Consider the following 72,089-nt stretch of genomic DNA (forward strand, 5'->3'; position numbering starts at 1 on the left):
CCAGAAATTCCATGAGCGACCCTCGGGGACCATTGGTAAGTAAGCAGTTCTTTAATGGTTCGTTTAATCCATAGGTAAAGAAGTCAATGAGGGCGTGGTCCGGCAGATCAGATAAATTAGCAATCCCCAAAAATTTCTGGATATGTGCCTCGAGAGTACGGTTACCTTGACGCAGGCTGACGAGACACCATGCTGGGTCCATGCTGAGGCAGGACATGCTCACCGAAGCTGCTGGATCTGGGTATGGCGAAGTCTTCTGTAACGAAGGCGGGACTCAGGTAGGGGATCCAAATGCAGCGTTTTATTAGAAGTGAGCGTAGTCATACAGGCAGGGTCAATCAGGAGCAAACAGGAACAGCGAGGGACAGGCAGAATCGTGGTCAAGATACAGGCAGAAGATCAGGGCTGGCAGATATCATTCACAGAACAGGATGGCAAGGCAAGGGTCAAAGGCAGGAACAGGAACAGACAGGGAAACAGGATAATCACAGGGAAACGCTTAGAATTGACACACAGAGTAATCAAGACTTCGCAAACTGGTGGTGTGAGTGTGAGTCCTTTATAGTCCTGGTAATGATGTGCAGCTGGGTGTGGTGATTAGTGTGGAGTGATTGTGAAGTGAGTGCAGGTGATAAGCAATGGAGGATCATGGGAAATGTAGTCCGGGATGTGACAGGAACAGACGTTGATCATGACAAAGACTGATTCAATAAAAGCCCAATAGAAAAGGCTCATCATAGATTTGTCAATGTGAAGTCTAGACAGCTTTCTGAGGCAAAACAGACGCGAATGTCCCTTTTTGGATTGTTTACTCCAGTGCCGATATAGATAAATTAACTTAATTAATAACTATTGATTCTTACAATGGAATGAATCAATAATGAATTTACTGAAGCTGGACAATGACACCATTTTCTTTTAAGAGCTGCTGTGCAGCCAAAAATGATTACAGTTATCACTGTAAAGCTGCTTTGACACAATCTGCATTGTTAAAAGCGCTATATAAATAAAGGTGACTTGACTTGACCCTTATATACTGCCTTAGAAGTGGCTACAGTACTAGTGGAGGGGGCCCTAACTTCTCAGAGGAGAGCACAAATTTCTCAGACACAAAGGTCCTGACTTCAGAGGTTCTAATGGAGCATCTGATTTACCTTCCACGACTAATGAAAGATCCCTTGAGGGAACTCTTGTTGGAAGAACTAATGGTGAAAAAACAAATTAAAGTAAAGCTGCAAGCAGCGTTGAAAGGGCCCTCACACCAGTGCCACTGCCACCCAGTGGCCTTAGAAAAACAGAGCATGGTGGGCAATATGCATTTACAGCAAGTAGTATATAAATATAGGAGGACAACATCAGTCATTTGTATGTGCCACACTTTCTGCTACTAGCTGGTGGCAATATGACTAACTAAATTTTGGCATGTTGAGTTTGAGGTAGATTAAACATTGTATGCTTGAGTTACAACAACGTCCTGTTTCATGGCGTTAATTGCATACATTAACACTAACTCAAGTGTTGCATGATTTAACATGTTTCTAGCATGTTTGGTACTTCATGGGATATTTAAATGTGTTTCAGGGAGTGAATTTACAGTGTAAAGCATGCCATTACCTGTTGCCAAAAGGTGGTGCTCAGACGTAAATTTTATCAGATGTAAATTTTCACCACTTCTGACACGTGTGCAAAATTTAATGAGTTTTTGAGCATGTTTACGCCTTCAAAAATGTGATTCATATAAGAGAAGAATAATAATTTACTGAGCAATTACAATAGGGTCCTCACACCATCGGTGCTCTGGCCCTAAATATAAAAGCCGTGAAAGAAGTGTGGAGGGATTTTTGATTTTTATTAAAACAAACAAATCAGCATGTGAATTTAAATTAACAGGTTGACAATAGGTTGGCAACAATTGCCAATGACATGATTCAGGGCATCCAACCAATGGCAGATAGGCAGAATGTTTAAGGAAACTACTTGAAATCAGTTATTATTCCAACAGTTACATTTGTTGCCACTTTTAACTTTGAAGGATCTAAAGATTTTCAATAGCAACCTGTGTGTTACTTTAAGAGAGCATCTGTGTTGTCTTTACTCTTTTTTATATATGATTTAATTTTATAATCATTAGTCATTTATGTAGTTGTCATTTGATTTGTCATTCAATCATTTATTTTGTAATTTTATTATTCATAATTTTGTTTTTATATTTTATTGTACTTATTTCCTTTCTTTTGTTGTCCTTTAATATGATTGTGTGGTTTCAAGGGATGCTTCTCTTCATGAGTTAGAGATAAGAGAATGTCTGCAGAGAGATAAATAATGTAAAATAAAGTAGAAAGCCACATATCAAAGAATGGAGATTTATTTTTTCAAATAGATACACAGACTCTGAATCATGAAACAGACTAGTACTGGATCATAAAACTAGTACAGTAGTAGAGCATAAAAGTGTTATGGTTGACATTGTTTTCCTTACGCATGTGGTCCTGGTCACTGAATTTATTCTTTCTCCACCCATTACCGTCTCAGCAACGTCTCCTGAATTCCCTGAAAGAGTTACATAATGATATTGTGGTGCTCATCACTAGCCTTCAGCATTGGTCGTTTCAGTTTTTCCCCTGGTATCAGTTTTGGATCCATCAGGGTGGCGCTTCTCTGGGGCCTGAAGTTCAATTTCATTTTTCTTGCTGGCTGTTTGCTGTAATGCTTTGACCTCTTCTTTACTAAACTGCTTCCGCAGCAGCACGATGACAGCAATGATGAAGAAGTAGGAACATCCACTTAAACATGTGGTCAGGCTCAAGAAGATCACTCTGAAAACAGGACACCAATGTTTTTTTGCACAGACATCCAATTTGTTTTTCAAATATCAGCTTTAGGATTTATATTTTGTGTAATAAATATCCAATATATCTGAATGGGCATTGAACTATGTTATAAGCATCAGATTCCACTGTTTTATACTAATAAAGACAATGGCATAATAATTACAAACACGCATACACACCTGTACATATTTGAGTCGTACATACGACAGGCTCCTCGCCCCCCGCAACTCTTCATTCCCCATTTTAAACACGTTGAGTCAATGAGAGCTCCAAAATACACTGGAGCAGGAATACCACCTCCAGAAAAATCACACATCAATGTGGTTTACACATAATATTCATAAAATACAGCACAATATTGTAATAGCTTATCATTTTATGCTTTCTCGCCTTAGTAGATAAAAGTAACACTGAATAATCTGAATATTTATTGTACCTAGAGTTCGCATCACAAGTGTTTGAATACCCAATGCCAGTGACTTCAGCTCAGGTGTAATGCATCTAAAAACACAAGTTATATACAGTAAATACATAACATATATATAATTTATTTCTATAACTTCACATACACACACGATGGGTTTCCATGTTTTATGGGGACTTTCAATAACATAATGCTTTTTATATTGTAAATCTATCCTCCAACCCAAAACCTAAAACTACCCATCACAGAAAACTTTCAGCATTTATATTTTCAAAAGACACAATTTTGCATGATTTCTAAGATTTTTTTTTCTCATGGGGAGAAAACAAATGTCCACTCCCCACAAGGTCAAAAATTACTGGTATTGCAATCTTACTATTGAAGGGTATACCTGAACCACACACAAACACACACAATTAAGATTAAATACTATATGTATTTATTATATTTAATAAGTTTAATATTATTATTATTATTATTACAATTGCTAGGACACATTTATCAATACTTGGGTCACTTTTTCAAAACTCTTCACACAGTGCTCCTTACCAACATTCATGAAGGCACAGCAGTTAATTTCCCATTCAAAATGCACTATAACTACCAAAACATTTCATACATGTCTCAAATCAAGTCATTCTTCCAGAACACTGGCAAAGGTCATCAACCAAAAGACTAACACCTATGTAAGCATTCAGCTACATTTAAGTTTTTAGATTTGGAATATATTTCAATATGGTTTTACTGTAGAAATATAGCAAATTGCTGTCTTAATAATTTTTGTATAATGTTAAACTTAAGTTCAAACATAACTGTTTTGAAAAGAGTATGTAAGTGTGTGCAAATTCTTCTGTAGGTACATAGAGTTTGGTGGTGTTTGTGTCTAAGTGAGAAAACAATTCATGTAAATTGAAAGAAGCAGTCATTTAGTGCCAAAGCAAAGATAAATGATCAACAATTTAACCCACATAAACTGCTGTTGTGCTCACTGTGTGAAGAAATTTTGAAAAAGTGACCTAAGTATCGAGAAAAAACTGTAATACTATTTTTGAAGAATATGTGAGTGCTTGCCACATTCTTGCCTTACCCAAGATCAATAACTAAATTCTATCCTGGTGGTAACTGACCGTATAGTGATCATGTATCCAGGAGTAGTGCCCAGAGAGTTAATGAAGGAGCTGAGGACAGATACAGCCATATAGGAGGTGAAACTCCGGGTACATGCTGACCCACGGGGACACTGGCCCAGAGACACAGATCTGCTGCCCTCTACTGGTGAAGGGGTTAAGACACAGCTGCAGTTGTGGAAAACCTGTAATAATCAAATGTAAATGAGAAGAAGAAAAAAAAAAAAACAAAACATATTTGTTGAAATTATAGTATGTAAAAGAAGGCTTGCCTCAGGTGCCTTGGATTTAGAAAAGAGTTTTAGAAAAAAAGTTTTAGATAGATCCAATTATATTAGAGATACCGTGTTTTTGCCTTGTCCAGTGGAGGCAGTGCATCCTGCCAAACAGGGTGACACATATGTAATGCCACTGTCAGAGCACACAGGATCCCATTCAGATGTAGAGCAGGAACAGTCCTGATTACACTGAGACATGAGTGAGTGCTCATCATAAGATGTATCAGGAGTCCTGAGGAGGAATTCTGAGATTGGTGATTGTTTCCAGTTTGAAAAACAGTGGCTATATTCTGGCTGAGAGCTAATGTTCAGTTATAACAGTGGTTCCCTTTCGAAAGGGAACTTGCGCTGCGTCCCCTAGGGGAATGCCACCGACATGCCAGGTGTCTGAAGTGTATCCTAAACACGACAATGAACTTTAAATAAGGCTTGTTTGAGATGAGCAAAATCTGTGCAGATACGCTCACCGGTGATCACCGGGAGATGCATGCTGGTTAGAAATGTGTCTGAGTGTGGACGATGTCATGCCGAATTGTGTCAAAAAACTCTCGCGACGGAAAGGTGGCCTCGTCGGATTCTGCAGTCAGGCACAGTTGTTCTCCACCGACTGCGCTGATCAAAAGCACGATGGGAAACGACTTGCTGATGACACAGCTTAATGCTAATTGGTTTAAACACCTGTGACACATTGTTCTCTTTTAAAATGTTTGATTTTAAAACTCTGATATCATGTTTTTATGTTAATAAATTTTGTGTGAATATTCCCAAAGTCTCTGACAATCCGATCTTCTCTATGGTTTATGCGATTGTTGTCATATTTATAAAAAACAGCGTTTATAAAAACATTTCTGTATTAAAGTAAAAATTATTGATAAACGCGTCTTTCGAATGGAAATAAATAAGTACTTTGGGTGTCTTGTTCATAATATTTATTTTCATATAAAACCAACATAACTTAAATTACATACAGTTTATCAGCAACACAGTGCATGAGTGCAAATCCCATGACATCCACCTTTGATCTTGTAGGTGTCTGATCCACTACGAGAAGGGAGAACTGTCCATCTTGCCTGCACTTTTTTCACTCCTCCCCTCACTATAGTGCCTACTCTCACCTACATTTCAGGTGAGGTGCATCTAAAACGAGCCTATTGGCAGGTGGCAGCCTATAACGTCACAACAGGTGTGACCTTGAGTATAAAAGGGCACCTGGGAATAACGTCATCCTCTTTCTTGTCTTCAGGATACCAGTTTGCATTTTCTATGCATTTTCTCGTCTGGCCCTATTTTCGAGTGAAATGGGCCAGTCATCTGTGACTTGCGGTTCAGGACTTGCTGTAGCTGAGGCGAGTAGGAGACTGAGGCCGTGGGGCTTGCAGGTGGAGCTCGCATATGAATTCAAAGAGGTACAATTATTTCTCATTCATATGCGGTTGACGAGAGCGAGCTGATGCTACGTTATCTCTCTCATCATCTGATCTGGCAGCCTCCTTGGCTAATATGAGCGTTGTCAGGCCTCCTCTTGTTTGAGTGTTTTATTATTGAGGCCTCCGCTTTCTGAATTCCGCCAAGATATCAGTTTTGAGTTGAAGGGTCTCTGTGAGCCTCCCCGCATGATATCCTGAGTGTGCGACGTGGTTAGTCCTCCTCTCAATAGGAGAGTCGTTATGCCAAGGCCTCCATTCCTAGAGCTTGGTTATTTTTTGGCTAAGTTGTCTGGCTTTTTGTGAGCCTCCTTCGCTTACGTGAGTGCCATCAGGCCTCCTCTCATTTGAAAAAGTTTTATCGAGGCCTCCACTCTCTAGAGCTCCACCAGGTTAGCATTTGCAGGGTCGCAGGGTCTCTGTGACCCTCTTCGTGGGATATCCTGAGTGTGGAACATTGTTAAGGCCTCCTCTCGATAAGAGAGTTGTTATGATGAGGCCTCCGCTCCTACAGCTCGGTTTTTATTGCCAAGTCTATTATTTGCTAAGTCGTCAGTCTCTCTTTAAGCCTCCTTGGCTAATATAAGTGTCGCCAGGCCTCCTCTCATTTTTGAGAGTCACCTTTATTGAGGCCTCTGCTCTCTAGAGCTCCGCCTGGATATCAGTTGCATGTTGCAGGCTCTCTTTGAAACCTCCTTGCAAGCTTTTCCTGAATGTGGAGCGTTGTTAGGCCTCCTCTCGATAGGAGAGTTGTTATGCTGAGGCCTCCACTCCTAGAGCTCAGCTATTGTTAGCTAGGTCGTCAGGCTCTCTGTGAGCCACCTTGGCTAATATGAATGTCGTTAGGCCTCCTCTCATTTAAGAGAGTTGTTTTATTGAGGCCTCCGCTCTCTGAGCACTGCCAGGTTAACAATTATAAGTTGTAGACTTTCTGTGAGCCTACTCAATGGATATCTTGTGTGTGGAACATTGTTAAGGCCTCCACTCGATAGGAGAGTCATTATGCTTAGGCCTCTGCTCCTAGAGCTTGGCTATTATAAGCTCTTTGTGAGCCTCCTTGGCTAATTTGAGCATTGCCAGGCCTCCTCTTGAACTCTGCTGGATATTAGTTATGGGTTGCAGGCTCTCTTTGAGCCTAGTCCAGTTATTATGCTGAGGCCTCCACTTCTAGAGCTTGGTGGTAGGGTAGGGTGCTAGGTAGTTAGGCTCCTTTTGAGCCTTCTTGGCTGCTTACCTCAGTTTGAGTGTGTTAGGCCCACTCTCAATCTTGGAGGTATGATTTAGGCCTCCATTCTGCGGAACTTCATGGGCCAGCTGGACTCAACCCAGCACCTCCCTTGGAATAGAGTCTTGTAAGGCCTCTTGTTGAGGCCTCTTCTCTCCAGGACTGCTTTTGGAAGTTGTGTATTCTAGGCTCTCTGTGAGACTTTTTGAAAGCTGGCCTGAGTATGAATGTAGCTAGGCTTCCTCCCTTAGAGTCTTCCTTGAGGCCTCTGTTCTTGAGAAGCTCCTGCCTATGGTTGTCACTGGTGTGCCTAAGGATGAAGACTCTTTGAATCTTTGACTTAGCTCAGCCAATAAGGCATTCATCCCTTCAGCATGGCAGCATGGGTATTCCGTTCCCCATAGTGACCCCTAGGGGACGCAGCACAAGTTCCCTTTTGAAAGGGAATGTCTCAGGTTACAGTGTGCAATGATGAGAAGAAACTGCAGAAGAACTTCATTGGTTTTAAACTACTGCCAAATGGCAGATTTGAACGCGAGGAAGAGAATAAGATTTGAGAACTAGATCATTCCTCTGCACCCCTTTACAATATACCCCACATTTTGAGAACCACAAACTTACAAAAGTATACAATCATTTTACCCATTGTAGGACACAGTGAGCCCTGCCACAGGCAAATTCTCACACTTTGTGCCAAATTGGAGGAGGAGGAGAAGGAAGGCTGAGAAAGAGGTGATGAAGGAGAGCTGAGCCCCTGCCACAACGCTCAATTTGTATCTTTTCATTAACAAACCGCCCAAGAATATTCCCACAGCAACCACAGGCAGGATCAGGACACCTGCGGGACATGACAGGTCTTTAGTTTCAATTAACATCAAGCCTGACATGCTTCTCTGTGTGGGTTATGCTATATGGTTGGGTTTCTTGGGTTCGGTGTGACAGATGAATTTGCAACAAAATACTGTAATTGAATTTGACGTCAACAACAAAAAATATGGGAAGTCGATAAAATAATTAAAAGTTTTACTTCAAAATACACACTAAATCATGTTCTAATGGTCTTTTGTCATGCTTTAAAGAAGTACACTAATTCTGATATGTTGACTAACATACTAAAGCACATGTACTTTTTAATATTTTTTTTTTACTGTAGTATGTTAGATTTCAATATTAGCTTACATTTAAAGTTAATATATTGGAAATGTAATAAATAGCAAGTTTTCATTATAATTGGGTAATTACAAATATATTTAAAACACGACATACAAGTTTCATAAGAAATGGCAATAAAGTATATTTTAGTTTACCATAAGTGCTTAAGTATACTTTAACCATATTTCAAAGTCAACAGAAGTACTTATGACATTTGCAGATGTAATTAAAGCTGCAGTCCGCAACTTTTTTTGGTTAAAAATGATCCAAAATCAATTTTTGAGCAAGTACATAACCAGCCAGTGTTCAAAACTATCTAATTATCGTGTCTCAATTCACAACAGTAAGCTTGTAATAATGTTTTATAATAAGATTTATTAATAATATATTATAATAATAATTATTATAATAATATTTCCGCGGGAAATTTGAGCATGCAGCATTTCCTCTGTGCATCATTACATCACATCTGTAAAAAGAAAGGAAGGAGTCCCGTAGAGAGGCTAGTCAGTTACATCATGTGAGGATGCTGCCGGTAACGGCACATTTATAGCCTTTTCTCACAGCAGCTGAAATAATTAAACTTATCATTTTGATGGCAGATTGTAATCCAGAAAGATCCAAATGACAATCATCAGTGACAATTGGAGATTCACCCGTAGCCAAAAAGCAAAAGACTTTGGACTGTGGAGTGACTACAGAAATTGAAATCTACAGGTAACGCTAATATACACTAAATACACAGTCACGCAATAATGATGTTGTTAACAATAACAATTTGAGAACAATATAACAGTAATAATAATTTGCACGGTTTGGCGTGATCCGAGCTAAGCGATCGTTAAATTTAATCATCATTGGCAGCGCGATTTATTGTAGGCCTAATGCTTTTTTCCTCAGTTGGTCAGAACAAAAGTGGCAGACATGTTACTTGTTCAGATTATTTTTTCCAGTGAAAATTCTTATATTGGTCATACTTTCAAGATGTAGAATCTGTGATTCTGAAGTGTAGCCACACCGGTGCGGTGACTGACAGCAAGCATCAGATTCATCTGCGCTGACGAGCTGTGCCGAGGCACAACACACGTACAGATAACTGTTCTGCATATGACTGCAATCGAATATTTCAAACAGAGATGGCGACAAAGAGGAAAAATCATGGACTGCAGCTTTAAATCATAGTTAAGGGGGCCAAAAACCACTCTAAAGTTCAGCTTATTGCATTTAATATAAATTAAATATATATTAAATTTTAATTTATTTGCAGTTAACATACAATTGTGTGTTCAAAAATATAACATTCAGTTCACACCCAAGTATATTATTTTAAAGTATTTTTCTCACTATAAATATATGCTAAAATTTACTTATTTTACAACAGATAAAATATATACCGTACATAATATTCCGTACATAAAATAAACTTGAATAACCGTAAAAGTTTGTAAGCATGTAAAATAATTGTTGCATGTTACATAAAATGGAAAAAAATGTTAGATTTGACACTTGTATTTAATTTTGTTTATCTGCTTAAAAAAAGTTATTTATATTATATATATAATTGAATAAAAATCTAAATTTTAAATATAAATCTAAAATTTTCCATTGAAATATAAATCCTAAATTTATATGTAGATTTGAAAATTGTAGGGGTTGTTGATAACCACAACTGGCAGCAGACATTGAACGAAACAATCAACGGCCTGACATTTACTAGGCTGGTGTTAGAAAGCATTACATGAAAGACTTCTTACCAATGAGGAAGTTAGCTCTTGACGCAGATTGGCCAAACTGTTGCTCCATGTATTTGGCTTTGAAGGTGAGCAGTCCAATGAAAGAGTTGAACTTCAAAACAATCCCACACAGCAACAGGAAGTATGCAGGAGTGCACAGTAGTCTTTTCAGGGAAGGCAAGAATCCTTAACATTTACAAAACAGAATACACAGAATGAAGTGAGGTTTTACTAAATATTTGCATAGACATTAGATTAACTTCATTTTCATCTTTAAGATCTGTTTCAAAGGTACTTGTCTTACAAATTGGAGTGACTTCTGGTGAAGTACTGCTTTTAACATTAATTGGATAGTTTTAAAGAGAAACATGAATAGGAATAGGGAAAAAATAGTTCAAACAATACTGCATTTATTTAAATGGTGGAAGGAAATTGCCTTTTGCAATGTCAGACAGTTTAATTGAGTGTGTGGTTGGGAGGACAGGTTGCTCCTTGTTTCCCTGATCCACGTTAGAATTTTCCTTCCCTTCCTCTCCTTGTTTGGTTAAAGACCTGGGCAGGAACCAGAAAGGAACACCAGCAAGTACTAAGATGGCAGATGACACAAAGAAGCCCAGCCACCAAGCGCCCACCCAACGTGCATCTTGTGGAGTAATGGTCACACTGTCTGCAGGAGAAAAAAAAAATATATTTTTATATATTAGGGCTGTCAACGTTAACCCGTTAATGCATGCAATCAATTAAAAATACTTAACACAAAAAAAAAAATATGGAAGCATGCGAAATTACATCATAATGTAATTTACGTCACGCAGTTAGATGACCTTAAAGTCCATGCTGATTATATCAGAGATGTCAGAAAGAATTATTTATTCCAGAGTCTGTTTCACTTAAAACATATTCTGTCATTGTATCTGAAGAGCACGAGCCCTCCTGCATCGCGCTGTTCCTGTCAGATTTTTTTTTTTTTTTTTTTTTATGGTTGCTTTGGTGTAAAAAATGTTATATTTTATATATATATATATATATACACACACACACACACAAATACACATACTTGTTCAAGTACAATAGCTTTCTGAATTGCATGTATTTGCATTCCCTGAAATTTTTCCATACTTTACTGAAGTAGAAAAATTTTGTTGGTCAGCTGGTCATATTCCAAACAACACAAACAGTTTGGAATCTACATCCTGTCATCGCCGAGACACAGAGATTTCACACAGTAATCCCAATAAATTGCTATATAATATTACTAGAACTACTTTACCAGTAAATATACAAATGTGCTGTTCATACAAGCAATAGCATCATTTTACTGGCAAGATTCCATTCATATTCCATATATTCAGACCTTCATTCTATATACTCAAACTTCATATTAAAAATACAATAATTTCCTGAATGGCTTCATGTATAATCTTGACAGCAAGTTAAACTCCATCCATTACAGAGTCAAGAAATCTAAGTTGAAATTCCAGCATTTAATATAATTATCTTGATGTTACAACTCTATTACGGATCAGAGTGAAACTAAAAAGACAGAAATTTCCAATTAGACATATGACTAAACATAGATTCACCATGAAAAACTAATTACATTTCAGTCCTTTTTAGTAAGAAGCAAAATGACCCATGACATTGGCCTGTAAAACCTTTTGGTCGTACCATGAGAAGTCGTCTTAACCTCTACTTTCCTTACACATCCATCAGTGCTTGGGAAGGTATTGGTGATCATTGCCATAGGCCAATCATTATGAGAAAGGGTACTGTCTTTCAAGAGAACAATAACTTGAAGATTGGTGTGTGATTCAGTCCATTTGCATCTTTTTTGCCAGATGGGTTAATACTCTTGCTTCCAGCAGGTCCAGAACTGATTTGCAAGGGTCTGTACTTTTCTCCATTGGCTTCCATAAAGATCTTTATCTGAAAAGTTGCAGGTAGGAACTCTAAAGGGAAACCCAATCTTTTGGGTGAGAAGAATGTTAGGGGTTGGTAACAATGGCATCTCTGGATCAGAGTAGACTGGAACCAGTGGTCTGGCATTGATTATTGCAGACACTTCTGCCATCAAAGTACACAGAACTTAATAGTTTATTTTGCGGCAACATACTGTCAAGGATTCTGCGTGAGATCCTTATCATTCTTTCCCATGCACCACCCATGTGGGGAGCTAAATTGCCACGAACAGCCTTGTTCACTTAGATACTTCAGGACAGTGTGATCTGTTGTGAAACCAAGTTCTTTGCATGCTCTGATGAAATTTGTTCCACAATCGGATCTAAGCTGTTTTGCTGGTCTCCTTATGGCAAAGAAGTGACGTAATGCATTGATATAGCTGGATGAATCCATGGACTCTATCACTTCCAATTGAACTGCTCTAGTGCTCATGCATGTAAAAAGGATTGTCCAATGTTTACTGTTTGCTGCACCTCCTCTAGTGCGTCTAGTCAGAATAGTCCACATAGGTGAAAGGAGGAGACATGACAAGACACTCTGGTGGAAGACTCGCAATTTTCTGCTGTGCAAATCTACCCATTAGTTTTTGACAAGTTACACAGCAGTACAATATGGAGCTGATAAGCCTTTTGCCATTTACAATCCACAAAGCCTGCAGTCCTTATTGCTCCTTTCGTGAATTGACTACCTTGGTGTTTCGCTTCTTGATGGTAATGTTTCACTAACAGGGTTGTGACATGATTGTTCTTGGGAACGATGTTCGGATTTCTCTCATGCTGATCCAGAGAAGCATTTTTCAGACTTCCACCTACTCTGAGCAGATCATCGTGAATCTGAAGGTTGAGCTTCAGAAGTACACTGCTTCCTGAGATGTTCTTCTGTTCCAAAAAGGTGCTGAATTCATCACTGTATGTTTCTTTTTGCGCAGATTTGAGGATACCAAGCTTGGCTGCTAAGAGCTCTTCGGGAGTTCTGGCCTTTTTGCAGAGGTGCCAATATGTAGCCCAGAACTACCTTACTGTCGCAGTAGGACCTGACTGCATCTGGTTCGAAATCAATTTCCACAAGTATTGTTTCTGCCATTTTTACAGCTAATACTGCTGTGCACAATTCAAAGCATGCAAAATGAATCATACATGACTTTATCCTTCTTTAGTAAACACTCAAAGATAGGTCACTGCAGCTATAGCTATGTTGGATGTGTCTGAGAATAAACACAGCTCAGTGTACTTTGAACTGGAAAGTGAGAGTGGGACGTATGTATGTGGTATATGGAGATTTTCCAAAACTTGTTTGGAATTTTTCCATACTTCCCATTCCTCTTGTTTGACCTTAGGGAGTGATATTTCCCAGTCACTTGTGCCATGAGATATTTCTCACAGTAAAGCTCTTCCTTTTATAGTCACTGGTGTCACTAAACCAAGTGGGTCGTAAAGGCTATTAACAACAGACAAAACTCCACGGTGAGTGAAATGCTTCTCAGCGTTTGTGCTTGAAAGGTGAATGTGTCTGACTCCATTTCCCAGCATAGTCCAAGACTCCTTTGGTTTGGAATAGTTTCTTTGGTAAGATCCAGTTCTTGTATGCCTTTGGCTACATCCTCTGCAGGAAATGCTTTCATCTCTGTGGTTGAATTAGAAGCTATTTTGTGGAGTTTTATGTTTGACTGTGCAAGAGCTTTCTGGGTACGCTTCAGCAGACTGATAGCATCCTCTTGATTTGGCAGAGATATCAGACCATCATCCACGTAAAAATGCCTCTCAACAAATGGGCGAGTGTCTGACATGTTCACCTTCCTGTGCAGCAAATCTCAGACCATAGACTGCAATGGCAGGGGAAGAGCTGTTTCCAAAGACATGAACACACATCTGGTATTCCGTGATTTCTTTTGATATGTCCTTGTCTCTGTGCGACAAGAACCTTTCTGGTTCTTGTACTTTCTGATATTATGCTGTATCACGAAGCAATAGATCATTTGCTGAATGTCAGCAGTCACAACTATCAGTTCTTTAAGGACGCATAATAACACTTCAAGGAAGGAATTGTTTATGTAGGGTCCTGCGAGAAGGATGCTGTGCAAAGAGATACCATGGTACTGTGTGCTGGAATCAAAGACTACCCTTATCTGGTCTGGTTTTCATGGGTGATAGACTCCAAAGGTTGGTAGATACCAGAATTCTTCATTCTCTTTAAGTGGAGGAGCTGATTCAACATGAATTCTTGAAAGTTTTCTCTAATCTCCGGTCTTTTGTCTAGAGTGCACTTCAAGGAGAGAAGCTGTGAGAGTGCTTGATCTCGATTGTTATGGAGGAGTGGTCGGAGTGATTTAAAGGTTAGAGGAATGGCCCAGAAGTTTGTCTCATCTTTGTAAAAGTCCCTCTCCATGATCTTTAAGAAGGCTTGCTCTTCAAAGGAGACAGCGCATTTGTTGTCGTCTTTAGTTCTCTCAAACACTGTGCGGACCAATGTCATTTTGATGTCTTATGGACCTTTGTAACTGGGTCTGGATTATGTTGGTTGGACTCCCCGCCAGGCTTTCTTTCAAAGAAATGTGACTTGCACAATGAGTAAGGAAGGAAGGTCTGCCATTTTCTAACATGTTCGTCCTAAAGCTGTTTACATTCGGCTTATGAGCATTACAGAGGCAGACTTTGCCGATCATGACCTAGCCCTGATCAAGTCTTTGGGCGAAGGAATTGTGAGGACTGTTGATTTGCTGCCTGACCTTATGCACCCTGATGAGATCTCTTCCCAACAAAAGCAGGATTTGGGCATTTGAATCTAGTTTTAGAATTAATCTCAAAAGTTTTCAAATGGGGATGACACGCTGCTACCTTTGGGGTTGGTATTTCTGACATATTGTCAAGGATTTCATTGCATTCTATAAGTGGAAGAAGATCGATGCTCACACCTCCACTAGATGCTTCTATCTGGAATCCATGCGCTTTCCTGGCCATCATCTCCATGACACCTACACAGGTTCTGCTTTGAACGTCTGCTTTGAACGTCAAACAAGTCAAAGAATTCTAAACAAGCCAAGGAGCAATTACTTTAGTTGTCAAGGATTGCATACATGTTAACTGTGTGTTCTGCTTGTTCTTTCTTATACACTTTCAGCAAGCATATTTTCAAACAAGAACGAGCTGGTTGGTTCGAACCACAATATCTCTGTGCACTGGGAAATTACAGCAGCTGAGTCAATGAGGTTCTCTTCCTTTTCAATTTCTTGTTCTGTACGCTTATGTTCTGCAGTGTTTGAGGTCCAAGGAGCCAGACCCAGATGCATAGCTGTGGAGTGACGTTCACCTTCACATTCTCTGTATTTCAGTGGCGTTCTGCAGTCTCTTGCTAAATGAGAGTTTGATGCACAACATCTAAAACATAAATTATTTTCCTTGAGATCTGAGGTTCTGCATTCCTCCATGGGCATTCGCTCTGAATCCTCTGCACTTTACAAGGGTCTGTTATGGATAAGACAGGTTTTTGTTTGATCATTTATTTTTTCCCCTTTCTCAGTTCGAGACTTCAGTGAAGTGGTTATGACTGTCTTGTGTGCAGATATGAAACTTTTTGATACCGCAAGTGAGGGCTTCTCATACCTGGGAGTCGTGGTGTTGCTGGTAGACAGCTTGAAGCTGGGGTCATTTCGTGTCCTGGCTTGGCAACAAACAAATTGTGTGAAGAAGAAAAATGGAGGAAAGGATACGTTGTATTCATCTTTGTACCTTGATCCAATGGAAACCCACTTCTCTGCAATTTATCTGCAATTGGGTTGATACCATGGGCAGTGTCTAGGTAGGTTAACCCTGGTAAGTATCCTCTTTGGCAGACTGTAACTCCAAGAGAAGATCTCCAAGATCTCTTAACTTGAAATTCTTTGTTGGATATGCAAAGAAAGTTGTCGAGCTTACTAAAAGGTGCACTTTCTACATCCTCAGGGGCAGCATAACACTGGTTGAGTCTGTTGCAGACCATTTGAAGTGCTAATTTGGGGTAGTTTATGTGCACAAATCTGAATCTTTTCACATACTCTGATGACTCTTTGTCAAGCCACTGTGCTAAGAGGTCCAGTTCCTCACCTACTGTCAGATCCAGTCCTTCAGTGACATTAAAGAAGCTTGCTATGCTCTATAATTATTGGGACAATCATCAAACTTTGTGAGTCCGGTAGTAACAAGTTCCCTCTGTGTATTTAGTCCGTCATGCTGGCTGCTTGGGTAGGATTGTATGTCAGCGTATGTACGAAGAAATGCTGATGAGGAACACTGATCGAATGAGGTGTAAGTGGCTCACTCTTGAAGGGAGATCACTTAATGATGTGGGTGTTTGGCAACTGGACACTTTGAATTTGTGATTCAGCTGGTTTTGTGACTTCTTCCTCTATAGTTGTTCATCAGCTACAATGTGTGAAGTGGTGTCATCGTTGCGTGAATGATTCACCTGAGTGACATCATGTGTTCCTGACGACAGATTCGAGTTGAACTTTTAGGGAAGGTCTATGGCAACCCATTTACTTTGATCCTCAACATACTCATTTGTTTACAGGTATGTCTGAACTGCTTTTGGAATTGTTGTGATATTCACCCACCTCTGCTGCAGCTTCTAGAATTTCGGACTCAGCCTGCGCAGCTGCCGCCTCCTTTTCTGCTTGTAATGCTTCCAGTGTATCCTCCAGTGTGACTTTCTAATCTTGCCTTTACTTTTTTCATGGCCAGCTCTATCTCTGTAAATGACGCATATGCTTGTGCCGTTTCAGCCTCGCTCTTGTCGCTGCATCAGCCGAATATCTTGATGAGAGATGCTCTTAGAACTGACCGATGAAGCTTTCCCAGATCTGCTGGATTTATCCTCCATCTTATTGTGATGCTTGCTTTTCCATAGCTTCTTAATAGCTTTTCACTGTACTGTCCTCCCTTCATGTAAATTCTTTGCAAAGTTTGACAGCAAGAAGTTTAAACTCCATCCCTTAGAGTCAAGTAATGTAAGTTGAAATTCCAGCATTTATTATATCTTGATGTCACAACTCTATTGCGGATCAGAGTGAAACTAAAAAGAAAGAAATACAATTTCCAATTAGACATTTGACTAAACTAGCTTCAAATAACACAAATGATAATATACAGATTACAGAAATGCTGTTAATATTAAGCACATTTGCATATTAAAGTAGATTCTTTCTATATATTCAAGAATATTTACAATTTTCAGTGAAAAGTATAAAATAAGATGTCACATGTTTAATTACAAAATTTTGTCTAATTACTTAAAGTTAATGTCAAAAATATTCTTCTGTGTCACCCAAAGCAAGTAGATAAAGAAAACTTACAGCTATTGCTCTTTTAAACTTCCAAATGCAAGGATTGATGAGGATTATCCAAGAAGGCACACTGACGGCGCAACATACACCAGGCCATGTGTCTAGCTGCTCACTTCCTGCTATCTACTGCCTGCAGCTTCCCAAAATGACCACCAGAGGGCAGCCACAAAACAAAATTAACCCAGACAAATACTGTGAAACAGGGTACAGAACATGTATAAACTATAAACATTTTTTTTTTATGATCGTGCCACTGTGCAAACAATCAGACCCTAGAAGCACATCAATGTTTGAATGAGAAAAAATAAAAATACAACTGAAAATTCACATGAATACACACAGCACTGGTGAACCTAAAACTGAATGCTTACCAATATTGACAAATCCAATATCCACATACAGTCTGGCACACATGGAGCCCAGTAGGAATCCAAACATGGGACCCAGCAGCATAATGGTCTGAAGACATGCTAAACATCAAAACAAGTTTTTAATTAAACATTCTCAAGTGAATTTAGTAGTACACTTAAGAATACTTAGAATGAGTTCTTCAAACAAAATACACTTTAGAATACTAAAGAATACTTAAAAGTAATGTACTTATAATGTAATATGTACTTTAGCAGAATATACATTGTATACAAATGCGAACCTAATGTAATATTTTTGGACACTTAATTGCATGTTAATTGCAATTATATGAAAATGTATTATAGTTTAAAGGTGCTCTATGTAAGAATGATAGCTAGTGGTTGAAATGGGTACTGCAGTCCAAATTCTAAATATTTTTGCCCCGCCCCCTCCTCCTCAGACTCGATGCACTAGTGGGTTGCCAGTTTGAAGACACACAACAGGAGCGAGCTCAATTGACATTGGAAGGGGAGGAGACTAACACACTGTTAGATAATTAGTTGATTTACTGATTTATGATGAGTTGATATCATGTTTTAATATGCTCCTGTTCATAGAGATTTTTAAATGGATGCTGAAGCTTTTTAGGTCAGGTAGAATCTGGGATCTCTGACCCAGTTTGTTCGCTGGTTTCCATGGCTGCAATTCACTGCATGTGTTTTCCGCCAACTGGCAACCATTGTGGCAAAATACTATTGGGTAAACTGGCAAAGTGCAGTCTTGTACAGACCGAAACAAAAACAGAAATTCTGACATGGAACACAAATTTCAAAGTAAAATAACTGGCTTGTAGCAATGGTTTTCAGAGAAACTAATATGTGAACTGAGCATGTTTAATAAATATCTGCAAACATATTATGGTATTTTTATGCTTTAGTACAGTCAAAAACTTACATAGAGCACCTTTAAATCTGTAATAAATGCAGTTAGCTGAACTATACACGTAATTTCATAATCCTTATTTTGACTTTGAAATATGGTTAAAGTGTACTGACAAGCATTCATGGAAAATTATACTGTAATGTAATTTTTATTGAAACTTGCATGTCATGTATTTAAATGTATTTGTAATTACACATTTGTACATTATAATGTAACTTTAAATGTAATATTGAATACAGTATAGTTAAAATTATAATCAAGTACTTATGTGTGCAAAGTAAGTTAGTAAACACATCAAAATAAGTGTACTTCTTTAATGCACAACAAAATATTAAAACATTTAAAATTTACTTTAAAGTAAAACTTTTATTTTGACATTATTGCAAAGTTCAAGAGCATTTAAGTGCATTTAACGTGTTAATAAAATGACTCTCTTTATATTCACTTTATATACTTTATATACACAAGTGTCATTTCTTACATTATATTATCTGCAAGTACAGTTTTTAATTTAATATATTTAAATATTTGAAGTACACTACAAGTGCACATTCAATATAGTTAGGCACAGTTATTTTTCATAAGGCTTTACAAACTCAACTCAAAAACATAATAGATGACATTCAGAGAGAGCTATAAAATGTAGGTGGATAACATAATCCAGATTTAATTTTTTGTTGTGCTAATGTAAATTATACTTCTATGCTGTAACACAATAGAGTTTCTGACATCTAGTGAAAAAAATATTCAAATTTTACTTACAAATGTAAAATGCTGAGTTTTCTGCTTTTGCAAAGTCATCGATATAAGATATGCCAAGTGGTGTGACTGGAGTCTCTCCGATTCCCCTGAGCGCATTACCCAAGAACACATAGATCCACATACTAGATCCAGGGTCCTTCACGCAACCTAGGGTTAAAATGGTAGAAATCATGTCCATAAAATACTTAGAACTTTCTTTATGTATTTGTGATAATCTCGGTCAACTCTATTTTAATAGATTTTTAAAAGAAAACTAGATGTTGAGCTATGCACCAACATTTAACACTGTTCAAATCCTAATACAGGTTCTTCTTTCTTTATATTACAGGGCTGTTGAATGCTTGATTATGATTGGTTGATGAACATAAGGTGTGCAGTTAATTTTTCAGGAAATGTAACGCATTTTGACCGTATTACATTTCCATATAAATATTAGATACATATTAGATAAATATGTAAATATGTGCTGCATGCTTTCCTCTTAATAACAAAATAAATTCACATCAAAAACGTCAGCAGTGAGAAAACAGCAGTTAAGAAACCATCTAATCATAGCAATGTGGATGTTTGCGTGATCTCATTTGGCACTCAAGTCATGTCACAGTTATTTATATAGCACTTTACACAATAGATAACGTGAAATCAAGCAGATTTACAATATTAAACATGAAAAAACATAGTGAGTGTCATTTTCAATTCAAAGTAGACTTTGTGTCAGACTTCAACAGGCTTAATAGAAGAAATGAACCAGATAAGATTTCCACGTCAAAGACAGCGTAGTCCCAGAATACATCTACCATGTACATAATCGTTACTGATACGTTCCGTTGTTACCAAATAGAGTTCAATGGGACTTACAACCATAGCTGACTAACGATGCTTTCAGGAAACGCACCCCAGAGCGGATCAGTGATGCCAACTTGGCAATTCTGTTGCTAGATTTAGCAACTCTTCAGACTACCCCACCAACATACAACATACAACCTATTACATATACTATATAATAGGCAACTGTTTGATTTTGCACTTAGCAATTGTGTATTCTAGTAACTCAAAACATCCGATTCTTTATCGTCGAAGCAATTTATTGAAAATCTTTCAGCAACAACTTGATCTTCATTTGCTTATTTTCAGTGCTTAATTCAGATGCTTAGTTCAGATGCTTAGCTTAATAACCTATACAGAGAAACACAAAATATATATAAATATATATTTGAATTGCTCTCAGGAGCTCAGTGAAATCAAGCATGGTACTGTGATAGGTTGCCACCTGTGCAAGAAGTCCATTCGTGGAATTTCCTCACTACTAAATATTCCATGGTCAACTGTTAGTGGTATTATAGCAAAGTTGAAGCAATTGGGAACAACAGCAATTGCAAGGATGGCCCCTTCCTGTTCCAACATGACTGCGCACCAGTGCACAAAGCAAGGTCCATAAAGACATGGATGAGTGAGTTTGGTGTGGAGGAACTTGACTAGCCTGCAAAGAGTCCTGACCTCAACCAGATAGAACACCTTTGGGATGAATTAGAGCGGAGACTGTGAGCCAGGCCTTCTTGCCAACATCACTGCCTGACCTCACAAATGCACTTCAAGAAGAATGATCAAAAATTCCCATAAACACACTCCTAAACCTTTTGGAAAGCCTTCCCAGAAGAGTTGAAGCTGTTAGCTGCAAAGGGTGGGCCAACTCCATATTAAACTCTACGGATTAAGAATGGGATGTCATTAAATTTCATGTGCACGTAAAGGAAGGCGTCCCAAAACTTTTGGCAATATAGTGTATATATGCTAAACCGCTAGCATTAACAAACAACTTTTGAGACATACACAATTGTTCTTTCAAGTCTGTAGTCACTAAAGAAGAGAGTCTTTATCCTACCAGTAATGTCTCAAAGTCGATGAACACATCGTGGTTTTTCCCAGCTAACCTTGAACAAACGCAGCTAAAACTTATGATATATATATATATATATATATATATATATATATATATATATATATATATATATATATATATATATATATATATATATATATATATATATATTCAATTTCAACTTTAACTTAACATGCATTGTTTAGCAACTTTTAGCAACAAATCAAACTGCCTCTAGGAACTTCTCCCGAAAATTAGTTGGGAACAGTGAAACAGACTTTTCTGGAAAGTTTCATACAAACTAACTTCATTTTATGTTTAACATAAATGACATCACACCAGTTCATTCTTCGATTTTGCTTGAAGTATCAGGGCCTAAAGTCTATCAGGCTATGGGGTATTTTAAATGTAAAGCAGTTACCTGTTCCAGTGTTATTAGAAGGCTTGATGTGTGCATTAGAGTAATCATTTGGAACCATGGGATACTGACAAGGAGCAATACTGACAGTCTTGTTTAAAGAGCCTTGTATTACAGTGTCATATTTGTACCTGTAGGAGTATATCAAACAGCGAGAGAGAGCAAGAAACATGAGCTACTTTAAAAGAAATGATAAACTAAGCCAAATGTGTATAGAAATAAGTATTTATGAATGCATGTACCGCCCCATGAAAAAATGTGGCAGTCCAGTGAGAGCTGAGCCAATTGCCATGAGGAAACAGCCCATTCCTATGAGCCGCGGCCTGTGCAGTCTCGCCCCAAAATGACTAACCACTGCCAGAAAGAGCAGGTTGCCTGCAGAAATGCATTCAGAGAACAACCAGTCGATCAAGAAAATGAAAATACACCAAACTGGTCAGCATGTTTATTTATTTTAACATGAAATGGAAAACCCATGGTCTGTTCACTGATCATTGTATTTTGCAACCCAGGCTCATTGAAAAAAAGTGACTGTGGCAACATTACTGCAAAATGATACTATGTTGCTACTTGCTCATTTTGTGACAATTTTAAAGTTAGTGATGCTTAAAGCACGTTCAGTTTTATCTGAAACAGATTAACATAAAACTGTCAATGTTTTATTACATTGGTTGTTACATGTATCATGGCAGTTTGGAAAAGAAATGTCTGGTTAATGGTACTAAAAAGTGTTTGAAAACAACGTACGACCTACATTAAAGGGTTAGTTCACCCAAAAATTACTCACCCTCATGTCGTTCTACACCCGTAAGACCTTCGTTCATCTTCGGAACAAAAATCAAGATATGTTTGATCAAATACGATGGCTCAGTGAGGCCTGCATTGACAGCAAGTTAATTTACACTTTCAAATCACCAGAAAGGTACGAAAGTTATATTTAAAACAGTTCATGTGACTACAGTGGTTCAACCTTAATGTTATGAAGTGACGAGAATACTTTTTGTGTGGCAAAAAACAAAATAAAGATTATTCAACAATATCTAGTGATGGCCAATTTCAAAACACTGCTTCATGAAGCTTAGAAGCTTTACGAATCTTTTGTTTCGAATTAGTGGTTCGGAGCGCGTATCAAACCATTTAAATTTCGAAACACTTACGGTTTAACGAAGGCTCATTTACTGAAATCACGTGACTTTGGTGCTCCAAACCACTGATTCGAAACAAAAGATTCATAAAGCTGCTTTTACAAGTCTTTGAGCTCTTTTATCATGAAGTGCAAAGCTGTACCAGGTGAGCTATAGAGCAAGTTTACAACATCAGAAAAGCTATACCTATGGAAATGGTTATGTAATGCAAATGTATTACTCATATTACTTTACAAATCATGCACTATGGTAAAAGTGTTCTGAGCTCATAACATGCAGTAGTATTGTGGGAACCACATGAAAATAAGACTTTATTAATCAATAATCTGCCCCGTAAATCATTATTTGTGTGAAAATTAATAAAAGTTATTAGTGTTATACTGCCACTAGTGCTCATTTCAGCTGGAAACTGCTGTGAATTGTATATACAGTCAGCTCCAGAATTATTGGTAAATATGAGCAAAAGCAACTGTGAAAATAAACCTGCATTGTTTATCCTTTTGATCTTTTATTAAAAAACAAAACAAAAAATGAAACAAAATTCTAACCTTTCATCTAAGTAAAACAATTGAAACTCACATTATGAAATAAATGTTTTTCTCCAATGCATGTTGGCCACAGGTATTGGCACCCCTAGAAATTCTTATGAGTACAAAATCTATAGTATATTCCCATTCATATTTCTGTTTTTTTTTTTTTTAGGTGACTAGGAGCATAAAATTATCCAGCCATGACTTCCTGTTCCACAGGAATATAAATATATTAGGAGACACAAAGGCCAAATTTCCAAAATCATTCACCACAATGAGTAAAACCAAAGAAGATAGTTCTGATGTGCAGCAAAAAAAAAAAAAAAAAAAAAAAAAATAGAAAGTGGCTGTAAGAAAATAGCTAAAGATTGAAAATCCACATTTCCACCATCAGGGCAATAATTAAGAAGTTCCAATCAACTAAAGATGTTACAAATCTGCCTGGGTGAGAACATGTGTTTATATCATCCTAATTCATGGTGAAAAGGAGAGTTTGAGTGGCCAAAGACTCTCCAAGGATCAAAAAAAATAAATAAATAAAATCTAACAGCACCTACAGTACATCACCACAAGTTGTTTGGGAGGGTTTCAAGAAAAATCTTCCTCGCTCATCCAAAAACAAACTCCAGCATATTCAGTTGTCAGACACGACTGGAACTTCAAAAGGGACCTTGTGTAACTGAAAACAAAATAACTGCCATGGTTGTCCCAGTTCTAATCTGAAACTTATAGATATTGAGTGGGGTGAACTGAAGAGAAGAAGCACCAACATGGACCTGGGAATCTGAAGGATCTGGAGAGATTCTTTGTGAAGAAACGGTCTCTGATCTCTTGTTATTGTTGCAATAATTGTGGGGCTAATAATTGTGGCCAAAGTGAACTAGAGAAAAACATTTATTTCATAATGAGATTCCCCCCACTTTCTATTGTTTTACTTCAATGATAGGATTTTTTTTTCATGAAAGATCAAAAGGATAAACAATGTACATATTCAATTCAATTCTTCTTTTATTGTCATTGTAAAAAAGCATACAACGAAATTATAAACTTCCAACATATACGTAAACAAAGTGCTTTTAAGCTATTGCACATAGGTGATAGATATAAATATAAATTGTTGAGATGTTATTGTCATGAAATGCATGCTCTTGAATCAAGAATGTGTTGTAGTTGAGCAATGTTTTTTTCAATTCAGAGTTCAGTAGGGTAACAGCTTTTGGATAAAACCCCCCTTTGACCATATTTAACAAGGGTGCAAAAAATTCCAGATTTGACTGTAGCTAAAGTAGATTTTTGAAGTTTGCAAAAATGTAAGTAGAGCCATGATTTTCCAATGAGCCTATGTTGTTATTTTAGACAAAAACTGGCACTTACAATATGAAAAAAGCTCTAATCAGATTGCCTGAATGCAATACAACTTCCAGGAGTGTTTTACAACATTCCAAAATAAAATGTTAAAATACTTAAATCCTTAAGTAGCCTTAAAATGTCAGTAATTTTATTTTTATTTTTTTACTTTTTACACTGATAACGATTTTTGCTATTAATAGGCCATTTTTGTTGAGCCATTGTGGGATCCTTATACAAACCCATTTCAAAACTTCCATCAATGAGGCCCACGGCAGAGCTGGAAAGGTCAAATCTCCTCTCAATCTGAGTGATGGCGCTTTTCATGTAGGTCCCACACAGAGTTTTGGAGAAGTAGGCGAAGGAGAGGGCCACAATGAAAATCTTGAAGAAAAGAGAACCAATTATCCTAGTGAAAAACACTGTACACAGTAATTAAATGATCTTTAATCACATTAAGACAAAAATAAAGTACACTCAAGTACAGGTACCTTTAGACTGGAGCAGCAGGAGTCTTTTGGGGCCTCTTTTTCTGGAATGCAAAGGTCTTGTTGGCTGATCGGCTTTCCATTGTCCTCTGCAGTAGTCTCAGACATTTTGCTGTCATGATATTATCAAACAATTACATTTTTGTATTTTCAGTCAAGCTTTACATCATCAGATTGTATTCTGACTTTTCTGCAGTTCAGATAATTTATGAACTGAGTTTAAATTCATGCTTATTGTAACTTCCTTATCTCTCTTAGTTTAACCATTGCTTTATAAATGCTTATTTCTGCGTATTTTGCACAACATATGATTCAGTGCTCTGTAACTTTAAAGACGTTTCTGGTTTCTATTAGAAATGCACTAACTTTTTGTGCCAATACTGATTACTGTGCCAATATCAAACAACATAACTTTTGCTTTTTAAAACACTGAGAATGAATTACATTGTTTTATACATTTATTTACCATAAATGTGTAATTAGAGACCCCTGATGTGATTTTAAATCGCTTTGGGCGTACAGTAGTACATATGAAAGCGCTATATAAATGCCTCATTCATTTATTCATTCATTTAATAAAACAAATTATATCATTTTAATTTTAAAAATTCAATCAACAATTCATACTGTAACTCTGCTGTCATTTTTCCAGAGACATTTTATTTAGCATGAGTTTGTTGATGCTTTTTTTCCCCTGCCCCCTTTTGGGCATAATTGGTTCTGCTCTTTAAAATAATCGACCAATGTCTAATTGTCACACCTATGGACTTTTGTTATATTTGCATTTAGTTCTGTCCTGTCTTGTTCTGTTCATTTGCCCTCATTGTGTGTATCCTGATTAGTTAACTATCCACATTAGTTAACTATCCTGTTTCTGTTCTCCCTGATTACGTTCTCCATCATTAGCTCCCTTATATAATTTCCCTGTTCTGTTCTGTGTTTGTTGGATCTCGTCTTTATGTGAGAGTTGTGTACCTGCCTATCGGTGTATTAAAATAACCTGTGATCTGATCTTCTTTGTTTTGTTCTCGTATTTATACACAACCAGCATGACACTAAGTTTTGGCCTGATGATTGACCGATACATTGGTGCATTGCTAGCTAGCACAGTAAGCATTATAAGAAACAAATGTGTAGGGAGTTCAGATTAGGAGGAATTATTTACCGGCCTTCACCTAATTTCCTAAATTAGTTGCACATTAATCTGAACATAAAATAAGATTCAAATAAATAAATACATATACTTACACACATACATACATACATACAACCATATACATAAAATGAATCCGTCAATAACAAGAAACTTCAAGTCAAATCCAAGTGAAATGGCCAGTCTCTCAAATTTCAACACAGTTTAAATTTCATTCAAACAAAGAATTTAAAAAATCATAACTCACCTTATGTAAACTTTTAGAAAGACTGAAATGCTCCAATCTTTTCAGTAGGCAAACACTAGCTTCTGTTCTATTGCCCCATCTCAAGAATTGTTGAAGGGGAAGACAAATGCAAAAGCATGTTAATGAAATAATAATAATAATAATAATAATAATAATAAGAAGAAGAAGAAGAAGAAGAAGAAGAAACATATAAGAATAACAAAGAAACAAAGTAAAGCCAACCTCGTGAAACAGTGAAAGCTTTTTACTGTGTTTTCATGACTTACTCAGATAATCCTCTCAGAATTAGTTCGGTTTAATTCTCCCCTCACAGTCAGAAACCCTTCAACCAGCTATTCATCTAAGGCAGAGAAAATTAGAGTTAGGGGGTTCTGAGAAAACAAAGGGACCAAGAGAAACAAATCATGTGTCAAAGTGTGCTGTACCTGACATGGGCACAGGGAATATCCTCCCTCTTGGAGAGAAGATGTTTTTCTGGGTCTCTGCATAAGCCTGTGGTTTATTCTCAAAGCTCATCCACACAAAAGCTCAACACATTTCTATTCCAGCAACGTGCCAGCTCATCAACTCATTCCAACAATGTGAGACATCAACAGCACAACACATGCTGCTAAAAGAGAGTGGTTTTGCTCCAAGAAAAACTCGTAATTTATAATATCAGGTTCTATCTATCTATCTATCTATCTATCTATCTATCTATCTATCTATCTATCTATCTATCTATCTATCTATCTATCTATCTATCTATCTATCTATCTATCTATCTATCTATCTATCTATCTATCTATCTATCTATCTATCTATCTATCTATCATCTATCTATCTATCTATCTATCTATCTATCTATCCATCTGTCTGTCTGTCTGTCTGTCTGTCTGTCTAATCTATCATCTTTGTGTGTGTGTGTGTGTGTGTGTGTGTGTGTGTGTGTGTGTGTGTGTGTGTGTGTGTGTGTGTGTGTGTGTGTGTGTGTGTGTGTGTGTGTGTGTGTGTGTGTGTGTGTGTGTGTGTGTGTGTGTGTGTGAGTGTGTTTGTGTGTGTTCTGTTTGTATGCACGCATGTAAAAACAAGTTTAAAACAACCCAAGTTGGGCTTAAAATGGACAAACCCAGCGATGGGTTGTTTTAAGTTTACATACGTACATACATTTTGCAAAAACAGTCATTTATGACACCAGTTACATTTTAGATACCATTTTTTAGATACCAGTGAAAATTAAAAAATACTCTATTCCAATTTAGATTGGGTTGTTTTAACTCAGCAACTGTGTTGTTTTAACCCAGCGGTTGGGTTAAATGTTGCCCAACCTGCTGGTTAATTTTATTAACTCAACTATTGTTTAAAAAATACTGTATTAGTTGCTTAAAATTAACCCACAATATGTTGGAAATAAGCATTTATTAATATGTTTAATAAATTAACATTTATTAATAAGTTTAATGAATAATAATTAAACAATGTACATTTATTAAATTGCTTATTAATAAATGTTTACCTTTTAATTATTGTTGCCTCTAGTAATTATGTGTCTGATGTTTAATTTCCAACCTATTTTGGGTTCATTTTAATCCAGCAATATAGTAATTTGGTTAGTTGGGTTAAATAAAACTGCCCAGCACGTTGGGCAAACGTTTAACCCAATCACTGGGTTTGTCCATTTTCAACCCAACTTGGGTTGTTTTTAACCCAGCAATTTTTAGAGTGTATGTATGCATGCATGTACGTATGTACTGTATTTAAGTATGTACTGTATGTATGTATGGAATACAAGAGGAAGATTTGCATCACTTGCTGCCCTATAGCAAATGCATGATAATAAAATATAATATAGCTGAAAATGAAAAAAAAAAATAATAATAATAATGCGTCTCCATAGATTATTTTAAGTTTGTGCTGCTTTAGATTTCCATCTTGGATTTGACATAAATTAAGATATTTCATGGAGTCTAATTAGACCCAATTAATTACAATAATTTATGAAAATTATAATGCACTACATATACAAGGTTTATTGAAAGTGTTACCAAGAAGTTTTCTCGTACTTCATTCTAAAAAACATTTAAAGTTTGGACTTGTGATTTTTGTGTCCTCATTAAAAAGCTTTAACCCCTTAACTGTCACCCCCACTTTTTTTTTTAGACAAGAAAATGCACTATCCAAACTTAAATGGTTGTAATTCAAGAATACTTTGGAGTATAGACAAAAGGCTGGTCTTGTTTTAAAGATGAAATTTGGCAGATTATTATAGATGTGAAATAACTTATGTAAGTGAAACAGAAAAAAAGTTATAGAAGTTTATGTTTATGCAAATGTAAAATGTAAAAATATAATATTTTATATTTTACATAAAATATATATTTTACAAAACAAGTTTTACTCTAAAGCTGCAAGGAAATCAAAGCCAAAAATCTGAACAAGTTGTGTTCCAAATTTCAGGTTGATATCTCAAAAAATGAGCTTTCAGTAAGATTTTGTTTGGGCGCAGTACCACACTTTTTCACTAGATGACAACCAAGCTCCATTGGTGACCATATAAAGGCGCCTCCATTTTCATATGGTTTGAGTGATCTGAACCATATATTTCCATTATTTTCATACAATTTATGAAGTAGATATCCTATATAGAAGTAGTATGGGAATTTTCGCAGAATTTGATATGAATTCAGCCTCTAATAAACATAAAAATAACATGTATGTAGGTTATAGATCACCGCCACAATCATAAATGTATTTTTTTTTTTCTATTAAAAACATTTTCAGACCTTTTTTTCTCAAAAAATTGAATGGATGTTATCTTTTGAACTCTTGGCATGAAAACAAACATGTTTCAACCAATCTTTAATGATTTTTCATGTTCATTGCAATTTCAAAATAAAGGTCTGAACATGCCTTATGAGTATGAAAATATGCTTGTTGCAAATTGATAAATTACTGCTCCTCTGTAATTTATTTTGGAAATCAGTCACCAAATATGTAAACTAGAGATTCTAAGCTTTCAAATGATATATAGTTTGTCAAGATTCGTTTAGGTTTAGTATAGAATATTACTGTTTTAAATATGTAATGGCAAACGTCCCACCTGTGGGACGGTGACAGTTAAACCAGCAGGTAGGTTATACCCCATTGAGTGTGGTCAGGCCATGGCACTGCTGCAGTTATGAGCTGAAGCCAGGGAAATATTCTATTTATATGTTTAGCTGCATTATTTTTGCATCATTGAGATACTATTATATATATATATACTATTATATAAAAATATATATATATATATATATATATATATATATATATATATATATATATATATATATATATATATATATATTTATATATATATTTATTTTTTTTTTTTTTTTTTTTTTTTTATTAATTATTTAAATTTGTTTTAGTTTTAGTTAACTAAAATAACCCTGAGCAGCATGTGCCTGCAGACAGCCCATTCATCCAAGCAGCTTTGCCCTCATAACTGAGGATTAAGATTTAACAATGGACGCATTCCTGAACATAAATAAGGAGGAATAAGAAAGTGTTTTGTTTGTTTGTTAATTTTTTTAGGTTTTATAACATTGTTTGTCTCTCCAAACATCAAAACCTTTTTCTATTTTGAAATGATTATTTACTGTAGATTGTGGAAGGATTATTTCTGAAAAATATTTCAGAGCAAATATATATGATTGACTCCAGAAGATCTGAGAATGGTATTGAAAACAAAATTTGGTGCCAGTTATGCTAATGTTATGATACATTTTCTGTTGTCATTTCATATAATTTAGGAACTTTCAGGGCAACAAATATGGGATTTTCAATTGTCAAACTATTAACCTATTCCTAAACTGTTTAATTTTAACCCTAATACCATAACAATGGGAATTCTAATTGTATATTGTATTTCACTATTAGTGACTTTTTTTCTCTTTTAAAATATGTTTTGTGCTAACCTTGTTATGTTTTTGGGCTGAATGTTACAAAGGTTGAAGTTACAAAGGTGCCATGAATAAGATCCTTTTTTTTTTTCCCGGGAAAAAAGAATTGATTATGATTTTCCCCAACAGAGCTGAACTAAGTTGGCTTAGTGAGACTAATATAATCTGTAATCATAATGAAATATGGACAATAAATTTTGTTAACTGTGTTTGAAACTTGTGCAGAAAATGTCACTCCCTTCAATATGATGTCATAATATGGAAGCTTCTGCCACTGAATAAAATAATGTAAAATATAATTGAGAATTTTTATCTCGCAATTGTGAGTTTATATCCCGCAGTTCTGACTTCTCAGAATTGTGAGATATAAACTTGCATTTTCAAATTATAAAGTCCAATACTGAGGAAAAAAGATCTAGAATTTAGTTTATATCTCGCAATTCTGAGAAAAAAAGTTTGAATTGTGTGGTAAAAAGTAGCAATTACCTTTATTTTTTTTATTCAGTGGCGGAAACAAGATTCCATATTATCACATCATATTGAATGGAGTGACATTTTCAGCACAAGTTTCACTTTTTTTTTTTTTTTTTTTTACATTCCTGTTCCACATGTACTGTACATATTATGTACTTTTTATAGTTACTTTATTACCTAGTTATTGTAATTGTATAACCCTGAATCTACCCCTAAAAGTAATCTTAAATCCATGTACTGTAGTTACATTACCAGTACTTTCTTTGGTAAGTACACTGTAAGTACACGTTTTGTAAAATAAAGTGTAACCCAAGTTTGAAAGAGTTATAACACACAATTGCGACATTATATCACACAGTTCTGAAAAAAAAAAAGTCAGAATTGCGAGCTTATGCAATTCTGTAAACTTTCAATTGCGATAAAAATAAGTTGCAGAGTCAGTGGCAGAAACAAGCTTCCATATCATTAAGACCAGACCATTATTTTGAAAATGGGATGTCTCAGCATAAGGTTTAGAGCAGGGACACAGACAAATTATTTTATTCTATATGTAAAGGACTTACAAAGAAAGAATTTTAATTTCATAAGCAATGTTGCAAAAGGATCCAGTGTTCCATGTACATGTTCCATTTACAGCTGCATACATAAAATTTGATTCCATTCAGAAATTTTACAAAACATTGCTATATATATTATAATATAAATGACAAAGTATGATGATATATGTGACCCCAATATATATCATTATGTCATGACAAGAAACTCATAAGAAACAGTGAGCTCACAATGACCTGCCACTCTAACAATGATTCTATGTAACAATGTTCTAGTCTGAGGAACCACATTAACCATACCATTTTTCCTTGAGTATAATATATTACTTCCTAGCTTATACTGTAGTTGTTGGATTGGATACTGCTTGAATGTCATTCTATAAATGCGTAAATAATACAAATAAATGTATTAGATCCAGGAAATAACTGAAAATGAAGATGGAGTTGAACCTAATGTAAAAAAAAAAAAAAGACCTGTCGATGTTTACAAACAGCATATAATACTTTTATCAATAAATGTACAAGTAGAAGTTATAACTTTACAAACACTGTTACTTTGGTGCAATACACACATTCGACTTTGCAAAATTACTGGAAGCCTAACTTCAGATAGTGGTCTCCTGGTCTGGATTTTCATTGCATTTTACAATAGCTGAAGGCACATTCCCATTGCCATTAGAAACACCACTGCCATCCTGTTCTTGAGCTTTTAACTGTTCCTTTAATGTGAGCTTCTTTTGAAGATGAGACAGTCTATTGTACAGGACTCCCCACAACAGGTAGGATGCAGCATACAGGCCATAAACAAGACCCAAGAAAGAATTTCTGTAGGGCAAAAAAAGAGAACAGAATCTGTAGTTATAAAATAACATTTTTGTACACTATCTGTCAAAAGTATGGAGTAATTACAAAAAGAAACAAGAAGAAAAATAACTTTATCACAAAAACCCAAATTCTGCTGTTTTTGGCCCTAGCACAAAATAACAAGCTAACATTTCACTTCATACACTAATCATATCATCTGCACATGGGAAAGTGTGAACAAGTACAGGTAAAATCACTTTATAAGAGCAAACTAATTGCTTTAAAAGGAGTGGGGGGGGGGGGGGGGGGTTCCAGTCATAGTATTCTTGTGTTACTAATGGTTGCCTCCAAAGAAAGACATGCAGCCATCAAAATGGCCGGAAATTGCTGAAAAAGAATACTGCAAATGAAAGAAGCATTTACCAGATCATCAAGAACTTCAAGGAAAGAGGTTCAGTGAAGAAGGCTTCAGGATGTCCTGGAGTGTCTAGCAAGGGGCAGGACTCCTTCTGAAGACTCAGCTACAGAATTGTGTCACCACCAGTGCAGAGCTTGCTCAATATTGGTGGCAGGTGGTTTCGAGTGCATTTGTATGTACAGTGAGGCCAAGACGTTTGGACAATGGCCTGGGGTCAAGAAAGGCAGCAAAGAAGCCACTTCTCTCCAAGAAAAACCTGAAGGACAGACTGAAATTCTACAGGATGTACAAGGATTGGACAGCAGAAGACTGGTGCAAAGATATCTTCTCTGATGAAGCCCCCTTCCGACTGTTTGGGACATCTGAAAAATCAATTGCCTGGAGAAGAAAAGGTTAACGCTACAACGAGTCCTGTGTAATACCACCAATGAAGCATCCTTAGTCTATCCATGTGTGGGTTTGATTTTCATCCAAGGGAGTGGGCTTATGAAGAAGAAGGTATGACGGATGGAGATTAAGATGATAGAGGTGGAGCCAAAGAGCCGGTGAAACCAAGTGACTCTGAAGCACCATCTCAGGAGACAGAGGCAGAGCTGCAGCGATGAGCTCCCAAGGTGGAGCCAGGGTGCCAGATGACTGAGGCAGAGTGGAAGGCTGAGGTGCAGCTGACGGCCCAGAAAGCCATTGCATAAGCAGAGTGACATCTGACCAAGGTGGAGCCGAAGGGACGAGGAAGCCCAGTGGAGTCATGAGAAGATCTGAGGTGCATCCACACAGCACAGTGGAGCAAACAAAGTAGCAGCCGAGGAGCAGAAGGGAATCAACGGATGGACAATGGCTGACTTTGGAAAAGGCGGCGGAGACACAGGAGAATTGGAGCTTGGTGGGACTAAAAGCTGAATAAAAGACAGCTCAAACATGCATTTTAGTCTAGGACTAGCCTTGTCTGTGAAACTGGGGAAAAGCTATTCATTAATTGTACTGTAATTGCCCACTAGCTACAAACAAAGGGTTCACATTTATGGCAAGCTGCCATGTTTTCAGAAGGATGTTCCTGCTGTGCTGCAAGTATTTCATGCTTTCATGAAAGCTTTTCGTCAAATGAAATTCAAGGTCATATCATTTTTTCAGTGTTATAATGCTTTCACCTTTTCCAGTACTATAATGACTACAAATAAATTATTGGTAGGCTAATTTCCCTAAAAGTGCAAAATCAGGGACTCTAGCTAGTCTGAAACAGTTTTTTTGCCAATGGGTGAAGTAATCTTTTTGTCTGACCAATGATGAAGGAAGTGTTTTGGAAGCGTAATAACAAGAATTATTATATTTACAATTATGTTTCAAGGTGATAGTAATGCAGAAATGTCCCCTTTAAAGAAGAATTGGTTTAACTTTTATCTATTAAACTTCTAAAAGTGCCAGTGTAAGTTTACAGTACTAACCTGAAGGCACCTGTTTCGTAGATACGACACGCTCCTCTCCCTCCACATTGTTTTGTGCCCCATTTCAGACAAGTCCTGTCAATCAAGGCTCCGAAATAAATTGGAGGGGGAATGCCACCTAGAAAATTTTCTCAGATCAGCTGAAGATACTTTTTTATGCGGTTTTATAATCTTGTGTTAAGAATGAGTACAAAAGAAATCCTCTTACCCAGTGTCCGCACAACCAACATATACATACCAAGAGCCAAAGACTTCAGTTCTGGTGTTATGGTTCTAAGAAAGATTATTCATTTTTAAACCAAAAAATAAAAAAAAAAATCTCATTCAGAAAGGTCCTGAAATTGTTAAACAAAGATTCTCTAGATTAGATACCTGAGCAGAATAATGTAACCTGGTGTGGCCCCACAAGCCGAAATAAAGGCACCAATGACTGACACCACCATGTAGAACTTAAACATGTAGTCACAATCATTCTTTCGAGGACACTGGCCCAGCACTGCTGACATATTTGCATAGGGGAAAGACGACTCTCCAATACAGGTGCAGTTGTGGAATACCTTTGAAAAGAGTGAGACTATGTTAGCTTTTGCAATACCAGCCAATTCATTATTATTATTATAATTATTTTTAGGATTCTTAAAATTTCTACAATGAACAAATTTAGTTTAAACAAAAATATTTAACACCAATTCTGGGACACTAATCAAATGTAAGCAAACCATGGTTACTCTTTTGTACAAAAGGTCAGATTCTTCCACTGAGGCACACAACATGCTCTTTGGAACATACTCAAAACATGCTGGCATAACATGGATCATCAGGTTTACTAAACTAGTCCATACAATTTTTATTAAAGTTGCAAAATAGAAGCAGTTTCAGTGGTCTTGGACCCTATGATCTAAAAGAAATGCATTTTTAGGATTTCACATCATTTATTTTTTTTAGGTTGACTATAATTACCCTTGCCCATCGTCTATGATTCAGTCAAATCTTGTTGGCTAAAATCTATTTCACAAGGATAATGTCAAGCAGTTTCACGTTGATGTACAGATGTTGTATACTGTTTTTTAATTGTACCACAATCACACACACACAAAAGTAGAAAAGTCTGTGGCCAAAACAGATTCAGCAACAGGCATATATCTATCTGGGAAATTGGGAATAGCTTACCATCTCCCTGCCAACCCCAGTGGAGGTTTGGCAGCCAGCGAGGCAGGGGGAGGCATAGGTCATGCCATTGCTGGCGCATATCGGATCCCAGTGCTTGAGAGAGCAGGAGCAACCGATGTTACACTGAGAGATTAGTGTATTCTTCTGGTAGGACACCTCTGGAGCCCTATTTAAAAATAAAAATTATTGTATGGTTCTTGGCTTTCAAAAAAAAAAAAAAAACAGAATTATTGTTCAAAGACCACATGCTTAACAAAACACTTCTTGCACTAATGTTATTTAAACCTTTGATTTGGTCAGAGGAAATTATAAAAATAAATTGCAGCAAAAGAAGTTAATGTCAAAATTGCTACTGTTTTTTTGTTTTGTTTTGTTTGTTTTTTTTCATACACACAAAAAAATTGGAGCCTCTGAGACCTAAATGGGGCATGAAGGTTAAAAGATGCCATTCATTAATTCCATTGACCACTCAAAGCTGCCACCAAAAAATGATGATAACCAACACAATGAACTGTACTATTTCTGCAGTGTTTACCCTTGATATGACACTGTAAGTCCAGCCACTTGTGAGTTGTCACACTGCAGGAAATACTGAATAAGCATCGAAGAGAAAGCCAGAACAGAGGCACCTATGCAGATCTTGGCTGCTCCGAGAACATTCAGTTTGAACTTCTTCATTATAAACCCTCCAGCAACGATTCCCAGTGCCACAGCTGGTAGATTAAAAATGCCTGGAAAGACAAAAGATGATTAAATTCATAAATAAAATTGTTATACATGCATTTCAACTGAGTCCTCAAACCCATAACACAGTTTTGTTTTTATTTAGCATTTAGCATAGCAATTAAACTTAATGTAATTATAATATTAAATATATATATATATATATATATATATATATATATATATATATATATATATATATATATATATATATATATATATATATATATATAATGTTATATTATATTTCATTTCATTTATCTTAAAACATATATAATCTTAATCTTATCTTAATAACATATATAATGATATAGTTTTAAGTTTAATTCTTTGAAGGAATGTGTAATTTTCACCTTTCAACTGTATGTCCCACTTTACAACTACTATGTACAATTTATTTCATTATTTTATTTTGTTTTATTTTATTTTTTGTTGATGTGTGATGTGTCAGCTAGTTTTTGTCAAAAACATTTTTTACATATAAATAAGAGGTACACAATTGGCCTCACTATGTGTATTTATATGGATATTAATTTTAAACAGACTAAAACAAAGTCAATGTACAATAAATGTAAACCCACCGATCATAAATATGGCCCTTGATGCTGATTGGCCATAAGCTTGCTCCATGAACTTTGGTTTGAATGTGATCATTCCTATGAAACCATTGACTTGAATGAAACCAGTGCACATGATGAGCAGGTAAGTCTTGTTGCTGAAGAGTTTCTTCAGTGATGGCAGAAAATCTAAAATATATCAAGAAGCAGCTTTATACAAGGGTCATGTATGCCCAATGTCTCAACCAAATCCTATGAATAAACAAATATATATAGGGGTCTAACAATACCCTCATGTCACAATCCGATGCATATAACAATACTGAACTCACGATACAATATTACTGCGATATTCTTAAGACATATGGTAAAAGGTTAACAAAAAATTTTCAGTTGATTCAAATACTAAATTTAATTTATAAGGGCTTTTGCACCGAATAGATAGTTCTAGGAACTTAGTTATAGGAACTGGCCACTAGGATAGTTCCCAGAGAACTAATTTCTCCCCCAGGCCAAGTTCCTGGTTGCATTCGCACTGGGAATAGGAACTCTGAAGCGGCTGACAGTGGCGTCTTTAAGCATGACATTTACAAATGCAAAAAACTGCTGGATGGAGGATGCTGTGATCAGAGCTGCATTTATTGTGAGTCGTGTGTTTCGTGATAACGGAGAGGGAATATAAATGCATAATTTATGCGACTGAAAGAGCAAAAAGTGGGGATAAGAGATTAAATCTCCTATGACAAATTTCAGTATTACATCTCATCGAGGTAGAGAAAAGAATACAACTCTACAGACAATAGGTAAATGCCATTATCGTTGTTTTTCATGTTCGTGAAGTAAATATTTTTTACATGACTTTTTAAAAATGCCGGGTGCCAGTGTTTGACATACGTTTGACCAATCAACGTACACTTACATCACTGATAGTTCATATAGTGCTGGTTTAGACCCTACTCTGAAGTAGGAGCTAATAATTCCCCTAAATGGAGTTCCTAGAACTAAAATCATTCCAAGTTCCTGCGGTGCGATTGAGAACAGAATAGGCTAGAAATTAATAGGCTAGGACTTGGTGCTGGTAACCCAATGCACAAGACAGTGGTGACACCAGAATAAAAAATATTCATGATTCTGATGCTGAAACAGATTTATTTTAGATGAATATGTTTGCACTCTGTCACTGACTAGATATAGGCTATTTAAAATAATGTAGGACACTTTTTACTGGTAACATAAGACATTTGGCATTATCAGGACCCACAAATATCCCCCCATTTCATTATTATACATTATATTCAACATCATATGTAGCAGTTTACAGTTTTTCTCAGTCGCTTTGGTACATTTCTCGAATCAAACTCACAATTTGCAAAACGGTAAGTGCATTTCTCAAAACAATTTGTACAAATAGCAAAACACCATGGATAACCTGCAAAAGCCACTCTCTTACTCAAAATCCTTAGTTCATCTCTCAAAAGTAAATATCTGTGTCAATGAACATGTCAGTGCCATCAGAATGACAAGTCCTTGTGTCATTGTGTACGGATAAGACAGTCAAATTGTTTAGTCATGTTCTCAATATAACTGTTTACTCTGGAGGGACGTTCTGATGGAAACTATGGCTAAAGTTTTGATGACAATTATTGTCAATTATAAGTTACATCTTAGTGTATGTGTGAGTGTAATTGCAAGAGAATGGAAAAGATTCATATTTACTCTCTTACTGTTTGTACTGTATTTTATTGACAGAACATGTCATTGAGTCATTGAGTCATGTCGTTATTGAGTCATGTCATGTCGTCAAGATTCACCTGGGAGCAATTTACCAATTCAGGACAGATTTAGAAAAAAGTCTAATGGAAATATAGAAAGTATAGAAATATGCTTGACATATTATGATAACTTGTTCAACCATTTTGCATGTAAAGACTTATGCTATGAGCTTGTGCCTAAATGTTGTGGGGGGTGAGACTATTCAACAGAGACCCAATATAATACATTTTGATCAACATGACATAAGCAACTGATAATGTAGGAAACAACAGAGAATTGTACATAATCATTTGCATGGATGTACCAAAGCATTTGCAACTTGTTCAAAGAAATGAGAAACTGCTTTTTTGATGTGCACAAGTGACACAATGATGTGAGAATTGAACAGGTAGTTTTGAGAATTTCAATTCTGATCTGAGAAATGTACCAAAGCGACTGAGAAAAACTGTAATGTAGTGTTGACACTAAAACTTTTTTTCTCACACAGAAAATGTCAATGCATAGTTACTATCCATGATACATATTGTTGCATTTTTGTATTGCGATATATTGTGACAAGATATATTGTTACACCCCTTATATATATTTAAATTATAATGAAATGCACACCTTTAGCCAGAGCCACCATGGTAACTGGAGCTGGTTTGTTGGGAGGAGTACTGTTGTTGTCAGGAATGAAGCGGTCCTGTTCACCTTCTAGAACATTCAATTTTTTCTCTGTTTCAGTCTCACCCTGCTTAGGAAGAGACTTGGGAAGGAACCAAAATGGAATTCCAGCCAGTATCATCACTCCACCAGTTATCAAAAAGCCCAGCCACCAAGCGCCAACCCAACGTGTGTCTTTGTGGTTGATGTTGATGGTATCTTAAAACAGACATTGACATTTTGTTCATAAACCAGGCAGTTTATAGTTTGAAATCCTAACAATCAGTATGACCAAAGACCCTTTATGTCAGAGGGTAACTTACTGGGTCAGCCAGTCAGTTATTATATAGAAGACTAGTTGAAGTTTACTCATACCACACTGCAAATTTGTCACATATATGCATATCATAAAGTCATGTCATTCATTAACATCACATATAATCACACTGACTTCAGGTATTAATAAGTATTACTGCATGCAGGGTTATGATCAGGAATTCTCTTGGGCAAACAGAGTGCTTTTTAAAGTTAACCTTCTGAACCAAATTAGCAGAAGTGACCTGGTCAATCGATTAGACTATAGGACAAACATCTACTTTTCACAGTATTTGCATGTAACAAGTAACTATGACACAGTAAACCTTAAGGTACAAATGCTTTGTATATATCAAATACCTTTGAGAAAGGTTGCTGGGAATTTTTTTTTTTTTTCTAGAAATGTGCAAAATATTAACATCATGTCAGTATTGGTCGATTAAATTTTTTGCAGTGCCAAAAAATCTTTTTCTTGATTTCTATTTTTGGTTTTCTTGAATAAAACATGCTTAAAGCGAGGTACAATACATTTACTTAATAACTTGATTTACTTAAACCAACATTGTGTAAAATATACAAAATATAGAATTTATCTTGACTATACAAGTAAAAAATTGCCAATGGGGTAATACAAATTATTATATTATATTATATTATATTATATTATATTATATTATATTATATTATATTATATTATATTATATTATATTATATTATATTATATTATATTATATTATATTATATTATATTATATTATATTATATTATATTATATTATATGCACAATTTTGTTTGCAGATTGTTTAGATTGAATGCTTTTATTAAGGTAAAATTTATCAATTTATAATATTGGCTATATTGTTTATTTAAAAACATTTATTTTTATATTTTTATTCACAAAAAAATTATTTAATATATATTAAATAATTTTTTTGTGAATAAAAATATAAAAATAAATGTTTTTAAATAAACAATATAGCCAATATTATAAATTGATAAATTTTACCTTAATAAAAGCATTCAAACTGAACAATCTGCAAACAAAATTGTGCATATAATATAATATAATATAATATAATATAATATAATATAATATAATATAATATAATATAATATAATATAATATAATATAATATAATATAATATAATATAATATAATACATAAAGAAAATACAGAGATATATAGAATATAGACTGTTTATGTATGTTTTATGTATTTTCTTCCCATATTCTTCTAACCACGAAAAGCTATTTCATCACCAATTTGGCCTAGGTATAATCTTATGTAAGATCAGTATAGGACAAAGAGCCATTATCAGTTCCAATCTTCATTGGTTGAACAGGTCAATACCAGCATCTGATTGTTTAGTTTGACAAAACACTCTTACCTAAGTTCACTGCTCCGATGTCCACATACAGCTTGGCACAGAAAGATCCTAACATGAATCCAAACATGGGTCCAATTATTCCCACAGTCTGTATGAGAGCTAAAGAAAGCACAACATCAATCAGTAAACAAGAATGCTGATTCACACTGACATTGTCTTACAGTTTTCTCAATTGTTTAAACACAATAACCAGGCTTTTGAACTAAAATTTCACAACACTATACACTTTAAAATATAATCACTATTCCCCTGTGTCAGATCTGTCGAACTATCACTGCAAAACTCTACATACAAATTCATTTCTCATTGCCTACACCATGTTGTCATTTAGAAAGAACTAGCATTCAATATTGTTCACTCAAGTCAGCATAGCTTGAGCTCAATTAACACACAATTACCCAGATGGTAACACTAAAAGTCAGAACTGATCACACACCAATCAGAATCTTCAATAGATAGATAAAAGGGCCAGATTCAGTTCCTTCAGTTTAGGACAATGGATCCAGAGAAATGTGATAGAAGTGGTCAAGGACATGAGGAGGAGGTGAAAGAAGAGGATGAGGGGCTGAAGATTGAATGTTTTTTAATTGAAAGCTTCATTTTGACCTGAAAATAGGAAGTTTGGGGAACTGGGTGAGAAGTTAGAGTGGATTTGTGTTTAGCATTTCGAGAAAAGGAGGTATAATTTCAAGAAATGTGTTTAAGCAATCGAGAAACTGTTATCAGAGAAAAGCAGGCGAGTGTTGTTTATCACAACATATTTCACTCCCTCCCGCAACCACCCCCAAAGTTTACTCTCTTAAAGGGGTGGTTCATCAACTATTTTCAAAGGCTTGATTGTGTTTGTGGGGTGAAGAAAATAAATAAATAAATATATATATATATATATATATATATATATATATATATATATATATATATATATATATATATATATATATATATATATATATATATATATACATACATACATCACTGTTACAATTCTCCTAAAAATACTCTGTTGAGTTCCTGGTTCTATGAAGCCCCCTCCCTCAGAAATATGCAATGGGCTCAGATTGGTTAGCTGGACCACTGTATTTTGATTCGCTAACCGCCTAGTGCATGTTCTCCGGAAACGTCACGTCACTTACCATTACGGGTAGTTGCATGTGCTCCAGTGTATTGTAAACAATGGCGTCAATATTGCCTTATCAATTTGAGCCCGATTCAGACCCTGAGAATATTGAAGAGGAACGAGCAGAACCTGTGCAAGCACAGCTCTTACAGGATGTTTCAGAATGGTATGTTTTTTTGTTTGAAGTTGTCTGTTATTTGTAAATACTACTGCTGTATATGTTAGTTATATTAAACAAATTGAAAACAAATAAACAATTATATACACATATACAGTGCCCTCCGTAAGTATTGGGACAGTAAAGACAAAATTGCTCGTTTAGCTGTGGTGTCAAGACATCTATAAATATGATTAGAAGATTAAGCTTCATCCCTCTGCCTAATTTGAGCTTATAAGTTTTGGAACGGTTTAACTTAAAGCAAATGTAAAAGTGTAAAAGCTAATATTTAATTTTAAATCCCTTGCAAGCAATGACAGGAGCAAGTCTGTGACCCATAGACATCACCAGACTCTTTGGTTTCACGCTCTTTTAGGCCTTTAATATGACCATTTTCAACGGTTGCTTATTTTGGGGAATTTCTGCTGCATTAAAGGCCTGAAAAAGTATTTCAAAGTGTGAAACCAAGAGTCTGGTGATGTCTATGGGTCACAGACTCACTCCTGTTATTGCTTGCAAGGAATTTACAATTACATTTTAGCTTTTACACATTTACATTTACTTTATGTTAAACCATCCCAATACTTATGCTCACATTAGGCAGAGGGATGAAACTCTAAAAGTGCTGTACTTCATTTTGTGTTGAAACAGCCAGTAATAAAATCTTCTGTCTCATATTCTGCCTCCCTTCTACCACAAGGGATACTGTGGCCTGTAAATGGAAATAACCATAAATTACAGTACGTTATTAAAATAAGGGACAATTGCCTTCAAAGTTTTTGTTTGTGTAATTGAGTGAAATCTTATGGGGCGGCAGCGTAACTAGCAGGACATTAAAAGGCTTAAATGAATGCCAGAATTGGTAATAAAATACTTGAAACAGGTAATCAATCATACCCAGGTAAAAAGCAGTGTTTTCCTGCCTTGAAAAGTCATCCAGGTAAGACAACCCAAGAGGCATGACGGGTGTCTCTCCCACACCACGAAGCATGTTCCCGAGGAAGACAAAAAGCCACAGGGAGGAACTGGCTGCTTTCTCACACTCTAAAGGGACAAAAACAACACAAATGAACAACTACACACATGACTCTGTTAACACACCTCAAAGCATCTCAATGAAAGATCAAAGTCTACTTTTGGAGATTTCAAACGTATCAATTACACAAAAAAGGATCAATTCCAACATATTAGGCTTCCCAAAGTTCAGAAATACAAAGATAGATAAGCAATCTAGAGTGAAAGTTCAGTGTTGCAGGGGATTGTGGGTAATACAATCATATTACAAGCCAAACATGACAACTGATTTAAAGCTCCACTTTCCCAACTTATGTCTGGTACCTTCTAAGAATAACCGTTCTTTCATATGAATGTGGATGCCAGTAAATCTGTATATGTCTGCCTCACATTTCTGTTATTTAAAAAAAATTGAATGCAATTTTTATAATTTAACTGAAAATAAACTATTAGATTTTTATAAGATTTTTGGAAGAAGAAACTTAAGTGGAGAGGCATTGTGAAGGCCCATCAGCTTATTATTGTAATGTTTTTTGTTTTGTTAATTGCAGTATGCCTGTAGTTTAATATCTTATCTCAGGTCTGTCTCATTGTTAAGGTCGAACAACTTACCTGCTTGACTTTCCGCTGTGGGAATTTCATGATCTTGTGCAAGACTCACATTAGTTAAACATGGTAGGGCACTCTCTGTCCCATTGGAGGCAGACAAATGTGAAAGTGTTGTCTCGTATTTGTACCTGTGGAAAACAAACACACGTTTGACACATATTTGTCCTATTATTTGAAACTGTTATATTTGAACTGTGAACTTGCTGATACAAATGTGGTAACCAAAGTGGGTTACAGAGTAGTTGATCTGCATTACTAAAAACCCTGCATTGCCAAATGTTAAAATATGTTTATGCAAGTAAACTTACAGTCCTTGAAAGAAATGTGGCGCTGCAGTTATGAAGGATCCCATGGCCATGAGTAAACACCCAGCTCCTATCAGCCGTGGTCTATGAAGTTTAGCACCAAAGTAACTCACAAAAGCTATTACAAGCAGATTACCTGAAAAGAATAACAATAGGTATCCTATTAAAATCACTGCTCATTTTATATTTCCCAAGAGTTAACAATATAGCAAATTTACTCACAATACAAAATAGACTTATGAAACAGTGTGGCCCCTGAAAATACAATGGCCCTATAAAATGTTTGGACACTTAAGACACATTTTAAAATCTATCAGTGTCACCATATTGGATATTCATTTTCAGAAATTCACAAAAAAAAAAAAAAAATGAGACCAGGTGGTTAAAAGTACATTGTTTACTTAAAACATCAAGCCAACTGGCATCTGCAATGACACTCATATATTACGTTTCACTTAAGTGTCCATATACTTTTTGGGGCCTAAGTACAGTATTTTCAATTCAATCTCATGAGAAATTATATGATTTGTTCTCCTAAATCTATCAGGAGTAAGAAGACTACAAAAACTTTTGAATTAATTCAAACAAATTTATACACATTAGCCACCAGTTCACCAAAATAGAGTGTGTTATGAAGGTATTTGTTTATAGTATTCTGCTACATTAAGGCCCAACATACAGTATGTCATTTAAATTCTCACCGATTTCAAAACTTCCATCAATGAATCCAATCAGCGAGCTGGGAATGTCAAAGCGTCTCTCAATCTGTGTGATGGAACTTTTCATGTAGCTGCCCTGAAAAGCTTTGGCAAAGAACACAAAGCACATGGCAGCCAAAAACATCTGAAAAAGGAAAATATAAAATTTTTAGAAAACAAAAGTAAACATGACGGTCCACCCCTAAACCTGACTGTTTGTGGGCAGTGAGCAGATTGTACAAAAAACAACAAACAACAACAACAACAACAACAAAAAAACATATGAAAAAGATTGTACACAATAGATAATTTAAAAAAAAAATTAGTAAATTGAACAAATTCATATGAATTAGCCACAAATTCGCCAAAAAAGATCTTCAGCTAACCAGCTGAAAAGTGCCCTCAAAAACTAGCCAGCAAATTTCTTTAGCTGTACCATAACTTATGATTCCATGATAGTGTGTTTTATAGACAGTTCTGTGGAACCAATGATAATCACTCACAGATTGCCCATTAAACATAAATAATAACTTTGATAATGACCTTTAAAAAAAAGTACAATTTTAGAACAGATGTATTCTGTAGGTCATGTCATATATGTGCATTCAATAACATATTGACATGGCATTGACACATTAGAGTACACAGGTATTTAACCCATATTTTGATGGCTAACTATTTTCTGCACATTGTATGTTCATTTTACATGAGTTAACCATTAAAAAGTTAATTCTGTAGTTTGGGTCAGAAACCATGCCATTGATTCGTTTAACCAGAAGTAAGTACACTAATCATCAACTGCCACTAAAACTCTGACTCTGCCCCAAACATTGACCTTTTAGGGGGACTAACTTCTTCTGAACGATAAGGCCAGAAAATTTCCTAGTGGAATATTTCTTGGGAATGGAAAGATTCCCACGGTTTGAATAACATTTTTGCAGGGAAAGGAAAAACGAATAATTTACTCACCCTGATGAGTAAAAAAATATGTATGACTTTCTGACTTTCTTCTAAAAACCTATTTTGTTATACTTTATTTATAGATGTCCTTGTTACAGTGTAATTATACATTTAAGTATATACTGAGTAATATTAATTAACTATATTATAACAATATTAACTTACTATAGGGTTTGGATTAGGGTATGGTTTTATGGTTTGCATAATTTAAAGCTATTACCATAGTAACTGCAGGTAACATGTGTAACAAGGACACTGTAAAATAAAAATATTTTGAGGTAAACGGACCACATTCACATGAAGCCAGAGCTTTCCCTGTCCGATCTTTTTCTTTTTTCCTCGTCTTGAGAAATATTTGGATACACACGAAACCACTGGAACCGACTCAAAACAATATATACATGCCAGATCAGTATGTGGTGCTGTAATTCTGCCACAGAGATACACTAAAAATGGAGAATAATACTTAGAGCATGCACATAAACCTTGCGTGCTGTATAAAAACTTTAGTAAAGCTTAGTAATAAAGCTTTATTTTAGTAAAGCTAATTTACTAGCTTTACTAATAAAGCTTTATTTTAGGCTTGGTAGCTTCTGCAGCACAAACACAAGCATGCAGTCCGCTATATTGTTGTTGTTGCTGTTATGTGACGTAGCGGTGTCTGACTAGGGTTGTATTATTATACTATTGGCTGTAAACGCAAGGGTGTTGCTTTCAGATTTATCCACTCTGGGACCCGGTTTAAAAAAATAGCGGTTTCCCAAAACACCGGATCCGTCTGGACGAAATGCCCTTGATGTCTCTGGATGTCCAGTGACTGTTTTTGATGGCAATGAACTGAATTCAATATAGTGGCCACAAAACATAATTGCACACTGAAGCCTCACTTGCTTGTTGTAAACAAATTATGTTAAGCGATTTTTAGTCAAGTCACCTTTATTTATATAGTGCTTTATACAAAACAGATCATTTCAAAGCACATGTACAGTGATAAACAGGAAAATAATGATTCAATGATTCAAACAGAATTTAATTTTGTTGTAAAGCAGCTCTAAATGAGTGATTATTCAGTTAAAATCAGTTCAGTGTTTATTCAGTTTGGTTCAATAACTGCTGTTAATCAATTATGGAATGATGAGTTCAATTCATCTATAAAGCAGCTCTGGAGAAAACAGTTATGTCATCATCCAGCTCAGTTAATTTCTCATTTAATAGTGTCAGTGAAGTCAAGTCGACAATATTGCACAATATTAAATGTCCCCAACTAAGCAAGCCAAAGGTGACAGTGGATGTATGAAGTCAGTTCAAGTCAGTCAAGTTCACACAGGTGTCTTAACAGAATAACCACAGCACTGTAAACCCTAACACTCAAAATATTTAATTCGTTTGAGTAGGACAAACTTAAATTAAAAATTTAATTGAACTTTTATGAGTATTTAGAACTTTCTTTTCTTTCAAGTTCACAGAACTGATATATTTTAAGTAAACTGAACTGTTTAATTGTTTTGAGTTTTATGAACATTTCTTTTAATTTAGACAAACTTAAGTTTAACTGAGCTGGGATTTCTATTTCCCAGCATGCTTTGCCAATTGCACTCGAAAGGGCGAGTAAATGCTAAAATTAAGTGTTATATTATGTTTTTTGTGCAAGATTAATGATAATTGTGAGATTCGGTAGTGATTAATGTTTTGTTATGCTAATCAGAAGAGTTTCTGTTAATGTGTGTTTTTAGAAGGTTACCATCATCGTGACAAGCAGTGCATGGCTTGGCATGTTAAATGCTTTAAATTGCAGTACTCATTCAGCAAGTGATATACCATGCTATTGTTAACATGTTAACAAATTAGCAAGTTGGCATTTTTTGAAGTTTAAAATGTAAACTAATATAATGTATGAATATTACAAAGAATATTAAAATGTAAAGGTGTGCCAGTTCTGATTACTTAAACAAACTTTGAATTTCTTAACTTAAACATTTTTTTTTAAAGTTATTCCAAAAAAAATAATAAATAATAATAATAATAATAATTGATTACTGATGATATTTAAGTTTGCAATCAATTGCAATCTTTTTTTGAGTTAGTAAAATTAGGTCAAATCCAGGTTTACACTATATGAACATGGTTCACCTATGTTTGTAAACCAGAAAGTGCCCAAATACTTGTCAATATATTAGCAATTTTATAGTATTATATAAGTAGTAGTAATATATATGCAATTTTAAAGTTTGTTGTTATTTTTGTTTTTAATGATTTGCTCAAACTGTGCTTATGCTATTTTTATTTTATATAATTTCCACTTGATTGAATATTTTATATCTATTGCAATGAAATTTACAAATCTGTGTGTGACTTAAGTGTCCAAATTTCTTTTTTGGGGTCACTATGCAAAATCTCAGAAGAATGAGCTGAAAGTATGCAGAGAAAGTCAACAGAGAGTAAGTTGCAAGTGATGGGATTAAATGAGCCATTTCATGTCTTTGATCATAATGGGTCGATGTAATCAGGAAATTACAAAGCAGTAGAAGATGAGTGAAAATTACCTTTAATTTGGAGCAGCATGGCTCTCGTGCCGTCTTCTGTTCCACGCTCATGATGCCCTGGAAGCAAACGATACGAATGAAAGATGACAGAACAGTGCAGAGCGTGTTAATACCGGATCATTATGTCCAGCATCTTGTTATTGTAGTGCAAACAGCATTTTTCCAGGATCCATTGTTCACAGGAGTAAGAAAACATCATCTGAGAGGAAAGACCCCTGAGGGTGGAGCTGAGAGTGGATTCAGAAATTGCACCACATTTCCTGCAAGAGGAAGGGTGTTTGAAAAAATCAAAGTTTTCAAGAATTATGGACAGCAGGACAAACTTTGTTGATGTTGGTTTGATGCTGAAGACAATGAAACATGATGTGAGGAATACTTAAAAAAAAGAAAGTGAGTGTTTATTTAGGCTGACTAGTTGTCACAAGTGGTTGCAAATCTAAATCACTAATAAACGGTCATATTTATACCTTTGTATGTTCACCATTTTATCCTCTAAACTTATATGCAAAGATTATATATTTCCATTAAATTGATATACATTCAGGCAAAGATCAACAATATAATGAAGGTAGATTTGCACTGAAAAATGTAATAGCATCAAGAATATTAATATAAACAAGAATAGTTGGCATAAATGTCAGGTTGAGGCAAATTATTGCATGCATTTTTTTATTTTCTTTTTTACATTTTATACATTTTTATTCAATATTGACAAAAACTATATTGTCAAATTATATTAAAATTAAATTATGTAATGTTTGCATACCTTTTATATTCGTATTATGTTTCATAATTGTTATTTACTTGTTTTTGCTGAAAATGGTAGCTGTTTAATGGCAAACTGCCATTGTGAACGTGTGACAAGCATTTATAGAAATTTTACAATGTTCAGATAAATCAGCTCTGCAAACAGGATATTGTTGTAAACAACAATCGGTCAGACTTTCAATAAAGACAGTAAGAGATACAGAGATCATATTTACCTGTGCTGTTCCCCGTGTCCCTCAGTATGGAAAGAGGACCCTGACACTTTGCTCACAGGTAAGGTCTTATCACTCAGTGTTATAACATTTCATCTAATCAGTAACCAAAGAGTCATGTCCATTTGCTGATCCTGTCAACAGATCACTTCTCTACAGTGAGGGGGGCTGGGGTTTTTCAGAGTTACAGAGGGCACAGCAGACCAGCGCTGTCTCATGTGCTTTGGACGGACAGAGATGGGACACTGCAGTGAAAGTCACTGAAGTAGTATGTGTGGTTTATTGAACAGTGAACGCTTTCACTCTAATGCCTGTACTGTATAATGACCCTTTACTCCAATGCAAATACTTCATATGTTTGGTAAAAATACTGCTGTTCCAGAAGTCTATTATTTATTTATTAAATAATTATAATTATTATTAAAATAATACAAATAGTATACTGATTGTTACGATAAAGTTATAGTTATAACAATGTTGTTATTATTTATGGTATTTGTGTTAATTAGAACTAGAAATCAACAAAGAAGTAAAACAAACAAACAAATAAAAAAAATTAAAATTAAATAAACTAATTTCTGTCATGAAAACTCTCAGTGTTTGGCATGATATGACAATGTTGATATGTTTACTCTTGGAGGAATAGATCTGCTACGCTGCTGCTGCTGGTTATTGCTGCTGCAGAGCAAGTAGGGAACTTGATATTGCCAATACATACATGATATATTGCTGTGAGCAATATATCATGTATATATTGCTCACAGCAGTTTCTGAATGAGCAACTGAGTGAGCTCATTGGCTACTTATACAGCAGGAACCAATCAGCTGTGCCCTATAGAGAATGATGTGATTGCAAGCAGATTGAGTTAGCCTATCAGCCTGAGTCAACTAGAGTTTCATGACAGAACTTTGTATTAATTTTAACCTGGAAAATAACTTTAAAACATTGGATAATTTTTTTTCCCCTTTATAGCTGCTGCTGTCATTAAATAAAAAGGGATACATACCAAATACTAGAACATTCTGAAATTCAGGTACATTAATCAATTCAACTTTTGTCACTTTTCACTCAAATTTCACTTATTTCACTCAAAATCTTTTTTTTTACTAGTGGGCTCTGACTTTTGGATCCTACTGTATATATATATATATATATATATATTATTTAAGATATCCTATATATTTTATTTTATAAAAGGGTCATATGTAAGAAAACACACTTGAAATACCATGTTTCATATTAATTTATTATCTAATTAATGATTATTATGAATTATGAATCCAGAAAGTGGATTACAAAAGCCTCTGAGGCCTTGACACCTGATTTCAGGTTACAATCACAGGTTTGGTTTAGTCATGAAATCACATTCAAAGTACAGATACATATAAGCTTGACATTATTCATGTGACATGGACAGAGAACAGAATAGTTCAAATTAAAGTGATAACTAAAAAACTATGTGAAATATATATCACATTCCAGTCGGTTTATGGCAAAATGAGATAAAATACACAGGGATTATTACTTAGACAAGAAAAATAATTGATTTTGGCACACACTGCCAGACAGATGTTTGACAATCAATGAGGTTGAAGTTGATTCCCTTGAGCATTTCAAACCGTAACAAAAAGTACAAATGAAAGAAACATGTTAGTTTGGCTTGAAACTAAATCATTCCATACATCAGAAGCTAATTATTAATTATGCATAAATGACACACACACCAAAGTTAATCACATTTAACATTAACTAAGATTTTCATACATTTGTATGTCAAGTAAACTTAACCTTTGGCCTTGCATTCACAGCGTGTGACATGTCTGTATGTGAAGTGGGTCAGAGAGCTTTTGCTGCAAGTCAGCATGATTTCTCTCATCTCATAACCTTTCTCCTTACAGCACTGGTGACTCTGTTCAAGTTGCAGTGTCCCATTAGTATGAACCCACCTGCAAGACAACACAACAAATAAGGATCAACTCAGGTGCCACGCATATGTAACCCCTCCGGTCGCACCACTCCGAGTGGGATTCAAGGACACATACATATGTTACTTTGGCTTATGGCATGATGCAGTAACAGAGCTAAAGGTTTGTACAATCAGAGGTAAAACACCACATTTTTTCATTAAACGTTTGTATAATATTATTAATAGATTTTTTTTTAATGGGGCACATAACTGGACTAAAACCCTCTGGGATCAAGAACCAAATTTCCTAGACATGTTTGAAATGACTAAAACATGAAAAAAAAAATTAACAGCATTTATTTGAAATAGAAAACACTTGTAAGATTGTAGTTTGTATTTCAAAACTGTAGTTCAGGTACTGTGTAAATATAACATATTAATAATACACATGCAAAATATGTGAGAATATACAGTGCTCGAAGAGGGTTGGTACACACCAGCACTTCTATATTTTAACCTGAAATCGGAACAGGATTTCAACATACATTTATGCATACAGTTAACTAAGCTATATAGGGGAACAATATGGGGATGTGACTTAATATAATTACACATACGTACATTCATTCATTGAAAAAAAAAAAAAAATGGTATTCTGCAAAATGTCAAATGATCTGAGAATACCCTCTAGTGGCCAAAGAGCTATTTGTCAAGGAAATAATTAATGTTTGACAGACGTGTGCTAATTGCTTTAGTTGCGTATTATCTAATACTACAACAGACCTTCACTTGAACGTCCAGCGAACAAAGTGTATTTTTAACAAAACAGGTTTTGAAATCAGGTGTTATACTTGCCTGTTGTGTGTCTCACACTGGCCCTCACAAATGGGCAGCTCGACTTCCTGTGTGCAGTCAGCAATTGTGACATTCGTCCTTGTCACTCTGGCAGCACATGTAGCATTACCTGTGATACACAGAGCAAAACAACTGTGAGCAAACATGACTAAGAAAAAAATATCTAAGTAGCATAAAATAATAATCATTTGATTGAATGCTCAAAAGAACAGTAAAGTCCCAACAAATGGCAAACACTAAAAATCCTATTAATGTTCTCTATAAAGTAACACATTTTGAATGATAAGGTAACCTTTCCTGACAGCTCTTAATATTATAATTATAATATTTATTAGGCATCAGCTATTTGCACTAAGTGCAAATAGCAATAGATGCTATTTACACTTGTAATATCATAGAGTAATATTACTTAGTAATATCATAGAGTGTAAATTATTATATTTATTAAAATTATTAAATGGAGAGAGAATAAAAACCATCTCGGGTTACGGATGTAACCCTGGTTCCCTGAGTAAGGGAACGAGACGCTGCGTGAAACGCATTGGGAACCTTCTGCGTGATATCGTCATTGAAGCACTCCTGTATCCAACCAATCGTGTAACGAGACGTCAGAGGCGGGTGACGTCACGGACCAGGAAACTATAAAGCATGCCCGGATGCAGAGAACGCTAGCTTCTGTGGAAAATCTGAAGCAAGCTCTCGCAAGCATGAAGGGGTACGGCGAGAGACGCAGCGTCTCGTTCCCTTACTCAGGGAACCAGGGTTACATCCGTAACCCGAGACGTTCCCTTTCGTGGGAACTATCGACGCTGCGTGAAACGCATTGGGAACGCAATCCCAACTGTGCCGTACTTCAAATGCTTGTTATGTTAGCTCGACAGTACGGAGGACCCCGGAGTGGAGCCCACATCAAGGTTATAATATTTGATAAATGTGTGCTGGCTTGACCATCCAGCTGCATCACAAACGTCACTCATAGAGACGCCAGACATCAAAGCTCTTGATGCCGCCATACCCCTTGTGGAATGAGCGCGGACGTTAAAGGGAGAGGACTGTCCAACCACTTTATATGCAAGTGAGATGGCCTCAACCACCCACTTGCTTATCCTCTGCTTGGACGCCGGTCCACCTTTATTAGGAGAACCGTAACAGACGAACAATTGCTCTGTTTTACGCCACAGGGCAGCTCTGTGGACATAAACGTCCAAAGCCCTCACTGGGCAAAGCAGATTTAGTTTTTCCTGATCCGAGGATATAAAAGGAGGAGGATGAAAAGCTTGAAGCACAATGGGACCCGGGACATTGGTGGGGACCTTAGGCACATAGCCAGGTCTAGCATGAAGAAATGCCCTCACCATTCCAGGAGCGAACTCCAGATACGAGGGGGCCACTGAAAGGGCCTGAAGATCTCCAATTCTTTTTAGAGAAGTAATAGCAAGTAAAAATATCGTCTTTAAAGTCAGAAACTTTGCAGACACCTCCTCCAGCGGTTCAAAGGGAGCCTCAGCTAACCCACGTAGAACCACTGATAAGTCCCAGACCGGGGTCCTTGTGCGCACTGGAGGCCTCAGCCTCAGTGTACCACGGAGGAAGAGTGACACGAGGGGGTCTCGACCGACCGAGGAATCCCCCCCAACATGATAGGCTGATATAGCCGCAACATAAACCTTCAAGGTTGAATAGGATAAGCCCTCCGAGAATTTTTCTTGGAGAAAAGATAGCACAAAGCTGATAGGAGCACGGACAGGGTCCGTTTTATGTTGTCTACACCAGGTAGAGAATAGATTCCACTTATAAGAGTAAAGCTTCCTCGTGGAGGGAGCCCTGGAGCTAAGTATGGTCTCAACAACCTCAGATGAGAGACCAGCTTCTATGAACCTGTCCCCCTCAGAGGCCAGGCCCATAGTTTCCATAGTTCTGGGCGGGGATGTATTATCGCGCCGCCCGCCTGAGATAGAAGATCCTGTCTCAAGGGGAGCTCCATCGGAGCGCCGTCTATCATGGACACCAAGTCCGAGAACCATATGCGGGTCGGCCAGTATGGGGCCACAAGTATCAGGCTGACCCCTTCCTGGCGTACTTTCTCCAGGACTCGTGGGAGCAGAGCGAACGGGGGAAATGCGTACAGACGTAGCCTCGGCCACGTCTGTACCATGGCATCCAGACCCAGGGGTGCTGGATGCGTGAGGGAGTACCAGAGCGGACACTGGGTTGACTTTCCCGAAGCAAACAGGTCTACTTGTGCTTGACCAAAGTTTTTCCAAATGAGATCCACCACTTCTGGATGGAGTCTCCACTCCCCGGGCCTCGGCCCCTGCCTCGACAGGGCGTCCGCCCCCACATTCTGACTCCCGGGGATATAGGCTGCCTTCAACGAAAGCAGCTTCCCCTGAGACCACAGGAGGATCCGACGGGCCAAGTAATTTAGTTGGCGAGACCGTAGACCCCCTGATGGTTTATATAAGAGACCACTGACATATTGTCTGTGCGGACCAGCACATGATGGTCTCTCAGGTCTGGGAGAAAGTGTTTTAGTGCTAGAAACACCGCCATCATCTCCAGCCGATTTATATGCCAGGAGAGATGATGGTCCTCCCAAAGACCCTGAGCTGAGCGACCGCTCATGATCGCTCCCCAGCCCGTGAGGGAAGCGTCTGTCGTAAGCACTGCGCGACGACCAGAGGCTCCCAACACGGGACCCTGGGACAGGAACCAGGGGTCTTTCCACACGGCTAGAGCACGAAGGCATCGCCGTGTGACTTTGATCATTCGAAAAGGGTTCCCCCTCGGGGAAAACCCCCTGGTCCTGAGCCACCACTGTAGGGGTCTCATATGCAGGAGGCCAAAAGGAATTATGTTGGACGCAGCTGCCATTAGACCCAACAGTTTCTGAAACTGTTTCACAGTGAGAGACTGGCCTAACTTCACCCCTTTTACGGCTGACAGAACAGAGCTCACACGGGCAGGAGTCAGACGTGCCCGCATTATTGTGGAATCCCACATAACACCTAGATAATTGGTGGTCTGAGCCGGTATCAGCACACTCTTCTTGGCATTGAGCCTCAGCCCAAGCCTTTTCATGTGAGACAGAACAACATCTCGATGTTGAACTGCTTGTTGCTCTGAGCGAGCTAGAATCAACCAATCGTCGATGTAATTCAGTATGCGAATGCCCTGGAGTCTCAAAGGAGCCAGGGCTGCATCCACGCACTTCGTGAATGTGCGGGGTGATAATGATAGGCCAAACGGAAGAACCTTGTACTGGTAAGCTTCGCCCCCGAAAGCAAACCTGAGCAACTTCCAATGAGAAGGATGGATGGACACATGAAAGTATGCATCTTTCAAGTCTATCGTCACAAACCAGTCCTCGGACCTGATTTGGGGAATGATCTGTTTGAGTGTAAGCATCTTGAATTTCAGTTTTTGTACAGACTGATTTAACACCCGTAAATCTATGATAGGACGAAGTCCCCCATCCTTCTTTGGAACTATGAAGTAGCGGCTGTAAAAGCCTGACAGCTTGCTGGGAGGAGGAACCCTTTCTATAGCTCCTTTTTGCAAAAGTGTCATAACTTCCTGTTCCATAACCAGAGACTGCTCGGGGGTCACCACTGTGGGAAGGACCCCATTGAATCTGGGAGAGCGAGACCCGAACTGAATTCTGTACCCCTTTTCTATCATGAGCAGCACCCAATTTGATATATTCGGTAGAGTTTTCCATTCTTCTAGAAAATCTACTAAGGGAACCAGTCTCTCGAGACTGGCCTCTGGTGTTTTTTGAGCACTTGGCTCGGCGCTCTGAAACGGCGTGCCGGCAGAAGTCAGCCGAATCAAGTGCAGTCCAACCCTCCTCGGAGGATTGGCGGGGACCCGACGCACACTGGATGGTGAAGATAGCGTGGTCCCCGGAGGGCGCTGGATGGAAGCGGGTGCCAGGTGTTTCAACACCACGCTTCCTCCAAACGGGGGCCGCCCTCCTGGGTCCTGACCCACAGATATCAGGACCGCTTTTTAGAGGCCTTCCGCGCCACAATGACAGCCCGCAGGTCGGTCTTGGGCTGAGAAGGCTTCTGTGCAGCCCGCCCCTGTCCCCAGAATCTACGTGGGGGAGCACGGGCGGCCACACTGATCTTTTGCTGCGCTCTGTGGTGCGCTGAGGAGCTCGTTGCGGGCCGAGACTGCTCCCGCCCAACAGTCTCGGCGGGGATTTTAGACCGGCGGGGGAGGAACCTCTGAAACGCCGCAGATTGTTTCTTGGTCTCCTGGAACCTCTCGACGACAGTTGTAACTGCGTCACCGAAGAGGCCCGCAGGAGACAGCGGCGCGTCCATAAGGGCAGACTTATCTCTGTCCCTTATGTCGGAGAGGTTCAGCCACAAGTGCCTCTCCGTGGCCACCAGGGCTGCCATAGAACGGCCCACTTCCTTAGCCGTCTCCTTGGTGGCACGGAGAGCCAGGTCTGTCGCCATGCGCAGTTCCTGGATGCACTCAAATGTGGCCTCCCCGCTGGCATCTATTTCCCCCAGCACTTCAGCTTGATAAGCTTGCAGCAGCGCCATGGTATGAAGACACGCTGCTGCCTGCCCTGCTGCCGCATAAGCTTTGCCCACCAAGTTAGATGTAGTCTTAAGGGGCTTGGTGGGCAACGTCGGTGCTTTTAGGGACGACGCCGACTCGGGTGAGAGATAGCCCGCGAGCGTCTCTTCAACCCGGGGCATCGCCGCATAGCCACACTGTTTCAGCCCCACGATATTACTATAGACCGAGGTCTGGGGGCTGAGCACTCTATGCTGAACCGGTCTGTTCCAAGATCTAGACACCTCAGTGTGTAGATCCGGAAAGAACGGCAAGCACCGACGTGGAGGTAGTGACCGCGCGGGGAGAAAGCGCTCATCGAGTTTGCTTTTGGGCTTTACATCTCCCCGCTCTGCTTCTGGCCAGCTAATATTTAATTTGGCAACAGCTCACTACCTCCATGAGCTCCTCATGTGCAGCAGAAGAGGATGGCGGTTCCTCATCCGCTGCTTCGACACTCATCACGTCAACATCCTCAGATGAAGACAGATGAAGTGCCGATGTCTCTCCCCGAGGGGAAGAAACCGCTGGGCGTGCTTCCACCACGGCAGGAGAGACAGTGGGTCTGGCAGCTAAAGGGAGAGATAGGGCGGGGCCCGTCTCAACCCCCGCTGCCAGATCCATTTGTGAACCCCACGAATGGAGCCTTCGCTCTGCCTCGGCAGCAGCGGGACCCGATCCGCGGGGGACACCAACCGAGGCACCCTCCGCTTTATCAAAGAGTGCCCGGCGAGATCGCAGCACTCTGAGGGTGAGCCTCTCACAATGCACGCAGACAGCTCCCTCGAGAGCTGCCTGCGCGTGCTCAACCCCCAGGCAAATAACACACATATCGTGTGTATCCCCGTCGGGGATAAAGCGAGTACAGGGATGCACACACTTCCTGAATCGCTTGCTGCTTTCATCCGCCATTTCTTACTTTTATATTTGTGTCTTATGGGTGTGTATGTATGTATGTTTGTACTGCACCTCTTGTCCTCAGACAAAGAGAGAGAGAGAGAATGACAAACAATAAGACGCACAACAGCGATCTTTAGACACACACACACTTGTTGCTGCAACTCTTGTCCTCAGACGAAGAGTGAGACCAGAGAAATATATATATATATGGACAGACAACAATAAATAAGACACACGGGATAACATAGAGCGCTTGCTGAAGATAACAGAAGCTAGCGTTCTCTGCATCCGGGCATGCTTTATAGTTTCCTGGTCCGTGACGTCACCCGCCTCTGACGTCTCGTTACACGATTGGTTGGATACAGGAGTGCTTCAATGACGATATCACGCAGAAGGTTCCCAATGCGTTTCACGCAGCGTCGATAGTTCCCACGAAAGGGAACCTCCCTTACACCTTCCTCTAACCCTACCCAATAAACACTTTTAATATTATTAAACACTCATTCGCAGTTTATTTCCACTTTTAGAACCTTAATAAAAATTTTTATTTCAAATAAATGGGAGCATGGCAAAAGGCGGATTCTAAACCATGTTAAAAGCCAAGTGTGCGAGCCTTACTTGCTACTGCTGCGTCACTGATGGGATTCTATTTGCACTTTTGGCAATGTCTTTATTTATTTATTTATTTATTTATTTATTATTATTTTATTTTATTTTTTGTATTATGATATACTCATTTTATTTACCATAATTGATCACTGTTCAAAAAGTTTAGGATCTGTCTTTTTTTTTTTTTTTTTTTTAATACTTTTTTCCCACAAGGTCACATAAAATTGATCAAAAATTACAGTAAAGACATGTATAATGTTACAGGTGTTTTCTATTTCAAATAAATGCTGTTCATTAAAAAAATGTATCATAGTTTCCACAAAATATTAAAGCTGCAGTCTTTAAGTTTTGTCTCTTTGTCGCCATCTCTGTTTGAAACTTGCAATTGCAGTTATTTGTGGAATCATCATTTTTACGTGGGTTGTGCATCGGCACAGCTCCTCAGCGCAGATAAATCTACTGTTTGCTGTCAGTCACCACCATTGGTGTGGATACTGTACTTCAGAATCACAGATTCTGTGTCTTGGAAGTTTGACCAAAATAAGAATTTTCACTGGAAAATGTCATCTGATCAATTAAGTAACATGTCTGCTACTAAAAGCATTACAATAAATCGTGCTGCCAATGGTGATTAAATCTATCGATCACTTAGCTCGGATCACGTCAAACTGTGCAAATTATTATTATTGTTATACTTTGTTCTCAAATTGTTAATGTTAACAACATCAGCATTGCGTGACTATTTTGTATTTGTATTTAGTGTGTATTAGCGTTACCTGTAGATTTCAATTTCTGTTGTCACTGATGATTTTCATTTAGGCCTTTCCCGCAGAAACCCACAGTACCACATTATTAGAAAACATTATTACAAGCTTACCGTTATGAATCGGGCTAAGGTAAGAAGATCATTTTGAACACTGGCTGGTTATGTACTTGCTCAAAAATTGATTTTGGATCATTTTTAACCAAAAAATGTTACGGACTGCAGCTTTAAGCAGCACAACTGTTTTCTACATTTTAATAGGAAATGTTTCTAAAGTAGCAAATCAGCATATTCAAATGATTTCTGAAGGATCATGTGACATTGAAGACTGGACAAAAGGCTGCTTTGCCATCACATAAGTACATTTACATTTTAAAATATTTTATAATATGGATTAAAACATAATATTTTAAATTGTAATTTCATAATAGCCTGTTTTTACTGTATCTTTGATCAAATAAATGCAGGGTTGGTGAGCATTGGACGTTATGTACAGTATACTTATATACTGTACTGGAACTGGAACCAAGTGAGTGGTCACTGGAAAAGTGGGCAGTCTTGATGCTAACATATTGGTCTTGCTGCTAACATATGGAGGTGACATTAGGGAAGAACTAGACCCCACTGTGCTATGGTACAGTCCCATCAGCAGTGAAACATTTGTGTAAACCTACATGAATAGCAGCAATGATGTTCATCCCACACTCGTAAATCCTGGACACACACAAAACATAATAATGCAGATGCTTTATAGAAAATCTGACCAAAAAACATACACATGAGCAACAAACTTGATCTTGTTTTGTAATACTAATGTGATTTTGGTCATTCTCACCTCGTCACAGGTTTGCAGTGGACACACGGTTTTCTCAACCTCAGTTCCTGTCTCACTGCAGCTGAAAGACTCACAAGGACGTGAGGAGTCTCTCCACTGATCACCCACCTTAATCCACCAGAGAGAGAAAAACAGTTACATACATTGTTCAGTGTATTTTGTGCTAAATTTAGTTACATTGAGGTCTTTTAAAGGTACCTCTAAAACTATACTAAACAGACAAAACTCCCATTGTGAGTAAATATGTGAACTATTTCCTTTACCTTGTAAGTCCTTCCATTGTACTCGCAATTCTTCTCAACTGTAAAAGTAAAGAAAACATACTCTAAATCTATTTTTTGCAACAGTGGATCTCATGAAATAATCAATGAACAAGAATACATATTTATTCCAAGCACCAGTGGCACTATATAAATTACTGTATGTGGTGCTGTTGAAAGACTGCAAAATTACCACAGATCTGATTGTCACAGCAGTCAGAAACCAGGACAGAGAAGGCCCTGCAGACTGGGGTAGGTCCTGGAGGTTTGGGTATGCACTCTTCAGTCCGAGTCTGGTTATTACATGTGCATATGTGACAGTTTGATTCCCATACTGCCCCCACCTAACAGACAGACAGATGATTACTGTTATGCAGTATTCACAATAAACATCTATTATTCTTTAAAAGAAGTTTGTGGTTGGATTATTAAATGAACACTTACCGGCATGGGCTCACCCAAAGGCCCTTTACACACTGAAAAATAAATATGCGTGAAATTCATGTCTAAATGACCCAATCTAGAGAACATCTGCATAATGCATTGCTTATTTAGGAAAAGTATTTTTACAAAACCGGTTTTGCTAACAAAAGAGGTTAGCTTTATAGTTAAATAGGTCATCAACAGCTTTTAAATTTTATAGTTGTTAATTTTACCAAAATAATCATTTTTTATTGTAATGAAATGAATGTCATGGCCACGTTAATATATCAGAAATATTTAGTTGGTCTTGGAATAATCATTGCCGAATATTATTATTAAAATTAAATAAAATAATTAAATAAATCAATCATGATTAATAAATAAAATTTTGAACTGTATAATAGTTTCAGTAATTAAAATTATCATTATTATTATTATTATTATTATTAAATAAAACAACAACATTAATAATAATAAAAATAATAGGCCAATGTTATATATGTTATAGCTTTATATAAATCAGTTTTGGGATACTAAAAAAACAAAAAACAAAAAAAACAGAAAAGTTGTAAGATTTTCTTGCTTCCACTAAATCACACAAGGTGCTCTTTGGAACATTTTTAAATCATGCATAATATAGTATTAATATATAGTTGATTTTAGAGCTATTATGAATTACATATTATTAAAATTAAATTAATTAATTAAATCAATTATTAATTGTGAACAATATGAACAATAATCATGTTCACAACATCAGTAATGAATAGATTTGTGGATATGAATTGTTTGTATTATTCCCACAAATTAATTGATTAAAAATAATTATTTTAAAATATTACTTTAAATATTGGGCTTTAAAATAATAACAGTCGTTTTGAAATATTTGGTTGAATTTGTCCTGTTGGTAAAGAAAGTCACTTACTTGTGCATTCAGACACACAGATTTGCTTGTGATCTTCTGCAAGCATTTGTTCATCAGGACAAAAGCAGCCGGATCTCAGACCAACCACAGATGTCGCAGGCACACGAACTCTAAGGAAACAATAGAGTGATGGCTGTGAGGCTATACGTAGAAAATCACGAACATACCATCTTAGTCCTACCATTATAAGTAAAAAAACACTTTAAGAAACTAATGGAAAAATCTAGACAAACAAAGTAAAAGGTGTAGCACTCGCATTTTTCCTTGAAACTCAATCTTTTAATTGAGAGGTGAAATATGAAGCAGGGCTTGCACTGTGGGAATGTTTGAATCATTTAAAGTAAACTCTTTCTCACCCTCCTCGGCACACACCATTTGGAGACTCTCGACACTCATCGTACACCATTCCTTCAGGACATGTGATCTCTAAAACAGTGGAACAGACAAATACATATTGTTTTTGGGGTGTTACTTGTATTTCATGAATAAGATCCCTACTGAGTTGAAACTATTAAATCAAAGGTGTGCAGATGGTTTATTCTTTTATTTAGATTTTTAATTAGTTTTTAAGCTAATGAATGTGACTACATGATAATGCAAACAACAAACAATATGTAACAAGAGGATTTCTTACGTGCTGGACCTTATCATCAAAGTACATATCTTTAGTGTGGAGTATAAGTAAGCAAATCTGTATGCAGTAAGGGGCCCTTTGTAAGGGTACCAACCCAGGTGACCGAGTTCAATACTCAGACACAATCCCATGAGCAGTGGTTTTCAACCTTTTTGACTCCAAAGCCCACCATTGTCCACAAAAATATTCAAACGCCTGACATTCCTAGGCCTGGTTTCACAGACAGGGCAAGTTGCCTTCAGTTAAAACAGCTCAAACATGCATTTTAGTCTGGGACTAGGCTTAAGCCTTGTCTGTGAAACCTGCTAAACTTTGCGCAAATTAAATTTCAGAACTCCAATTCCAGTTTAAGAGTTCCCATTCTTTTTAATCTATTAATTTGCATAACTTTTCAAATCATTTGTGATTTACTGGATCTAGAAAGTGTCTAGAAATCATGATTAAAACCAAAATTTAGTTGTTTTAGATTGTTTTGTCTTACTTAAAATTATTTTTGAGTCTTCTTGGGGCCCTAGTGGGCCCTGGTACTCCTGGTTGAGAACCACTGCATAGCGGATCCTCTTTTATTATTGTCCAAGAAAACTTTTAAGTGGTAAATGCTTTTTGTATTGCTCAAATGAAGTACCTTCAAAGCTTAACCACAATTAAATGAAACATATTAAATGCTTTAAAAATATAACATAAAACCACCTACAGTATGAATTCCACAAATGCAATATTCGATGAAACGCAAAGACTTGCGGCTCTCTAAAGTTGTATATACGTAAAGGTTTAGGTTAGGTTTTAGGATGCAGACATGTTGATATTATATATATCAGTGTCCAAATGTACAATATAAGCATACTACTACTTTCTGAAACTATAATTTCATACTGTTCTCTTACCACAGGAGCCATTGGTAAGGTATCTCCAGTCCACACAAATACCAATCCTCTTGCATTCTGATGCAGCGTACTCCAAAGAGGAACAGGCACCAACACTGCTACTGAATGAACAGTAGTCAAACTGGCAGTTCTTCTCCACAGACGTAAGATTGATTCTTTCATTGCACTCCGCAAACACCCTGAGTAAAAGGCAAAGATGTTAACGACACCAATTATTTTCACAATTATATTCGCAATGAAACAGGCCGAGCAAAACTTTCAAATTGTTTATCCTTTTCTATTTTACTTCCGAAAAACAATTGTTATGCTTACTCATGGTGAAGAAGGTCACATATTGGAGGATTGCAGGGGGGTTGGGAAGGGGTTGGGGGTGGAGGTGTAGATGTGGCAGGGACACAAGGAACATTGGTGGGTGTAGATCTGCAGTAAGGTTTCAGAGGGTCTTCTACGACCCAATCATATGCAGTCTTATCACAGCAGTTGTCATCTTCAACTACTCCATTTCTTCGTATGCACGACTGACCACCACATACACCTGCAAAGTCAAATGGAGTAAGAGTGCCCAAGGTTATCACAGTAATTACTATTCATCTATTTTTAGTTCTACAGTCTGTGATATCTGTCATAAGAATCATATTGTATTGCATATGTCAATTACTTTTAATCGTACAATCAAATGATTGTATTTACTTACCACATTGTCCTTGGGTGTTGTTTTGGAAGTGCTCTGTAGCCAGGTTGATTAAAAGATTGTTGAATTGCGAAAGAGCAACATAGGAACGGATAGGTTTGATGTAGACGTAGACCTGGCTATCACTGCTTTCAAACTTGAAGACCTGATTTTCATATGGTGGCTTTATAGTCTCCTGGTTCAAAGTAGACTAGAAAAAAAGAAAATCTGCTTATTTTTAAAGCTCAAGCAAGCTATCATCTCCAGTCATTCACAGAAATACAACTACTGGCAAAGAAATGGCAAAAATCATTAAAATGATAATAAAAGGCTTATTGACCAGCTTAGGCTATACACAATTTGTGTAGATTACTGTTGAAGAAAGCTTAAAAATTATTATAAAAAAAAAAAAAAAACTGTTGCAATTAGCAATTACAATTTCTGAACAATGGTTTCCAAACTTCCAATGGTAAATCATCTTTAGTCCACCAGAAACAAAGGGGGGGAAAGCCTATTACAATTGCCTACTGTATTAAAAATGAGTTTTCATGAGGACTGGCTATATCAGTTATTTTAAAATCTTCACTTTGCTTTCTGTTTTTAACAGTCCTTGTCATGTTCTTGGCTAGCATAAGGATCACACTTTATACCTAGAGTCAGATGTATGGCTCTGGGAGACTAATTCATTAGGGCCCGGTTTCACAAACAGTGCTTAGGCTAAGCTAGGATTAAGCCTTATTTCAATTAGGGTATTTAAGTAGTTTTTTATGAACATACCCTAGAGAAAAACATTACTGTTTACTGTTTACATTACTGAGACAAAAAAAATGGCTCTGGGATATTTTAAGATATGTCACTGCAAGTTGCTTTCAGTTAAAAAGGCTCAAACATGCATTTTAGGCTAAGACTAGCCTTGTCTGTGAAACCAGGGGTATAATATTAGCATTTATTATTATTATTATTATTATTTATTATTATTATTATTATTATTATTACGAACCTACCTCCACTGTATACTCCTCTGTTACCATAAGTGTGACAATGTCATTCCAGTACTTCAATGTGATGCCTCTAGAACAGGAATTATCAATGTCCGGCACACAGTAATAGTTATCTACAGTAATGCTTAATCGGTGTTGCTGTACTTGCTCCTCCACTAGAGTGTAGGTGCAGTTGTCCATAAAGTCAAAAGCAATGCCCTGGAAGGAAATGTAGTGAGGGTCTCCATAAATCTGACACTGGCCTGGAAAAAGGAAACAAGAAAAATAAAATTACGATTTTTCTATTAGCTGTACAAATAGATAGCCCCACCACTAACTAATCCAACTGGTTGAGCCAATGTTTACATGCCAGGTTATTTTACTTACAGTCACACTTCCAGCTGTCACAGCAAGTCTCTTTATCTTTGACCAAAGACATCTTGTCTCTTGGGCAATCCGTCATGATTTTGGGTGTTAGGCAGGTTATGGATTTTACCTCAATCACTCCATCCTTACATACTTTATCAGTACAATCCTCTCTCCAAGTTTCTCCACATGACCAGCTTTGATTTCGCATCACATCTTTGCACTCACACACTGATTCAAAAAATAAGAAAAAAAATAAGATAACCCTTTAATCAATGAATTATAGTTAGAGTTCCATGTGTAGTTTAACCAGTAGTACCTGGAGTTGAGTGTTCAGTGGTAGGTATTGTAGTACTGAATTGAGGCGTCACCGTTGAAGGGGTCATTGTAAAAGGAGTCATCATTGAAGAAGTCATTGTTGAAGGAATCATCTTTGAGGGGGTCAGTGTTGAAGGGGTCATTGTTGTTGGATTTATGGTAGTAACACGCACTTGACGTGAAGTTGGAATGGTGACAGTAGTGCCAGTAACTATAATAAATTCTAGTAAAAATGAGAGAAAAAAACTTTTTAATGCATTCTGGTTTTGACACTTTATTATCACATTACTGGCTTTAGATAAAAAAAAAAAACAATTATTTAAATTTTAATCTAGTACAAGTCAAGTGTATATTTGTAGTAGGTTCCATACCTGTTGTGGACACCGTTAACACTGGAGTGGAATATTTTACTGAGGTTGTAGCTTCAGTTGTTGGCTGAGTTGTGTTTGTGTGTTTTGTTGGCTTTGTGGGTGGTTGAGTTGTGCTCTCACGCGTTAGTCGGTGTGTCGTGGTTTTATATTCTGTTGTGGTCTCAGTTGTTAGTAGTTGTGTTGTGGTTGGGTACTCTGTTGTGCTTTGTGAAGTTGATGACTGTGTTGTTGTTTCTTCCACTGGAGTTGTATATACTTCTGTTGTGTGCTCAGTTGTATATTTGGTTCTGCTCTCAGTTGTTGGTGGTTGTGTTGTAGTTGTTTCTTCCTTTGCAGTTGTATATGCTTCTGTTGTGCTCTCAGTTGTTGGTGGTCGTGTTGTGGTTGTTTCTTCCACTGGAGATGTATATGCTTCTGTTGTTGGTTGTTGTGTTGTGTATTCTGTTGTGCTTTGTGAAGTTGATGACTGTGTTGTTGTTTCTTCCACTGGAGTTGTATATACTTCTGTTGTGTGCTCAGTTGTTGATTTCTGTTTTGTGGTTGTATATTTGGTTGTGCTCTCACTTGTTGGTGGTTGTGTTGTGGTTGTTTCTTCATCTGCAGTTGTATATGCCTCTGTTGTGCTCTCAGTTGTTGGTGGTTGTGTTGTGGTTGTTCCTTCCTCTGGAGTTGTATATACTTCTGTTGTGTGCTCAGTTGTTGATTGCTGTTTTGTGGTTCTATATTCGGTTGTGCTCTCAGTTGTTGGTGGTCGTGTTGTGGTTATTTCTTCCTCTTCAGTTGTATATGCTTCTGTTGTGCTCTCAGTTGTTGGTGGTTGTGTTGTGGTTGTTTCTTCCTCTGGAGTTGTATATACTTCTGTTGTGTGTTCAGTTGTTGATTGATGTTTTGTGGTTCTATATTCGGTTGTGCTCTCAGTTGTTGGTGGTTGTGTTGTGGTTGTTTCTTCCTCTTCAGTTGTATATGCTTCTGTTGTGCTCTCAGTTGTTGGTGGTCGTGTTGTGGTTGTTTCTTTCACTGGAGTTGTATATGATTCTGTTGTGCTCTCAGATGTTGGTAGTTGTGTTGTGTATTCTAGTGTGCTCTGTGAAGTCGGTGGCTGTGTTGTTGTTGTTGTTTCTTCCACTGGAGTTGTATATGCTTCTGTTGTGTGCTCAATTGTTGATTGTTGTTTTGTGGTTCTATATTCGGTTGTGCTCTCAGTTGTTGGTGGTTGTGTTGTGGTTGTTTCTTCCTCTTCAGTTGTATATGCTTCTGTTGTGCTCTCAGTTGTTGGTGGTCGTGTTGTGGTTGTTTCTTTCACTGGAGTTGTATATGATTCTGTTGTGCTCTCAGATGTTGGTAGTTGTGTTGTGTATTCTAGTGTGCTCTGTGAAGTCGGTGGCTGTGTTGTTGTGGTTGTTTCTTCCTCTGGAGTTGTATATACTTCTGTTGTGTGTTCAGTTGTTGATTGCTGTTTTGTGGTTCTATATTCGGTTGTGCTCTCAGTTGTTGGTGGTCGTGTTGTGGTTATTTCTTCCTCTTCAGTTGTATATGCTTCTGTTGTGCTCTCAGTTGTTGGTGGTTGTGTTGTGGTTGTTTCTTCCTCTGGAGTTGTATATACTTCTGTTGTGTGTTCAGTTGTTGATTGATGTTTTGTGGTTCTATATTCAGTTGTGCTCTCAGTTGTTGGTGGTTGTGTTGTGGTTGTTTCTTCCTCTTCAGTTGTATATGCTTCTGTTGTGCTCTCAGTTGTTGGTGGTTGTGTTGTGGTTGTTTCTTCCTCTGGAGTTGTATATACTTCTGTTGTGTGTTCAGTTGTTGATTGATGTTTTGTGGTTCTATATTCAGTTGTGCTCTCAGTTGTTGGTGGTTGTGTTGTGGTTGTTTCTTCCTCTGGAGTTGTATATACTTCTGTTGTGTGTTCAGTTGTTGATTGATGTTTTGTGGTTCTATATTCAGTTGTGCTCTCAGTTGTTGGTGGCTGTGTTGTGGTTGTTTCTTCCTCTGGAGTTGTATATGCTTCTGTTGTGCGCTCAGTTGTTGATTGTTGTTTTGTGGTTGTATATTCGGTTGTGCTCTCAGTTGTCGGTGGGTGTGTTGTGGTTGTTTCTTCATCTGGAGTTGTATTTGATTCTGTTGTGCTCTCAGTTGTTGGTAGTTGTGTTCTGTATTCAGTGGTGCTCTCTGAAGTTGGTGGTTGTGATGTTGTTGTGATTTTCACTGGAGTTGTATATGATTCTGATGTGATCTCAGTTGTTGGTAGTTGTGTTGTGTATCCTGTTGTGCTCTGTGAAGTTGGGGGCTGTGTTGTTGTTTCTTCCCTTGATGTTGTATATGATTCTGCTGTGCTCTCTTTTGTTGATCGATATGGTGTGGTTGTTTTTTCTACTGGAGTTGTATGTGGTTCTGATGTGCTCTCAGTTGTTGATGGTTGTGTTGTAGTTGTTTCTTTAATTGGAGTTGTGTATAATTCTGTTGTCTTCTCAGTTGTTGATGTTTGCGTTGGGTATTTTGTTGTTCTCGCAGTTGTTGGTGATTGTGTTGTATATTTTGTTGTGCTCTGAGTTGTTGGTGGTTGTGTTGTGGTAGTGTGGTTCACTGCAGTTGTAGGTGGCTGAGCTGTTGATGTGTAATAAATTGTAGTCGTAGTTGTAGTTGTAGTCGTTGGAATGCAGACGATTTGTCCATCAAAGCATTTACTAAGGAAATAGAATATAGTTCTTTAAACCTTTGGTCCCACTTTACATTAAGTGGCCTTAACTACTATGTACTTAAATTTGAATTAATCATTTGATACAATGCACTTATGGTGTACATACATGTTTCTACATTGTACTTATATTTTAAAAACACCTGCATGTAATTAGATCTGTAATTAATTTCTGTAATTACATTTATAATTACACTGTTGACCCATCCCTTACACCTTACCCCTACCCTTAAACCTACCCATACCACCAGAGCTTTCCCTAACCTTACCCGTATCCCACCTCAGTAGCAGCAAAAGTTTTTTGCAATTCAATATGAACCCAATAAGTACAATGTAATTATTTTTTATGTAAGTACATAGTAGTTAAGGCCACTTAAAATAAAGTGGGACCAAACCTTTTAAAAATGGTCCATCCAGAATTACAACAAGAGTCTACAAAATGGCTTACCAGCATTTATAGGGAGTGCATATTTCATCAGGAGGTGACAACACTCTGTTCATGATGTTACAAGTGCAGTTGTCCAAAGCAGTACATTTACCAATGTTTTCATCATAATATGGGGTCTCCTCAGGGCATCTTGGATAACAACCTGAAAGTTTCATGCAGTGCTTTATGAAAAACCAAAGAAATTCAGGACATTTAAATTGTTTTCAAATTTCTAATTTCTAGCAGCACTGATTCATTGCTGCAGTTCAACAGCGAGGTCAAGAAGCAGGAACAGGAAGGAAAAAAATACCTTCAAGTTTTCCTGTAAAGTGTTTGTTAGTGCCACAGGTCTTAACCTGGCCACAGGGATCGTAATGCCAGGTGCTTTGGCCCACGTCATTGTAATAATCACAATACACAGCTGTGGAGATAAACAAACACTGTAATCACTTGACCAACTCAATAATAATCTAGGTATGCTTTTACCAGGAAATGCTCATTCTGGGAAATTCTTAATTGTTTCCAAAGTACAATCCAAGAATTACAAAAGAATACAATACATACGACACAAATCTGGGGATCTCCAGTTGATGCAGACGTCCTTTGCACTGCATGCCTCTGCGTAAGCTGAGACAGCAGTACAGAAACCGAGAAACTTTCCCTCAAACTCACAAGAACAGGACTCCAAAACACAGGCCTGGTAATAAGGCTCTGGATCAACCTAGTAGTCGTAAGAATTCAACAATTATTGGTTTGATTGTGTACCAGAACCAACTTCCAAACCAAGAAACAGTCTGATGAACTTGAACATAAAGTTTGGAATTGGTTGAAATAGAAACAGTGATTTGTTGTTGATGAACCAATATTAACTACAAGCAACCAAACATCAGAAACAACATTATTTATTTAGTCTAACGTCACCTTCAGATGGCAATCTTTAAAGGTGTCCGATCTAAGGATCATACATCGCCGCTGAGCCCAGGCTGCACAGTAGGAGTGACGTTCACAGGGAAATATTTCATGGGTCACATCAGAGCATGGCGGAGCTGCTGTCTTCCAACTATTCCCAAAGTCCAGAACACTGAAAACTTCTGTGGAGCTGCTTGTCAGAAGGTCATTTGTCACCTTTCCATCAAAGTTCCCACAGAGTCCCAACACTCGACCCTAATGTTCCACAGTTAAAAGAGAATATTACATGTCTTTACCACACAGTAGCAGATGTTTCAGGATCAATATCCCAGTAACACTTTAGAATAATGGTCCATCATTAATAGGTAACTATGAAGGAAGTAATGCAGGACAAATTAGTAGTACTACATTAACATTTCAGATACTACTAATATGGAAATAAGATTAAATAATCAGTAAGTAATATCAAATTTAGAACTGAGATAGTTCCTTATTAGGTAATCAATAATTAATGAGGTTGGCCTCATTTAGAACTAATGACTATGAACAATTATAAAGAATTACTAATTAATTACTAATCACAACATTAACGTGTCTGAGATGTGAGCAATTTTTCTCTCAACGTGGTAATAAAATGCATCACTAATTACTCAAATGTTACCTAGTCACTCTTCAAGAGCTACTAGTGATCTGGGCCATTATTTTAAAGTGAAATAAAAGTTTTTTTCCTTTAATTGTCCAGATCACTAGTATTTCCTGTAGGTAGGAAACACTTGAGTAATTAGTGATGACTTATATTAAGAGTAGTTGACTATATTAAGAGTAGAAACGATGACTGATTAATTAAGTCTCAGACACACGATAAAGTTGATTATATTAAAATGATTGATTACTTAATAAGAAACTGTTATGCGATGAGTGTGTATATAAGGCGCACAATGAAGGAGAATCAAAATAAACAGGCTTTAAATACAAGGAGATTTTGGAGAAATACAACACATCTGTCAAATAAGAACGGACAAATGGTATGTTCAAGTCATGTTGGAAAGATCGTATTTACAAGTTAAACGCACATGAACTCTGCCACAATGTCGTAATTACGAGTGGGAAGCTCGGGATTTTCTTTAAGCCCCGATCTTTACGAGTTGGGGGCATATCAGTTAAAAACATGGTGGAATACCATAATATTTTTATGTATATGGTATTTAGCAGTATTTAGCAATGCCATACAAATATGGTATTTAGCAGTGACATTGTCTGGATTTTCTATTAACAATGAAGCTAATTTCTTGCACTAAATATGATAGCAAAACAACTTAATACATGTAACAAAATTTACAGTGGCTTCATGAATTAATTAAAAACATAAATAAGCAAAACACAACTGATGCACATTTTTTAGAGTTAAAAACCTTGGTGTATTTTTGTGTAATTAATTAAGAGAAGGTACACCGCCATCTTACTCATACGAAAGTGACTTGAACACACCTACCGTCATAAACATGACTTAACACTTAGTAAATACGAACTTCCCAGGAGGACTTGAATGCACCAAATAACTAAGAAGAACTCTGGGCTTAAATAACAAAGAGAACTAATGAGATAAATAACTAAACAGGTGAATGTAATGACGAATCAGGCATAGGGAAGACAAAACCTAAACACAATGAAAACTACAACAAAACAGGCAATCATGCACATTACATGAACAATCTTAGCCCTAAATGCTTGCTTGTTCCATATTGTTTCCATATTAGTTAACAGTAGTAGATGAAGTCTTAATGCAAATACTATTTGTTTGTCCTGCATTACATCCTGTATAGTTACTTATTAATGATGGACCATTATTCTAAAGTGTTACCAGTATCCCTTGTTTTACCTGGACTAACATTCTTATCAAACTATTATACTCCTAAACAAATCCCTAAAAGTTAGTCACCGTGATTTTGCCAAAACAGACTAGATATATTTTGTTGACCATGGAACATTTCTGTTTGAACTCTTAACCATACCCATGAATTATCCCTAAAATCAGAGGAAAATTTTGAAGCACCTATCCCTGGTTGTAAGCCTAAACTTATAATAAATTGTAAATTGTCCCTCAGATTTGATTTGTTGATTGGAATGTTGACAATGATGTTGATCCAGGAACACGCTGAACTTGGTGAAATCATGTTCACCACCTAAAATCAGAGAGATATGATAGGTTCATAACAATGTTGTTCAAGTTCCAACCCCAGCACAATTTCAACTTAAACTGACTGGTTGAGAGCATTTTTGATCCAGGGTCAACAAAGATGTTAATTCAGGAACTCCAGGAAGTTCCAGTTCTATGCTTTAACTGTTTTTTTTGTTTTTGCCTTTTTTGCTAACATTCGCCATTTATAGTCACCACTCTCCAGAATCTCACCCATCCATTTAAGAGTAGTAGTTTATTCTGGACTGAAAACTTTAGCAAATAATAATTTTAAGTGCCAGGGTTACCA

General features: G+C 36.9%; 3 protein-coding genes across 4 annotated transcripts in view; all 3 read right to left on the reverse strand.

Moving 5' to 3' along the window:
* Positions 1–2,445: 2,445 nt before the first annotated feature.
* Positions 2,446–26,871, reverse strand: slco1e1 (solute carrier organic anion transporter family, member 1E1). Its single transcript, XM_067392358.1, has 15 exons — positions 26,733–26,871; positions 25,336–25,444; positions 25,087–25,228; positions 22,065–22,197; positions 21,826–21,953; positions 19,526–19,672; positions 17,842–17,940; positions 10,631–10,861; positions 10,216–10,380; positions 7,952–8,147; positions 4,727–4,892; positions 4,383–4,567; positions 3,268–3,332; positions 3,011–3,128; positions 2,446–2,816 (listed from the first exon to the last, which is right to left on the reverse strand). The coding sequence occupies exons 2-15, from the start codon at positions 25,438–25,440 to the stop codon at positions 2,588–2,590; spliced, it is 2,109 nt and encodes a 702-aa protein (XP_067248459.1). The 5' UTR covers positions 25,441–25,444; positions 26,733–26,871; the 3' UTR covers positions 2,446–2,587.
* A 4,782-nt stretch (positions 26,872–31,653) lies between these two features.
* Positions 31,654–49,447, reverse strand: slco1d1 (solute carrier organic anion transporter family, member 1D1). 2 transcript variants are annotated; one of them, XM_067392359.1, is made up of 15 exons: positions 49,304–49,447; positions 48,321–48,580; positions 44,821–44,962; positions 44,123–44,255; positions 43,818–43,942; positions 43,089–43,235; positions 40,918–41,016; positions 39,180–39,434; positions 36,822–36,986; positions 36,053–36,248; positions 35,518–35,683; positions 34,720–34,904; positions 34,556–34,620; positions 34,348–34,465; positions 31,654–32,508 (listed from the first exon to the last, which is right to left on the reverse strand). In XM_067392359.1, the coding sequence occupies exons 2-15, from the start codon at positions 48,369–48,371 to the stop codon at positions 32,289–32,291; spliced, it is 2,067 nt and encodes a 688-aa protein (XP_067248460.1). In that variant the 5' UTR covers positions 48,372–48,580; positions 49,304–49,447; the 3' UTR covers positions 31,654–32,288. The 2 variants fall into 2 exon arrangements, with proteins under 2 accessions (XP_067248460.1, XP_067248461.1); XM_067392360.1 differs by having other exon boundaries at positions 48,321–48,377; positions 49,304–49,403.
* A 1,087-nt stretch (positions 49,448–50,534) lies between these two features.
* LOC137024614 (mucin-2-like) overlaps positions 50,535–72,089 on the reverse strand; it is a 39,276-nt gene continuing 17,721 nt past the window's right edge. The window contains exons 24-43 of the mRNA XM_067392361.1: positions 69,616–69,858; positions 69,259–69,415; positions 69,005–69,115; positions 68,716–68,857; positions 65,576–68,256; positions 65,206–65,427; positions 64,908–65,117; positions 64,545–64,783; positions 63,565–63,751; positions 63,183–63,405; positions 62,871–63,049; positions 61,709–61,778; positions 61,353–61,462; positions 60,449–60,480; positions 60,198–60,348; positions 60,008–60,045; positions 59,745–59,852; positions 59,584–59,623; positions 52,063–52,171; positions 50,535–51,247 (exon numbers count right to left, since the gene is read on the reverse strand). Of these exons, the coding sequence (XP_067248462.1) occupies positions 51,085–51,247; positions 52,063–52,171; positions 59,584–59,623; positions 59,745–59,852; positions 60,008–60,045; positions 60,198–60,348; positions 60,449–60,480; positions 61,353–61,462; positions 61,709–61,778; positions 62,871–63,049; positions 63,183–63,405; positions 63,565–63,751; positions 64,545–64,783; positions 64,908–65,117; positions 65,206–65,427; positions 65,576–68,256; positions 68,716–68,857; positions 69,005–69,115; positions 69,259–69,415; positions 69,616–69,858 (5,415 nt within the window). The 3' untranslated portion in view covers positions 50,535–51,084. The remainder of the gene's footprint in view (positions 51,248–52,062; positions 52,172–59,583; positions 59,624–59,744; positions 59,853–60,007; positions 60,046–60,197; positions 60,349–60,448; positions 60,481–61,352; positions 61,463–61,708; positions 61,779–62,870; positions 63,050–63,182; positions 63,406–63,564; positions 63,752–64,544; positions 64,784–64,907; positions 65,118–65,205; positions 65,428–65,575; positions 68,257–68,715; positions 68,858–69,004; positions 69,116–69,258; positions 69,416–69,615; positions 69,859–72,089) is intronic.

This window comes from Chanodichthys erythropterus, chromosome 8 (genome assembly GCF_024489055.1).
Source record: "Chanodichthys erythropterus isolate Z2021 chromosome 8, ASM2448905v1, whole genome shotgun sequence".
Taxonomy (NCBI): domain Eukaryota; kingdom Metazoa; phylum Chordata; class Actinopteri; order Cypriniformes; family Xenocyprididae; genus Chanodichthys; species Chanodichthys erythropterus.

Bases quoted from the DNA above. Each gene is read 5' to 3' on its own strand.
- slco1e1 (XM_067392358.1), bottom strand. From the start codon at position 25,440: ATGTCTGAGACTACTGCAGAGGACAATGGAAAGCCGATCAGCCAACAA. The intron at 19,673-21,825 runs GTAACTGCTTTA...TTTTAACCCTAG, and splicing joins TTCTAATAACACTGGAACAG to GTTGCGTGAAGGACCCTGGA. The intron at 10,862-17,841 runs GTAAGCATTCAG...TTTCTCCTGCAG, and splicing joins TATTGGATTTGTCAATATTG to ACAGTGTGACCATTACTCCA.
- slco1d1 (XM_067392359.1), bottom strand. From the start codon at position 48,371: ATGAGCGTGGAACAGAAGACGGCACGAGAGCCATGCTGCTCCAAATTA. The intron at 44,963-48,320 runs GTAATTTTCACT...TTCCTTTTTCAG, and splicing joins CATGCTGCTCCAAATTAAAG to ATGTTTTTGGCTGCCATGTG. The intron at 36,987-39,179 runs GTGTGCATTTCA...GATATATTTTAG, and splicing joins CATGGTGGCTCTGGCTAAAG to ATTTTCTGCCATCACTGAAG.